At 44.0% G+C, this 72,089-nt stretch overlaps 1 protein-coding gene across 1 annotated transcript; it reads right to left on the bottom strand.

The window, feature by feature from the left end:
* Positions 1-31,941: 31,941 nt before the first annotated feature.
* LOC120941220 (cyclin-dependent kinase 2-associated protein 2-like) lies at positions 31,942-36,305 on the bottom strand. Its single transcript, XM_040354523.1, has 3 exons — positions 36,301-36,305; positions 32,186-32,352; positions 31,942-32,106 (listed from the first exon to the last, which is right to left on the bottom strand). The coding sequence occupies exons 1-3, from the start codon at positions 36,303-36,305 to the stop codon at positions 32,039-32,041; spliced, it is 240 nt and encodes a 79-aa protein (XP_040210457.1). The 3' UTR covers positions 31,942-32,038.
* Positions 36,306-72,089: the final 35,784 nt, after the last annotated feature.

Genomic DNA, 72,089 nt, shown 5'->3' with positions numbered 1-72,089 from the left:
GCTTTCTTCAGCTCTGTGTATACATTGGAGCATGGGGGGAGCTCATGTCCATAATGGGGGTGGTAGTGACACAGCCCTAAATCCACAATGACTCAAAAGTGTTATGGTCCAGAGATATTTAGACAGAATAAAGGTGGATAAAGCACCTGGGCCAGATGGCATCCACCCACGGATCCTAAAAAAATTGACACTTTTGACACATTTTTGGGACCATTGGCATTTTTATAGCGATCCGTGCTATAAAAATGCATTGATTACTGTAAAAATGTCACTGGCAGTGAAGGGGTTAACACTAGGAGGCAAGGAAGGGGTTAATCATGTTTCCTAGGTGTGTTCTAACTGAAGGGGGGGTGGGACTGACTGGGGGAAATGACAGATAGATGTTCATACATTGTATGAACATGCAATCAGTCATTTCTCCCCCTGACAGGACCGGGAGCTGTGTTTTTACACACACAGCTCCCGGTTCACGCTCCGTAACGGATGATCTTGGGTGCCCAGCAGTGATCACGCCCACGGCACCAGGGGCGAGCAGGGGGCGTGCGCCCCTATTGGCTGAAATGCAAAATTACATAATATTACGTGATTTCACACAGCCGAGCCGACCTGCCGCCGTAAAACTGCGGCGGCTGGTGGTTAAGAGGAGATTAAGGGGGGATTTGATCACCATGTATAAATGCATTAGGGGTCTATATAGTGAACTTAGTGTTGAGTTATTCACTTTATGGTGAACACAGAGGACAAGGGAGCACTCTTTATGCCTAAAGGGATAGAGATTTTGTCTCCAAATGCAAAAAGGTTTCTTCACAGTAAGAGCTGTGAAAATGTGGAATAGACTTCCTCCAGAGGTGGTTTTGGCCAGCTCAGTAGATTGCTTTAAGAAAGGCCTAAATGTACATAATATAACTGGGTACTAATAATTATAGGTTAAGTCGAACCAGGAAAAATCTGATTGTCTCTGGGGGGTGGGAAAATCAGGAAGGAATTGTTCCCCTGCTGTTGCAAATTGGATCATGCTTTGCTGGGGTTTTTCGCCTTCCTCTGGATCAACTGTGGGTATAGGATTTGGTATATAGGATTGTATGATATTATTTATTTTTATGCTTGAACTAGATGGACTTGTGTCTTTTTTCAACCTAACTATAGCTTAATGTCCACAATGTGAGAAACTGCAGGGCAGTTAAAGAGAGTAAGTACCCCTTAGGCATGTCAAGTCTATGTTGACTGCTGCAGCTCTACTCAACCTGTTTTTCTTCTATAAATTCCCTCAACAGGGACCTACTATTTTACCGAATTGACAGCTGCATAATAATATGTGCAATATACAATGGTATGGTTTTTCTAAAATTCGGCCATTATTTGTCTAAATTACCAATTAAAATAATGCTTCTTCTATCTGCAACTCCTGTGACCCAAAAATTGGTGAAAGATCAAGAGAACCCATTCTTTCCCCAAAACCAGACCCCTCTGCAAAATATACAGGGGCAGATCCACAAAAGGATTACGCCGGCGTATCTACTGATACGCCGGCATAATTTAAAATTTCCCGCGTCGGCATCTGGGATCGATCCGACAGGCGTACGCCTTAGTACGCCGTCGGATCTAAGCTGCAATTTTTCGGCAGCCGCTAGGTGGCGTTCCCGTCGAAATCCGTGTCGAGTATGCAAATTAGCTAGTTACGGCAATCCACCAACGTACGTCGGCCTGGCGCATTTTTTTAAGTCGTTTGCGTTCGGCTTTTTCCGGCGTATAGTTAAAGCTGCTGTTCTGAGGCGTACTCAATGTTAAGTATGGCCATCGTTCCCACGTACAATTTTGACTTTTTTACGTCGTTTGCGTAGTCGCTCGCGAATAGGAATTTGCGTAGAATGACGTCACCGTCGTAAGCATTGGCTTGTTCCGGGTTAATTTCGAGCATGCGCACTGGGATACCCCCACGGACGGCGCATGCGCAGTTTAAAAAAAACTTAGTTTACGTCGGGTCACAACGTATTTACATAAAACACGCCCCCATCACTTCCATTTGAATCCCGCACCCTTACGCCGCAAGAGATACACTACGCCGCCGTAACTTACGGCGCAAATTTGTTGAGGATTCGAAACAAAAAAGTAAGTTACAGCGGCGTAGGGTATCTTAGATACGCTACGCCGGGCGCAATAATGCGCCGTTGTACGTGGATCTACCCCACACTGTGTAGCACTACCCCCGGAGGAGCTGCTGGCTCTTCCTTGTGGCTCTTCCGAATTCCTAGGGGTGAATGGTGCATATAGCAGTAGTAAAGGAATGTCCGCAACAAGTGTCTTTTCTGTGCTCTTTATTACTCAGCTGGGTAAAAACAATGAACTGGTGATGAAAGGATAGAGTTTGGAAGAAGAAGAAGGAGAACAGCAGATTCAGGCGTAGTATTTGGAACAATCCCGCTTCCATACGTAATACTTTCCGCACCACTTCTACCTGAGTGGGCTTAGCGTACCCGGACAGGCCTCTCTCACTGACCTGGCCGCCGGAGTATCACTCAAACCTTTTGAGGAAAAGTCTCTGCCACAGACCCTCCTGAAAGGAATTTCAGGGAGACACCTCTGCCACAGGCCCTCTCTGATTGCAAATGCAGAGGCAATCCTCCTCGGAAGAATTACGCCTGGATCTCCTTCTTAACGTCGCCCAGGTACCGACTGACAGGTGATCAATCCTTCAGTGTCCGGCTACCCTGATCCCCGGTGGTTTGTCGAAATCCTTTTGGACCGCCAGCCTCTCAATGGCGCTCCTCAGGACGGACTGCCCACCGAACAGCTCTACTGCTTGGGATCTTCAAAAGTGGGAACCCAGTCGATTACTGGGCCCCCGCCGTTGCTCAAACGTTCCGGACCAACATGGTCCCGGAACCAGGAACACTGTGTGGCACGAGCCCGGTAGGCCATAACGCCAGGGCGCCGTGATGTGGTCACCCTAAAGATGGGTGCCACACTGGAAGAAGACGACCCAGACTCAATGGCGTCTGTCCCATAAGTACCCTCTCCCAGCATGCCCAGCAAGGACACTCCCTCCTGATTGGCTGCTCGAACAGAACACCCAAGTCTCGACTCTGCTGCTGCCACCTGTCGCCCTGGGGTGGGATAAAACCCCAGTAACAACAGAATGAGCCCACAGCACAGCCAAGGTGAAACAGAGACCTTATTTGAACATTTTAAATTTGGATCAGAGTCATTAGTACTCTGATCACCCTCTAAATTTTAATAGCACCGGTAAGTAACCAGGTGCTACAACTGCTAAAAAAATAAAATAATTAAAAGGAACACTTTGAAAAACACATGAGATCTCAATGGGGAAAAATATCATGCTGGATATCTACAGTATACTGATATGGACTGGGTAATGTGTTAGGAATGAAAGGATGCCACATTGTTTGATTGAAATTGAAATCATCAATCTACACATGGCTGAATTCAAAGACACCCTGAAAATGAAGTGAAAAAAAAATGATGCAGCAGGCTAGTCAATTTTGCTGAAATTTCATTGCAGCAACTCAAAATGGTACTCAGCTTGTATGCATGCCTGAAAACTTTGGAGCATGCTCCCAATGAGACAATGGATGGTGTCCTGGGGTATTTCCTCCCAGATCTGGACCAGGGCATCACTGAGCTCCTGAACAGATTGAGGTGCAACCTGGCAGCGTCCGATGGAGGTGTTCAATTGGATTTAGGTCAGGCGAGCATGGGGGCCATGCAATGGTATCAATTCATTTATCCTCCAGGAACTGGCTGCATGCTCTCACCACATGAGGCCGGGCGTTGTCATGCACCGTAGCATTTTAACTATTCCCGACTCTGTCCAAAACAAAAGGAAATAGTGCTAGATTTACATCCACTTTTTGTCCAGTGCTGGGAACTTCCAAGTGACCTTGTTCTGTGTATTCTTATTTGTAATGTAAACATTTGTCTGCAGTGTGGAGAATAGTAAAAAAAAAAAAAAAAAAAGAAGTGCTATTTTAGCTCATCAGAGACTTAAAGTGGTTGTATAGCCTTTTTTTTTTTTTACTTTTACCTACAGGTAAGCCTAAAAAAGACTTACCTGTAGGTAAAAAAAAATCTCTCGCAATGAGACGCTGACTGCAGCGGCACATGCACACATGGGATTCACAGCTTACAGCCCGGCAGACACTGGACCTTGCCAAAAAGAAGTCTCCCGCATGCATGCACGGGAGTGACGATATCACGGCTTCAGCCACTAACAGCGCTGGAGCCGCGATATCCGGAAGACACGCCGAGGCAACATGTCAGCTACCTCGGCGTGGACCAGGTGAGTGTCCGACGTCTCACTTACCGGTGATGGTATTTCTACAAGCCTTTCAGGACAGCACATTGGAGAGAGCGTAGCTCCACCTCTTCAGAGGAAACACTGCGTGATAACACCCCTTTTAAAAGCAGCTGCTTCCACCATGCCGTCAGTTGTTACAGAGAATTCCTCCGACATGCTGGAAGATATAAGCAGACAATTACCACACCCAACGATTGTATTTTGCGTATGATAACCTAAGGAGGAAAGTAGGCTGCTGTCCTGAAAGGCTCATAGAAATATCGTCACCGGTAAGTCTAAGGTTTTCTCCCTTCGCTTTTCAGGACAGCACCTTGGAGATGATAACCGAGAACTTACTTCAGGGTGGGACCACTGCCTGTAAAACATTCCTACCAAAAGATTGGTCTGAGGCCGACAATAGATCCAACTGATAGTGCCTTATGAAGGTCGAGAAACTAGACCATGTGGCAGCTTTGCATATTTGCTCTGGAGATGCCCCAGTCTTCTCTACCCATGATGCCGCCACTGCTCGAGTAGAACGAGGCAAGATTCCCACTGAAGATTCCAGACCTAAGGAGAGGTAAGCCTCTTTAATGGCTTGTTTTAACCATCTTCCAAGGGTACACTTGGAATCTTTACTCCCTTTGTGACTACCTTCCGTTAAGACGAATAGTGGATGATTCCCTAAAAATATTCATTATCCCCCAATACTTTAGAAGGCACCTTCTCCTGGCCCCGAAGGTAAGGGGCAAAAAGTAGGGAGAATGATCTTTGTACAGTGAAAGGCTGAAGATACTTTAGGCAGGAAGGCTGGATCTGTCCTCAAAATTACCCTATCTGGCAGACATCTCATAAAATGCTCCTTGATTGAAAGTGCACGTATCGCACTAATTCTACGGGCAGATGTCATTGTTACCAGCAATATAGTTTTTAGTGTCAGGAACATCAATGATGTTTCTTCTATTGGTTCAAACAGAGATTTAGTGAGTCCTTGAAGAACCAAGGATAAATCCCATTTGGGAAAATAAGAGGCCTGAAAAAATTGAATACCTCTGAGTAGGTGGGATTTTCAGGGCAACAAAATTTGTAGGTGACAACTGAGGTCATAAAAAATACTAGTTTATTATAAAATGATTAACATACTAAATATCACAATATCAAAATACGATATAAAAACATCGTTCTAGAAAAGTACTGTAAGTCAGCACATGCCCCAGGACAAGGCTAAGGGCAGCGATGATTCTTTCCAACGCGTTTCAAATGTTTCAAAATTACATCCTTCTTCAGGGAACATTGTACAGTATAACTTCTAAAATATGAAAATAGAAAAACAGAGTAAATTATATGATCAGGTATAGACATAAGGGCACACATAATGCAGACACATTTGGGCATGAGGGGGAAAGAGCAGTGACAGGTTCATTGACCCAAGAGGGAGGAAAAAACCTCCACCATGAACTCACCCTAGATAAGGAGTGCCTAGATTCCCCCAAGAGACGTGGGTGCTCCAAAGAAACCGCCGTGGTCAGATTGGATGACACATCGAGTGCCCGGAGGAGATCCCTCACCCCTCAAAGCTCCAAACCATAGGGGGTGGACAAGAAGTGATATATTCCACTTTTTGGTCAGCAACCAGCAACAACACAGGCAATCCCAGCTAGAATGGCCAAGTATATATATATATATATATATATATATATATATATATATATATATATATATATATATATATATATATAAACAAACAAACAATGTATCAGTAATTTGTCACTTATAAAAATAAGGAACAAAATAAAGAAAGGAGACGAGGACAAAAGATACACTCACCAATCCTAAAGGACAAGCTCCATTTGCTGAGAGTTTGAATAAACCGCAATTCCAAAAGGGGTCCAAAAAAGCAAAAATACATAAGCAAGACAAATGCCATATATACTCCCACTCCTTCAGGAGATGGGAGAAATGGGGATGCTGCAACCAACCCCCCCTGACGTCCTTAAATACTCACCTGGGTGGAAGTAATTGGCCCCTTAGCTAAAGATCCTCCCCCTCAGCTGCTCAAATGGTGGCAACGTAATCTGTGTATAAATCCTATATCCTTAAATGGTGGGATAGCAGGCGTGATGAGAGGGAAGGAGCCGCCATTGCGTCTCCTTCCCTGCAGCATAGGACACGTCACACACGAAAAATCGCGCATTGCGCTCGCCTCCGCATCAACGATGCGTCCGAGCCTCCTAGTGTCCGCACAGAAGGCACGGTCATATGACCCAGAACCACACTTCATCATACACGACCCAGCGCGGTATGACAGTGGCAACCGTATCCGCATCAATACTGATGCATCTGTGCCTCCAAATGTCTGCACAGACAACAGGTGCCTATATTATCAGTTGGGGTTTAAAATAAAAGGTCAAAAGACGAAGGTCCCCCATACCAACAGGGGATCCTACACTGGATTAGCCATATATTTGAAGGAATTGAATTGATAATAATTTTATTGATAGAGGTAATTTTTCCTCAAAAATTAAACCACACCTCAAAGGGGGGCTGCTAGGGGCAGCCCTCCCTGCCCCTAGCAGCCCCCTTTTGAGGGGTGGTTTAATTTTTGAGGAAAAATTAACAAGCTTTTCTGATAGTCCCTTCTGTCTCAAGATTTGTTCTTCAGAAACCAGGCTGTTAGACTGAGGTAGGCTGGATCTGGATGCAGAATCTGACCCTGACATAGCAGGTCTACCCTGGTAGGCAATCTCCATGGGGGTTTTTCTGAAAGATTCATTAGGGTGGAAAACCAAGGTCTCTTCGGCCAGCAAGGAGCTATTAGGATTATGGAGATAGGCATCCCTCAGGTCAATGGATGCCAGGTAACATCTGGGGGTGAGTAAATTCCTCACAGAGAAAATCGTATCCATCCTGATTTTTTTGCACTTTATGGATTGGTTCAGAATTTTCAAATTGAGAATTATAGGCGAAACTTTCCTGATGATTTTTTGACCAGAAAGATGTGGGAGTTAAACCCTTTCCCCTCCTGATCTTTAGCCACTTGGGAAATGATGCATCAACTCTCCTAGAAGAGACTTCATAGCCAGGGCCTTCTCCCAATCCCTTGGAAGGTTTGTGATGTAGAACCAACCTGGGGGTATCTGTGAAAAATCGAGCCAATATCCTTGGTTGATTAAATTCAGGACAAACTGACTTTTTGTTGCTTTTCCCCCCAAGCTGGCAGGAAGCCCTGGGAGATGGTCATTGCTTTTTTAGGGTTTGCTCAGGAGGTCTAAAGAGCACCCCTCTTCTGCCTCTTCCTTTCTGAGTATTCCAGGGTCTTTTCTGCATTTGGTCCCTTTCTTTACTGGTTTGTTGAAAAGGACGAAAATTCTTCCTTTGCTACACCGCTTTCTTTTTCTGTGGGAAAGCTTTCTTTTTATCTGCTATCCTATTAAGGACTGTCTCCAATTCCGGCCCGAACATCAGGTCTCCCAAAAAGGGGATTCTGCACAGCTTCACCTTGGAAGCGGAGTCCCCTGACCAGGTCTTTAGTCAGAGGGCCCTCCTGGCTGAGTTAACTAGCAATGAGGATATTTCCAACATCCTGATGGATTCCGCTGAGGCATCCGCCATATATTTGACCGCTCTCAACAGGGTAGGGAAGGACTCCAACAGATCTTTCCTGGAGGTACTTGCTACCACATGGCCTTTAAGTTGATCTAGCCAACATTCCATGGGCTGGATTCAGATACATCGGCGTATCTGTCCGCCCGGCGTAACGTATCTGAGATACGTTACGCCGCTCTAACTTTTGGCGCGAGTTCTTTATTCATAAAGAATTGCGCCCTTAGTTACGGCGGCGTAACGTATCTGTTGCGGCGTAAGGCCGCGTAATTCAAATGTGGAAGGGGGGCGTGTTTTACGTTAATGTGTGTTGACCTGACGTGATTGGCGGTTTTTACGAACGGCACATGCGCCGTCCGTGTACATATCCCAGTGTGCATTGCTCTAAATGACATCGCAAGGACGTCATTGGTTTCGACGTGAACGTAAATTACGTCCAGCCGTATTCGGACGACTTACACAAACGATGTAAAATTTCAAAACTCGGCGCGGGAACGACGGCCATACTTAACATAGAATACGCCTCATATAGCAGGGGTAACTATACGCCGGAAAAAACCCGAACGCAAACGACGTAAAAAAATACGCCGGGCGGTCGTTCGTTTCTGAATCGGCGTAACTCCTCATTTGCATATTCCTTGTGTAGACAAACGGAAGCGCCACCTAGCGGCCAGCGTGAGATTGCAGCCTAAGATCCGTTGGTGTAAGTCACTTACACCTGTCGGATCTTAGGGATATCTATGCGTAACCTGATTCTATGAATCAGGCGCATAGATACGACCGTTGGAACTCAGAGATACACCGACGTATCTCTTTCTGAATCTGGCCCCATGTTTCTAGCAACAACTGTAGCAGCCATTGCGGCTTTAGATTAGATAGGGATGAGTCCCAGGCTCTCTTTACTAGCCCATCTGCCCTTTTGTCCTTGGGAATGCCCATATCCTCAAATGCAAGATCAGTCCTTCTAGACACTTGTGAAAAGGCAACATCCATTTTTGTTTTTGTTTTCCAAACCTAACGCTTCGTCCTCATCGAAAGGAAACCTTCATTTAAGGGCTCTAGAAAAAAAAACTGTCCTTTTTCTGGATCCTTCCATTCCTTTTTGATGGTGTCGGACAGAACTTTGTGGACAGGGAAGACCCTATGCCTAGCTTTCTCCAGCCCCTGATACATTTTGTCATGTAATGATAGCTGGGTTTTCTCTTCTTGAATCTCCAGGGTGGTATAGACTGCTTTGAGTAGTTTGTCCACCTCTTCAAGCATTAGCACATTTTTCATGGAGATTTTTCTTGTTTCAATATTTTATTGAAAATGCTGTAACATACATATCAGTTACATGTAAAGTCAAAACGGGGCCAATCAAAAATCCACATTATGGTTGCCCTCAACAGTTGTATTCGTAAGACTAAATACATTTATCCAGAGCTTTTCTTCTGATATTAGGTGCAGGAACTTAATCATGCACCCCCCCCCCCAATTGAGCCGCAACAAATTGTGGGTGTGGTTAAATTGCAGTGGGAGTACCTTAAAGAGGCAATAAATACCAGGAGTGTGATATGTGCAGAGTTTAGGGGTGCCCTATGCACAGAGTTCAGTGCTCTTTCACAATGTCACCAAACCTCGGCTTTGACCAATGCACTACTTTCCCCCCATTCCTGCACCTCTGCACACATCTCCCTCCACAGCCCTCCTCTTACCCCCCCCCCCCCCCAAAAAAAAGCTTCCTCATATTTCACCTACCTGGCCTGGGCCCGGCTCTACTAGTTCCTAGCAGTGTATGTGGCTCTTTCTCTTACTTACATGCAGATCATTGGTTGGCATCTGTGCATAGATGGGGATCACAGTGCAGCTTTCCACGTGATGCCCCATCCCACACTACACCTGCATCTCTCTTGTCGATAAGTGTTGGGCAGGCAGGGATCTGTGGGAGCCACCAAGAGGAAAGGTCCTTGTAAACACAGAAGGTTTATGAGTTTACAGGTGACAGTGGTGAGCAGGGAAAGCTGAATATGGCGGAAAAGGGTTCCACCACACTCGGGCTGAAAAAAAGGCCTGGGTGCGAGGGCGACATGAAATTATCTGGTGGGTCAAATACAGCCTTGTTTTTGACACATGGCATATATCAACATATCAGCAAAACATTTGATGGAGATTTTTATTGCAATGCTTTATATGCCATTTGTATATATCTTGATGTAGTTTTCAGAGCAGCACATTCATACACTTTTCAAATCTGCATGCTTGCTCTGGGTCAGTGAGGCAGTGTGTATTAGGGCTAGTTTACACAGAAGTTGCTCTCTGAAGAGCAATCAGAGTTTGGATCATTCTTCAGAGAGCATTTAACATGCTCTTCAGGGACCATTTTAACTCTTTAAATGTCACACTAATACAGCAATGTGCATTGAGCCTGGTTGCAGCATTGTCCCAATCATTTTAATGTGTGTCATTTGGCAGGCGGTAGTGCCCACTGACCTCAGCCAGGGAGGCAAAACATCACGGCTGCAGCATGTGCGCATCTCTGTTTGGTGCTTTTCCAGCTAAAGGGAAGCAGTTGAGGGGCAGTAAAAAAAACGCAAAGCAACGACATGGTTTTACCACCCCCAAACCGTTAGTTTTAACAAGCCCTTAAAAGCATACCGCCCAACTTTTGAGATGACAAAAAGGGACATCTTTAAGCAGAAAGTACGTAAGCAAAGGAAATATATGCCACACCCCAAGTTACACACAACAAATAATCGATAGGCAAAAAAAAAATGTTTTTCAAAATCCATACCACTGCTTTTTGTTTTTACAGGTTTTTAAATAGCAAATGCAGTAAATTATACAGTGGATAAAATGTTTAGGGCTCTTTCATACTGACGCATTACAATAGCACACAGTAAAATTTGTGTTTTACCATGCATTACCGCAACATGATGTAGTGCATTGCACTTCCATTCATTTTGAATAGCACCCTAACAAAGTACTATGATATAGTGCAAGGCACCTGCATTGCAGCGGAGCACACGACAGTGCACAATGTCTTAAGTCACAAAAGCAAATTGCGGGTGTCAATGTAAAGTTAATGACACCCTAAATCGGTTTGCAGAATGCAATGCAAACTGTGGGAAAAAAAAAAAAAAAACAGACGGGAATTGAATAGTTTGGGTCTGAACACCCATGCGATCCGATTCCAGTGCAGACCAAAAAAAGGGTCCTGCACCATTTTGGTCTGAATGCGATTTCAGTCATACAAACTTTATGGTTGAATTTGCATCGCACAGACAATGCATGTGATGTGCACAGCAATGCAGTGCGAATCACATGCAATGTCTGGCATTGCATAAGTGTGAACCCAGCCTAAGTGTAGTTTAACATCTTTGGTAGTTAAATTGTGGATTTTTTTAAATGAACGGTCTATACAGAAAATCATAAAGTGGGACAACTGAGGAGGAAACAACCAAGCAGTGGGGTTTGGTTCCAAATGAGAGAGAGTTGGAAGGTATATTAAAGCCAGCAGTACAGTATAACACCCAAAATTCGAGAATTTTCTGATGGAATTTGAAAGGCTGAATTTATACGGGGGTTATTTAATAAAGGCAAATCCACTTTGCCCTACAAGTGCAAAGTGCACTTGGAAGTGCAGTCGCTGTAGATCCGAGGGGGACATGCAAGGAAGATAAAAAAACAGCATTTTAGCTTGCACATGATTGGATAATAAAATCAGCAGAGCTTCCCCTCATTTCAGATCTAAACCCTCAGATTTACAATGACTGCACTTCCAAGTTGTAGTGCAAAGTGGATTTGCCTTTCGTAAATAACCCCCTTGTGTTGCATGCATGTTTCTCTTGACAAGATTAAAGTTTTTGCACCAAACCCTTCATTTGTAATTCATTTTTAAGAGACTAACTAGGGTCCTCTGAAGTCCATGCATTTACCACTCTAAAGGGTACAAAGGGAGCAAATGCTTTAATTTAAATGCACAATTGCTTTGTAAAAAATAAAATAAAAATAACATATTATGTACCATGGATGAATAAGTATACTAGATTTCTCCCTCTTTTTCTTTTACTAACATACAGTATGCATACTTTTAATTAGGAAACCTGAAAATAAACTATTACCTTACTGGCTGCATGATACTTGCTGTCTCTGTATGTGTCTCTCCAAACACAGGTTCAAGTAGACCTCATTAACCTAAATTGTTAACCTCTGCACTGTTCCACTGAAGATAGTTCAGATCTCTGAGTCTTTAACACTGAAGCTGGGTTCACACTGGTACGACATGACACTTTGGATCCGACTTTGCCCTGCGACTTGAAGTCCGACATGCGTCTGACTTTAATGAACAGGCATCCAACTTCGATCGCCGACAATACCATGCACTGTCTGGTATGAATCTTGAGAGGGAACTCCACACCAAATAAAAAAAATGGCATGGGTTCCCCCATCTAAGGTCTGGTATGGATTTTAAGGGGAACCCCCTACACCAAAAAAACGTGGGGGTCCCCCCAAAATTTATACCAGACCCTTATCCGAGCACGCAGCACGGCCGGTCAGGAAAGGGGGAATGGGGGTGGGGACGTCCGAGCGCCCCCCCTCCTGAACCCTGCCTGGCCGCATACCCTCAACATGGGGGGGGTGGGCTCTTTGGGGCAGGGGGGCCCTGCGCCCCCCACCCCAAAGCACCCTTTCCCCATGTTGATGAGGACAAGGGCCTCTTCCTGACAACCCTGGCCGTTGGTTGTCGGGGTCTGCGCGCAGGGGGCTTTTCGGAATCTGGGAGCCCCCTTTAATAAGGAGGCACCCCGACCCCCCACCCTATGTGAATGAGAATGGGGGTACATTGTACCCCTACCCATTCACCTGGGGGGAAAAAGTGTCAAAAATAAAACACACTACACAGGTTTTTAAAGTAATTTATTAGGCAGCTCTGGGATAACAGCCACCTCTTCTAAAGATGATGCACAAGAAGGCCTGCAAACTTGCTGAAGACAAGCATACTAAGGACATGGATAACTGGAAACATGTTCTGTGGTCTAATGAGACCAAGATACATTTTTGGTTCAGATGGTGTCAAGTGTGCAAAGACAAGTGTGTCTTACCTACAGTCAAGCATGGTGGTGGGAGTGTCATGGTCTGGAACTTCATGAGTGCTGCCAGCACTGGGGAGCTACAGTTCATTGAGGGAACCATGAATGCCAACATGTACTGTGACATACTGAAGCAGAGCATGATTCCCTCCCTTCGGAGACTGGGCCGCAGGGCAGTATTCCTTCTAAACTGGAAGTGTTCCACAAAAACTTCTTAAAGCTTGTCAGATACTTTGTAAATGCCTTACGGAATCTGATGCTTTACAGGCTAGTGTTTACAAACCATTTGTATGAGGTCAGAAATTAATCTGAATACATTCCATATTTAGAGTACTCTGGACTTCCTGCCCTATGCTTAAGTAAATAGCACACAGTAACACTACTCTCTGTGTGCCAGCTATGCAAAAAACAGCAGACTTTGCTCTGAAAGTAGCTAATGTTATGTCCTCATGTAGGAAGTGTGTGCCTCTTAGGCCCCTTTCCCATGGGGCAGTGGAGGTGCGGTGACGGAATAGCGGCGCGTTCTTTAGCGCCGCTATACCGTCGTATTTACTGCGATATTCCAGATTTCAGCGCTGTCGCATTTTGAATGACAATTGCGCGATCATGCAACACTGTACCCAAACAAAAGTTTTATTATTTTGTTCACAATACTAAAAGTTTTCTTTTGTTGGTATTTAGTTACCACTGTGTTTTTTATCTTTTGCAAAAAAAAAAACCTCATAATTTAAAAAAAATATGCGTTTGCTTTGTTTCTGTTATAAAATGTTGCAAATAAATAATTGTTCTTCATTTATTAAAAAAAAAATGTATTACCTTAACCACTTAAGCCCCGGACCAAAATGCAGCTAAAGGCCCAGGCCAGGTTTTGCGATTCGGCACTGCGCCGCTTTAACAGACAATTGCGCGGTCGTGCGACGTGGCTCCCAAACAAAATTTACGTCCTTTTTTTCCCACAAATAGAGCTTTCTTTTGGTGGTATTTGATCACCTCTGCGGTTTTTATTTTTTGCGCTATAAACAAAAATAGAGTGACAATTTTGAAAAAAAATCAATATTTTTTACTTTTTGCTATAATAAATATCCCCCAAAAACATATATAAAGCCGTGTTTACATATGGCTCTCCCCGTTCTTCAGCTCCGGGGAGCGATCGCAAGGGGGGGGGGCTAGAAATGAATAGCCGCGCCCTCATCCCGGATCGCTTCCACACGATTTCCGACCGCCGCATGTACCGGGGGGGGTCCCGATCAGACCCCCGACCCGCGGAAAGGCAGGGACGTACATGTACGCCCATATGCCTGTACGTGCCATTCTGTGGACGTATATATACATGCGGCGGTCGTTAAGTGGTTAATGTTGATTTTTTTTTTTTAACACACTGCGACCAGAGCAATACCATAATAACACTGTACTACTCTGGGGAAGTGATCAGATTTTTTATTTTTTACACATTATGATTGCTTATAGCATTTTACTGAATGAAATTGATTCTTTCTGTTTATTTTGTTATGATTAGCTGTGGTTGGCCAGAGCTAATCACATGGTACAGTTGAGCTGTGATTGGCCTTTTTTTTAAAGCTGACCATTGTAAGCACCCCATTTCAGCAATAAATATTTTTTGGAATGCAGCTCGGATATACCAAGTACTGTTACATATATGAATGGGTCAGCTGTGCAAGAGACGTACTACATTAGCCTTTTCTCGCCTGGTATATTACACAATGATGCCGGCGAGAACCTCTCAACCCTCTGGGCGGGCACCATATGACATCCCCCCGGTCTTGTGCATGCCCCCGAGCCCATCCCCAATCAGGGTAAAGAACCAATGAAAATAGCGCTTTACCACGTTACCGGCTGTGTCCAATCACAGCCGGTCACAAATGTCAATTAACCATGGTAACTCGCTGTTACCGGGTTCTCCTCTTCACACACTGATCCAGTGTGAGGAGGAGATCTGTAAACAGTGTGTTACTATGTTACAGTGTACATTACTGTGCCCTGATTTCCACAAAAATAAAGAGGACCTGACTGTAAACCCATCAGAGTACCTGTCTCCAGCCCATCACAGTACTTAAGAACTTGTCTCCAGCCCATCAGAGTACCCGAATACCTGTCTCCAGCCCAGAGCACCCAAGTACCTGCAGCCCTTTCAGAGTACTTAACTGCAGCCCATCAGAGTACCTGAGTACCTGTCCCCAGCCCATCAGAGTACCTGAGTACCTGTCTCCAGCCCATCAGAGTACCTGAGTACCTGTCTCCAGCCCATCAGAGTACCTGAGTACCTATCTGCAGCCCATCAGAGTACCTCAGTAACTATCTGCAGCCAATCAGAGTACCCAAGTACCTGTCTATAGCCCATCAAAGTACCTATCTGCAGTCCATCAGAGTACCTGAGTACCTGTCCCGAGCCCATAAGAGTACCTGAGTACTTACTGTATCTGCAGCCCATCAGAGTACCCGAGTACCTGTCTCATGGGCTAATTTTGTGAGCGCTTTCATTGTCCTGGTGTTTCAGGGCCTTCAAAGGTGTGATAGGTTGTCAAGAAATTATATGTGTAATGTATGCTCCTATAATGCCTGTAGGTACTACTCAGATGTTGGGTCTATGTATATGGCCTCTTCTGTCTTGATTCCCTTCAGTCTGGATTTCACATTCAACACTCCACAGAAACTGCCCTCCTAAAACTAACAAACGATCTACCAATGGCTAAAACCAATGGACACTATTCTGTACTCCTACATCTGGACCTTTCAGCTGCCTTTGACATGGTTGACCACCCCTTCCGCCTCAAACTTGACTGTATTCTCCACTGGTTCTCTTTCTACGTATACAACCTCACCTTTAGCGTTACTTGCAATTCTACTTCTTCCTCTCCTCTTCCTGTCTCTGTTAGAGTCTCCCAAGGTTTGGTTCCTGGACCGCTCCTATTCTCGATCTACACCTCCTCCCTGGGTCAGCTGATAGCCTCCCACAGCTTCCATTACCATCTCTACCCCAACGACACCCAAATGTATCTCTCTACCCCTCAGCTCACTCCTTCAGTCTCCTCATGTATCATTTATTTACTAACAGACTTATCAGCCTGGATGTCACACCACTTCCTCAAACTCAATCTATCCAAAACCAAGCTCATAATATTTCCTCCCCTATGTGCCTCTGCCCCTGGTCTCTCTGTCACTGGCACAACTAACAGCCCATCCCTGCATGCCAAGGTTCTAGGTGTAATTCGGGACTCTGATCTATCCTTTAGGCCTCACATCCAATCACGGTCCAAATCTTGCCGCCTCAACCTCCGCAACCTCCAAAATATGCACCTTTCTTACCAATGACACCACAAAGCTCCCAGTTCACTCCCTGGTCATCTCTCGCCTCAACTACTGCAACTCCCTTCTCATTAACTTACCTTTACATTTGCTGTGCCCCCTTCAGTCCCTCATGAATGCTGCTGCCAGGCGCATCGACCTTACAAACTGCTACCGTGTCTGCTACTCGTCTCTGCCAATCCCTTCACTGGCTTCCACTCACCCAACTAATTAAATTCAAAATACTAACAACTTACAAAGCCATTCATGACTTAGCCCCCAGCTACATCACTATCCAAGTCTCAAAATACCAACCTAACTGTTCTTTTTGTTGCTCCCAAGACCACCCGCTCTTTAGCTCCCTCGCCCCATGCTTGCCTCCAGGACGTTTATAGAGCCTCTCCGATCCTATGAAACTCCCTACCCCAATCTGTCTGATTATCTCCTACTCTGTATGCTTTCAGATGATCCCTGAAAACCCTTCTCTTTAAAAGAGGTTATTTTAACAACTGAACTTTGATTTTCTCCATCAGCTTATCCCCCACAGTTATTACCTTTTGTATCATTTCATCTTCTCTTCTAGATTGTAAGCTCTAATGAGCAGGGCCCTCTGATTCCTCCTGTATTGAATTGTATTGTAACTGCACTGTCTGCGTTCATGTTGTTAAGAGCTGCGCAAACTGTTGGAGCTATGTAAATCTTGTATAATAATAATAATGGCCCGGATTTACGTAGCACTTACGCTGGCGTATCTCGAGATATGCCGCGTAAGTGTAAATGTGCGCCGTCGTATCTGTGCGCCGTGCCCACAGAACTAGATACGCCTGAAAATAGGCTTCCTACGACCGACGTAAGTCTCCTATGCCGTCGTATCGTGGGCACATATTTACGCTGGCCGCAAGTGGCGCTCCCATTAATTTACGATTCGAATATGCAAATGAGTGAGATACGCCGATTCACAAACGTACTTCTGCCCGGTGCATTAATATACGCGGTTTACGTAAGTCGTACGTCCTGGCGTAAAGTTAAGCCTCATAAAGCAGGTGTAAGTCATGTTAAGGTATGGACCAGGGAACAGCCATCGTATTTTACGTTGTTTACGTAGTAGTACGTGAATAGGGCTGGGCGTAGTTCTGAGCATGCGCACTGGGATGCGTCCACGGGACGGCGCATGCGCCGTTCATTCGGCCCAACATTTGCATGGATCACGCCCACTTCCACCTACTTTAAATTAGGCCGGCTTACGCCTACGAATTTACGTTACGCCGGCGCAACGTTGGGAGCATTTGCTTTGAGAATACTGTGCTCGCCGCTCTGCGATACGTCGGCGTAGCGTATATTCGATATGCTACGCCGGCATAACTATGCGCCGCTCTACGTGAATCCGGGCCAATGTGGCCAGGCTGTGTAAAGGTCTCATACATGTGGTATCATCATACTCAGGATGAGTATAAGAATGTATTTTGGGGTGTAATTTTTGCTATGTACATGCTATGTGTTAGAAATATATTATAAATTGACAACTTGACAAACTTTGCACATTTTCGAAAAATTTGGGGGGGAAAATTACATGTTAAAAAGACTCATTATGCCTCATAGAATATATGTTGGGGTGCTTTCCAAAATGCTGTAATTTTGTGGGTAATTCCATTGTCCTTGTGCTCTAGGGCCTTAAAAATTTTGATAGATAGTCAGAAAATTAGATGTGTTATTTATGCTCCTAAAATGCCTGAAAGTGCTTCTTGGATGTTGGGCCTCTGTATGTGGCCAAGCTGTGTAAAAGTCTCACACATGTGATATTTCCATACTCAAGAGTAGAGTTAGACACCTGGATGTTCGGGTTCGACGGGTTCGGCCGAACTTCGGAAAAAAGTCTGGGTTCGGGACCCGAACTTGACCCCGAACCCGACCCCATTGAAGTCAATGGGGACCCGAACTTTTCAGTACAAAAATGTCTCTAAAACACTAAGGGAAAGGGCTAGAGGGCTGCAAATGGCAGCAAAATGTTGGTAAGAGCATGGTAGGTACTCTGAAAATAAATGTGGATAGGGAAATAACTTAAAATAACATAAAAAAAAAAATAATCTTGACCTAGGAGGACGAGGTCCATATGGGGTAGGAGGTTAGGGGTTAGGGTTAGGGGGTTAGAGTTAGGGATAGGGTTGGGGTTAGGGTTAGGGGGTTGGGGTTAGGGGGTTAGGGTTAGGGGGTTAGGGTTAGGGGGTTAGGGTTAGGGTTAGGTTTGGCTAGAGGGCTGCAAATGGCAGCAAAATGTCGGGAAGAGCATAACAATATAATTATTTCCCTATAAGAACAAGCAGGAACCTTGCCCTAAACTATCTAATGCAGAGTATCTCACAGAAAGAAATGCAGTGCTGCTGCAATATGCAAAGTATCTCACAGGAACAGATGCAGTGCAGCTGCAATTTGATTTGTGAACCAGGACTGACTCCTATATAATTCTCTTCCTATACGAACAAGCAGGAACCTTGCCCTAAACTATCTAATGCAGAGTATCTCACAGAAATAAATGCAGTGCTGGTGCAATATGCAGAGTATCTCACAGAAAGAAATGCAGCGCTGCTGCAATATGCAGAGTATCTCACAGGAACAGATGCAGTGCAGCTGCAATTTGATTTGTGAACCAGGACTGACTCCTATATAATTCTCTCCCTATAAGAACAAGCAGGAACCTTTCCCTAAACTATCTAATGCAGAGTATCTCACAGAAAGAAATGCAGTGCTGCTGCAATATGCAGAGTATCTCACAGGAAGAAATGCAGTGCTGCTGCAATTTAATTTGTGAACCAGGACTGACTCCTATATAATTCTCTCCCTATGAGAACAAGCAGGAACCTTTCCCTAAACTATCTAATGCAGAGTATCTCAAAGAAAGAAATGCAGTGCTGCTGCAATATGCAGAGTATCTCACAGGAACAGATGCAGTGCAGCTGCAATTTAATTTGTGAACCAGGACTGACTCCTTTATAATTCTCTCCCTATAAGAACAAGCAGGATCCTTGCCCTAAACTATCTAATACAGAGTATCTCACAGAAAGAAATGCAGTGCTGGTGCAATATGCAGAGTATCTCACAGGAACAGATGCAGTGCTGCTGCAATTTGATTTGTGAACCATGACTGACTCTTATATAATTCTCTCCCTAAAAGAACAAGCAGGAACCTTGCCCTAAACTATCTAATGCAGAGTATCTCACAAAAAGAGATGCAGTGCTGCTGCAATATGCAGAGTATCTCACAGGAAGAGATGCAGTGCTGCTGCAATTTAATTTGTGAACCAGGACTGACTCCTATATAATTCTCTTCCTATTAGAACAAGCAGGAACCTTGCCCTAAACTATCTAATGCAGAGTATCTCACAGAAAGAAATGCAGTGCTGGTGCAATATGCAGAGTATCTCACAGAAAGAAATGCAGCGCTGCTGCAATATGCAGAGTATCTCACAGGAACAGATGCAGTGCAGCTGCAATTTGATTTGTGAACCAGGACTGACTCCTATATAATGCTCTCCCTATAAGAACAGGCAGGAACCTTGCCCTAAACTATCTAATGCAGAGTATCTCACAGAAAGAAATGCAGTGCTGCTGCAATATGCAGAGTATCGCACAGAAATAAATACAGTGCTGCTGCAATATGCAGAGCATCTCACATGAAGAAATGCAGTGCTGCTGCAATTTAATTTGTGAACCAGGACTGACTCCTATATAATTCTCTCCCTATAAGAACAAGCAGGAACCTTGCCCTAAATGATCTAATGCAGAGTATCTCAAAGAAAAAAATGCAGTGCTGGTGCAATATGCAGAGTATCTCACAGGAACAGATGCAGTGCAGCTGCAATTTAATTTGTGAACCAGGACTGACTCCTATATAATTCTCTCCCTATAAGAACAAGCAGGAACCTTGCCCTAAATTATCTAATGCAGAGTATCTCAAAGAAAGAAATGCAGTGCTGCTGCAATATGCAGAGTATCTCACAGGAACAGATGCAGTGCTGCTGCAATTTGATTTGTGAACCAGGACTGACTCCTATATAATTATCTCCCAATAAGAACAAGCAGGAACCTTGCCCTAAACTATCTAATGCAGAATATCTCACAGAAAGAGATGCAGTGCTCCTGCAATATGCAGAGTATCTCACAGGAAGAGATGCAGTGCTGCTGCAATTTAATTTGTGAACCAGGACTGACTCCTATATAATTCTCTCCCTATAAGAACAAGCAGGAACCTTGCCCTAAACTATCTAATGCAGAGTATCTCACAGAAAGAAATGCAGTGCTGGTGCAATATGCAGAGTATCTCACAGGAACAGATGCAGTGCAGCTGCAATTTGATTTGTGAACCAGGACTGACTCCTATATAATTCTCTCCCTATAAGAACAAGCAGGAACCTTGCCCTAAACTATCTAATGCAGAGTATCTCACAAAAAGAAATGCAGTGCTGGTGCAATATGCAGAGTATCTCACAGGAACAGATGCAGTGCGGCTGCAATTTGATTTGTGAACCAGGACTGACTCCTATATAATTCTCTCCCTATAAGAACAAGCAGGAACCTTGCCCTAAACTATCTAATGCAGAGTATCTCACAAAAAGAAACAGTGCTGGTGTAGATTTCTGAAGCAGGATAGTCCTATCTAAATCTCTCCCTCAGATCAGCAGCAGCCTTTCCCTACCCTAGCTAAAGCAGAGTGATGAGCTGTGCTATGTGCCTCTAGCTTATATAGAGGCTGGGTCACATGCTGGGTCACATGCTGCACTGGCCAATCACAGCCATGCCAATAGTAGGCATGGCTGTGATGGCTTCTAGGTAAAAAAAGTAAAACAAATGGTGATTGGCTGCCCTGCAGCGCACCATTACATTGCCGAACACCGGACCCGAACCCGAACTTTCAGCAAAATGTCCAGGTTCGGGTCCGGGTACAAAAAAAACAAAGTCCTTACCGAACCCGAACTTTACAGTTCGGGTTCGCTCAACCCTACTCAAGAGGACTAGCAGAATGTGTTTTGGGTGTCATTAAAAGTATGCATATGCCACGTGTGAGAAATAAATAAATATGACAACTTTGTGTAACCAAAAAAAATATTATTCCTTAATTTTCCGAAGAATTGGGGGGAAAAATAACATCTTCAAATACTCATAATGCCATGACTGAATTCCTTGTACTGTCTACTTTCCAAAAAGGGCTCATTTGTGGTATTTGTACTGTCCTGACATTTCAGGGCCTCAAGAAATGAGCTAAGCCATCCAGTACACCAGGTATGATCAATTTTCAATGATTGGTACCATAGCATGTAGACTCTATAACTTTCACACCGACTAAATAATATACACTCATTTGATTTATTTTTACAAGGGATATGTAGCAGAATAGATTTTGGCCCAAATTTATGGACATGAATTACTTATTTACAAAATGTTATTATAGAAACTAAAAAAGGCGTTTTTTTTTTCATAATTTGCGCTCTTTTTTTGCTTATATCGTAAATAAATAAAAATAAAACAGTGGGGATTAAATAACCCCAAAAGAAAGCTCTATTTATGTGAAAAAAATAAATAAAAATGTTATTTGGGTACAGTGTACCATAACTAAGTAATTGTGATTGAAAATGCGAAAGCACTGAATGCTTAAATTTGGTCTGGGCAGGATGGGGGTGCACTGTATTAAAGTGGTTAGAAAGAAATGGCCAACAATGTAGGTTTCAGGACAGAAAAACATGACACACAAACCACTTGTTGATCCAACAAAGATATTTTTGTCACCAATTCACATATGATTAACTAGGAAGATGAAGATTTTTGTTATTTGAGACAGAGGTTGCCAAGAATAATTAATGCTAAGATTAACCACATCCATACCAGCCCATTGTAAAATGACGTCCACAAAGGACCTCTAACGATCCGGGTGGACGTCATATGACATCCTGGGCTTTGTGGGGGGATATCTGAATGATGCCTGCAGCTAGAGGCATCATTCAGATATCCTTCTCTTCTGCCGGCGATTCTGCACAACGTAAGAACGATCATAGCGCTAGATCGTTCTTACAGGCGGCGGGAGGGGACATCCCCCCTCCCGCCACCATCCGGTGCTTCTCCGGGCTCTCCCGTGACATCGGGGGCCCGGAGAACGAATCGTCCGGCTCTGGCAGGAAGCATAGAGATGACTGGTGACCAGATGGTCACCAGTCATCTCTATGACCGTCGGAGGACCCGGGCGCGATGTGATGACGTCACGGCCGGGTCCCCGTAAGTAAACAAAGTCGCAATTGCGGCTGCTAAGCAACAGTAATCATGAGATCGGTGAATTTTTTTTCACCGATTTCATGCTTTCCAGCCTGGAGGAGAGATGTGCGGTCTTATTGACCCTGCATCTCTCCATAAAGAGTACCTGTCACACACATTCCTATTACAAGGTATGTTTACATTCCTTGTAATAGGAATAAAAGTGTTAATAAAAAAAAAAAAAAAGTGTAAAAAAATAAATAAATATGTAAAAAAAAAAAAAAAAAACTTTTTTTTTTAACGCCCCTGTCCCCAGTAGCTCTTGCGCAGAAGCGAACGCACACGCAAGTCTCGCCGACATATGTAAACGCCGTTTAAACCACATATGTGAGGTACCGCCGCGTGCGTTAGAGTGCCAGCAACAATTCTAGCACTAGATCTCCTCTGTAAATCTAAACTGGTAACCTGTAAAAAATTTCAAAGCGTTGCCTTTGCAGATTTTTAAGTACCCAAGTTTGGCGCCATTCCATGAGTGTGCGCAATTTTAAAGCGTCACATGTTAGGTATCTATTTACTCGGTGTAACATCATCTTTCATATTTTACAAAAAATTGGGCTAACTTTACTGTTTTGTTATTTTTTTAATTCATGAAACAATTTTTTTCCAAAAAAAAGGCGTTTGAAAAATTATTGCGCAAATACTGTGCAAGATCAAACGTTTCAATGACCGTCGTTTTATTCCCTAGGGTGTCTGCTAAAAAACCATATATAATGTTTGGGGGTTCTGCGTAATTTTCTAGCAAAAAAATTATGATTTGTACATGTAGGAGAGAAGTGCCAGAATAGGCCTGGTATGGATGTGTGTATAACAGCCCTGTATGGAAGCGGTTAAGGAATGCATTTTTGTTGGTCTGTTGGTGAGGCCAGATAAAATTGCCTGGAAAGCATTCCAGAATGTCGTTGAGAAATATCTTGGCAAATTCTAAACCAAACCACATTCAACTGACAAACTTCTTACAAGACCATGACGACTAATTTCCTGTATTCACACTTGATCTTCTTTTCCAAAAATCACCTAAACGTTTAAAAAAATTCAGGTAATATACGTGGTGTATTATTCTAAGGAGAAATAGGTGTCTTAGGATAATGGTTCCCTGAAGATGCTTTTATTGTAATACATATATTGTAAACAGTGTTAACAGGAAAGCAAGTTGGAAGGGGTTAAAAAAAATGGTGTAGATATTAGGAAAAAACTGCTCCCATATAAGTTTTCACATGTAGGAAAAAGATTACATATAGTAAACCAAATTCCAACTTATATTCAGTTGAAGATCAAGAGGTTATACAGAATATATGTTTTGTTACAGTTGTGTGACTCTGAAAAGGTTAAATTGTAAGTCTACTTTTAAACTACCTAAGCTTAGCAACCCACCTTCCCCTCCAATTACTGTTTACACCCCTATTACATACCCCAGATCAGTTGGTGACATGCTGCATGAGCCACAGCCCAAAGCAGTTAAAGGGTCCTTCTATCCTCTGAAACTGGTCACAGCTTTCTCCGTAGCCTACTTGTAAGCCTACATCGGATCACCCGCTGATCAAGAGTATAGATAGTAATGGGATGGAGAGGGGGTATAAGTATTCTTTAGGAAAGAAAAAATGTAATTCCGTTAAAAGAAAGAACAAAATGTACATTGTTATGGACATGTACAGTATGTGTATTCCAAAAAAGTGTCTTTTGTCTAACTCAGTGGGCTGCACCCAACACTGTGTCTTTCTACTTTAGTGAGATCCTTGCAAAGTGGTAATGACCTATCCAGCATAAACATTAGCAGGCTTGGTGCAAACATTTTGAAATTAGGGATATTTCCTTACACTATCCCCCAATAGCAAAATAGTGGCAGGAAGAAGATGGAATGAAAATAAAAGTGTTTTCCCATAAAATAAAATGCATGTTGATAAAACTCATTAAAAATTAATTGTACCACATGTCACACCCACATAGAAATGTAGAAAGGGAACAAAAACATGCATGGAAATGAAAGGGAAAAAGCCATGCATCTTTAAACAGAGAATTGTGAGCAGAAATGTTTTGCTATGGGAAGAGGAGCCATCCTGCTTCTGATTACCTTGCAATAAGCCAAATTGATGTATGCTAGGTAGGAGCCCTAGATAAACAAATTTTATATAAAGGTTTTCCTTTTTTGTATGTTATACATGTTTTCAATTTTGAACAATCGCTTGCTTATGTTTCTCCTAAAAAAAAATAGGTCAATTAGGACATTATTATTATTTAACCGTGCAATATATCCCATCTTGTTCTTACTATGCCAATCATGAAGGATTCTTTTAAATGGGAATTTTTGGGTAATAAACTGTAAATGTTCAACTGCACAGACCAACATTCAGTCAACTATTGAAATGGAAATTAGTCTGGACTACTAGAATGGACTTTGAACGGTACAAGTAATGAATGTAAAAAATCTATAAATATTTATTCAGAAAAAAAAGTATATGAAAGAGAATATACAAAATTTTGTGAAAACAGTACAATATCAGCATATTAACTCAGTACATATTATAAGGAATATTACAAAAAAGCTTATACTTATGCAAATATACTCATGACATGAGATCATATAGCGCAGAAGGGTGTATGCAAATTTGTAATCCTTAAAACTGAGTTTGGTATGCGGAATGGTAAGTCTTGCTTTGGTTTTAAATCATTCATTTGGACCAAGCTGGTCCAAATTAACAATTTCTTTCACCAAGTGCTTTATTGGCTCTAAGCACTGTACTGGCTCTGATTGGCTGAGGTGGAGAGGCGAGTTGATTACGTAATGCACTTCAACTCAGCCAATCAGAGATAGCTTTGTATTCATAGAATACAAAGCTGCCTATGAATGGCTGAGGTTCACCCAGACCAGTGGCCTTGTTCTGGGTGTGAGAAAGGAGTCTGAAGCTAAATGCAGTTTATACAGTGCTTAGGTCCAGTGCAGCACTTAGTAAAGGAAATAGTTCATTTGGGCAAGCTTGGTGATCAACTTTAAAGAAAAATAACATGCATAATAAAGCAGTTACATCACTTTTGCCTGCCGCTACGTGTCAGATTCAAAAAGAATTACCACCAGTTCAGAGAGATGGCATTGCTCAGATTAAGGCATGTATGTGCTAGAAAGCTGTTCCAGACAGGACCCCTGAGTTGCTATGAAACCGATTGCTGCTAGCAAGCAACCAGAAATTCATCCCCACCCAAGTCAGATTCCAACTGAGAGATTCCCCACCCAACCGCTGAATGTAACCAAAGGCTGGAGATGCTGGTGATGTCATCGCTCAAATATGGTAACAGACATATTTGGACAATAACAGGAATCTCCTAGCCAGCAGCTGAATGGGGCAGAGGGTTAGTCATTGGTTATGATGATGTTGGATGCACAACTAATGCTGCTGTATGGCAGCAGAAAGAGGGGGTGATAATTGCCATATGAGATCCTATCCACATTGTGAGGAGAAGTGGTGAAGCTTTTGTAACACAGACCCTCTTGACTGGTCCTGCTGATTTTTCCCAGGTTCTATTCCCTTCTGGGTCCCCATGCAGCCAGGCACACAACACTTGCACAGTCTCTCACAATAACCAGGCAGTGGATGTCTTTTCTTGGTTTTATTGCTGGCTAAACTTGGATGGGGTGCAGGAAATGTTTTGAGATACTCTGAAATTTAGTGCTCAAACATATGGAGGACTACCGTATTTCTATTCTGTCTATTCTCTTTAGGGAGGCACCCCCCTCTCTTATCAGAGATTAGAGACAAAAGAACTTCTGGGACTCCCAGCAGGGCAGATCACACTTAAGCAAAACTGACACAGTCACACAAGGAGTTAACAGCAAACATGTAAGTAGAATCCCACTTAAAGGCCTCTATCCACTATGTCTGCAAATACTTGGATACCTCCAGTGCAATACTGGCTAGACACTTTACTGTGAATCTCCAGGCTGCATCCTTAGTGCACCCCCTTACTTGGCTCTAAACTGCTTCCAGGAAAAGAGGCCCCCAGTTCTAGCATAGCTTGATGAATTCTCTGCAGCCTTCGGCTGACTTGCCTAAAAGGTCAGTATCCCTTCAGGCTGTGATCTCTTACTCCAGGACAAGAACCCTGCTGCTCTCTGCCTCCGACTATATATCCCCTCTCAGCCACCTACTGAGCACTTCCCTCCACAGGGATTGGCTGAGAACTCATAAATATTCAAGCCCAGTGTCAGCCTCTTCCAGCCCACTATACTGTATTCTATTAGAATATAGGAGGAAGTAGCTGAGCCAGCAGCCTGTGAGACCCAGAGCAACCAGAAATAATCAAACACTGCTCCACTTTTTTCAGAGGAGCCAAAAACTAGCGTTAATACTGGCTTATAATGTAAAAGAAGAAGAATGGAGAACCAAAGGGATTATCAATTGTAAAAATATAATTTTACTTTGTATGCACACTATTATATGTATATATATATATATATATATATATATATATATATATATATATATATATATATATATATATATATATACTGTAACTGTCCCACAAGTGGCTACTGCTCCCAGTACCACCTCTTCAGGCCCTGCCAGCCCTCCTGGCTGCAGTTGCCTCCTTCCACTGCCTGTGCCACTACAGTCCTCCTGATTGGATTTGCATTCATCCCAGATTGCTTCATCCCAGTCATCTCAGGCATGCCTCCCAGTCCTTCTAACTGTCACTCACCAGCCCTCTTGGCTGCTCATTGTTCCTCTCCTCCTGGAGACTTGCCTGGCAGTGTTTTCTACCACTGTCCTCCTTGCTACTGTCCAGGACACCTCTGTGGTTTTAGAAAGGTCCCGTCAGCACCTGAGCCCAGCCCCAAGGTCGACCTCCCCCACAGACTACGGAGCTCCCTCAAAGGCCACGAAAGCCTAACACTCCCTTGCCAGCTTCTACCAAAACTCTCCTCCCCAGCTGAGTATTTGATGGGGCCTATCCCCTGCCAATCCAAGTTGGAGATTGGTCAGGGCCCTCAGAATACTCCAAGCAGCTCCACCTTACTTCCCCTCCCATTCTTCTAGAGGGAACCAGACTATTTGAGGAGTGTGGGGGGGGGGAGATCTCAGTGATGCTGCCTGTGAGTCACCCAGCTCTCCCTGGATTTCTGCCCAACCCAGGACAAAACATAGACAGGCTTGGCTGCTAGCCAAGCCTGCATACATTTACCTACTCTAACTAAAGAAAAAAGCCCTATCTACATTTCTAGCACTAGAGGGTGCTACAAATATATATATATATATATATATATATATATATATATATATATATATATATACAGTACAGACCAAAAGTTTGGACACACCTTCTCATTCAAAGACTTTTCCTTATTTTCATGACTATGAAAATTGTAGATTCACACTGAAGGCATCAAAACTATGAATTAACACATGTGGAATTATACATTACAAAAAAGTGTGAAACAACTGAAAATATATTTCATATTCTAGGTTCTTCAAAGTAGCCACCTTTTGCTTTGATTACTGCTTTGCACACTCTTGGCATTCGCTTGATGAGCTTCAAGGTAGCACCCCATCACTTTCCTTCTTGGTCAAATAGCCCTTACACAGCCTGGAGGTGTGTTTGGGGTCATTGTCCTGTTGAAAAATAAATGATGGTCCAACTAAACGCAAACCGGATGGAATAGCATGCCGCTGCAAGATGCTGTGGTAACCATGCTGGTTCAGTATGCCTTCAATTTTAAATAAATCCCCAACAGTGTCACCAGCAAAGCACCCCCACACCATCACACCTCCTCCTCCATGCTTCACGGTGGGAACCAGGCATGTAGAGTCCATCCGTTCACCTTTTCTGCGTCGCACAAAGACACGGGGGTTGGAACCAAAGATCTTAAGTTTGGACTCATCAGACCAAAGCACAGATTTCCACTGGTCTAATGTCCATTCCTTGTGTTTTTTAGCCCAAAAAAGTCTCTTCTGCTTGTTGCCTTTCTTTAGCAGTGGTTTCCTAGCAGATATTCTACCATAAAGACCTGATTCACACAGTCTCCTCTTAACAGTTCTAGAGATGTGTCTGCTGCAAAAGGTGGCTACTACTTATAAAATATATCTTCAGTTGTTTCACACTTTTTTGTTATGTATAATTCCACATGTGTTAATTTATAGTTTTAATGCCTTCAGTGTGAATCTACAATTTTCATAGTCATGAAAATAAAGAAAACTCTTTGAATGAGAAGGTATGTCCAAACTTTTGGTCTGTACTGTATATATATATATATATATATATATATATATATATATATATATATATATATATATATATATATAACATGTATAATCAGAGTATGGCATCAAGTCAATTAAACTCCTGGGATATTGATCTGGTCAGTTAAGTACCAGAGGGGGTTGTTAATCAGTTTCAGCTGCTTTGGTGTTAATGAAATTAACAACAGGTGCACTAGATGGGCAACAATGAGACGACCTCCAAAACAGGAATGGTTTTACAGGTGGAGGCCATTGACATTTTATTACCTACTCATATTTTCTGACTATTTTTCACTAGTGTTGGCTAGGGTCAGCATCACTACTGGTAGCATGAGGTGATATCTGGACCCTATTATAGAGGTTGCACAGGCAGTCCAACTCCTCCAGGATGGCACATTCATTTTGCCATTGCCAGAAGGTCTTAAGAGCATGGAGGAGATTCCAGGAGACAGGCAGTTACTGGACAGGGCCATAGAAGGTCCTTAACCCAGCAGCAGGACCAGTATCTGCTCTATTGTGCAAGGAGGAACAGGATAAGCACTGCCAGAGCCCTACAAAATGACCTTCAGCAGGCCACTGGTGTGAATGTCTCTGGCCAAACAATCAGAAACAGACTTCATGAGAGTAGCCTGAGGGCCTGACATCCTCTAGTGGGCCCTGTGCTCACTGCCCGGCACAGTGGAGCTCAACTGGCATTTGCCATTAAACATCAGAATTGGCAGGTCCGCCTCTGGCACCCTGTGTTTTTAACAGATGAGAGCAGGCTCACACTGAGCACATGTGGCAGAGGTGAAAGGGTCTGGAGAATCCATTAAAAATGTTATGCTACAGCCCTCTGTTGGTCGATAATTTTAATTCACATCAAACAATGCGGCATCCTTTCGTTCCTAATCCTAACACATTACCCAGTCCATATCAGTATAGATATCCAGCATTATATTTTTCTCCATCGAGATCTGATGCGTCTTCAAAGTGTTCCCTTAATTTTTTTGGAGCAGTGTATATAAATATATATATGTGTGTGTGTTTTTTGCACTTTAATAATTTACATTTTAATAATAAAATAATTTTTAATACTTTTTAATACTTTTTATAGGGGTATGATGATTTAAGTATTGGAGATTTTGTTGTATGATTTGTCATGATTCCAAATAGGTGTCAAATTAAAACAAATTTTCTGATGGTAACAAACAATAGGCAATAAACAGTGGTTGAAACTGCTGTAGTGAATCATAATTACAACACAAAATTTCAGCCCCTCAGATTTCACATACATGGGTAATAAAGGCGTTCCCTTATTGCATGCCACTGACATCAGCTGTGCTTGAAGATGACTGCTTGGGCTATTCTTGTGTTTAGCACTTAGCTATGGAATTATACTTCTTCATGTTGTAGCACATCATGTGAGTAATGGCTTGAGCTCAGTGGTTTAATCGTCTTGGTGGAGCATCACAGTGCGTTTCCCTCTAAGAAACAATTAAAAGGGAACATGCTGCCTGGGAAACTAGTGATGTTATAGTAATAATTAAATGGAAAGACAGACAGAAATTAGGCATATGTACTGTAATACATACAGTACAATATATTATAATTATACACATTTACTTGCTTTTACCTGTCCATCACTATAAACCCTCAGAACATTTTAGCTAAATGCAAAAATGTAGGTGTTAAGAAAATTTGTTCATGAACCATATACAGTACTGTGGCCAAATAAATGGACATAATGATAACACCCAGATTATACTAGCACATAAACAACCGCACAAGCTCAAAGTTGTCACACACAAACTGTAAAGGCAATCATAGACTTATGGGAAAGATTCAAATCCCTTTCGGGTTTTTCTTTTTCAGCTGTAGGTCCCGTTGGGGCATTTAAAGTTAAAGTGGGGGTTCACCCTAAAAAAAAAATTCTAACATTGCATGGAGCCCGACACATTAAAGGATTTTTTTTTTTTTTTAGCTAAATAGCTTCCTTTACCTTACTGCAGTCCTGGTTTCATGTCCTCATTATTAGTTTTTGCTGTAATCCTTCTCTGTTCTAAACACAGTAATCACACCTGCTTGATTAGTGACCACAGAGAGAAAGCTCCCATGACTTTTTTCATCAGGAAACAGACAACCAGCAAGTGTTCAGAACAGAGAAGGATTACAGCAAAAACGGACATGAAACCAGGACTGCAGTAAGGTAAAGGAAGCTATTTAGCTAAAAAAAAATTCCTTTAGTGTCCTTTTAATAAAAGGATGTCTTTAGATACACATTAAGAACAATGGCATTATTCCTTATACATTGGGGATCGAAAGTTTGGACACCCCAGGTAAAAATTTGTATTAATGTGCATAACGAAGCCAAGGAAAGATGGAAAAATCTCCAAAAGGCATCAAATTACAGATTAGACATTCTTATAATATGTCAAAAAAAGTTAGGGGCAGATCCACGTACATCGGCGCATATATAGACCGGCGTAGCGCATCTCATTTACGTTACGCCGGCTCAACTTAGAGAGGTAAGTACCGTATCCTCATAGTATTTGCGCCCAAATTTGCGCCGGCGCGATGTAAATTCCGAGTCGTAAGCCGGTGTAATTGAAAGTGGGAAGGACTTGCATTGCTTCAGAATTTTTGTCAGTGTAAGCTTCTGGAGGGAGAATATTACCAAGTTTTAGAGCATTGCTCGTCCATTTTAAACAAGTATTCAGATAACGTAAAGGCATTGTTTAAGCGGGGTCGTGCCCATGCCGCAGTGTGGAATGCATCAGAAGCAGAGCAGGACTTCTCACGGGCTGTTGAGCTGGACCCTTCACTTGCTCCCCTTGTTGCAAAGGAATTGAAGCAGCTTGAGGCACGGATACACGAGAAGGAAAGTGAAGACAAAGCAAGATTTCAAGGCATATTTAAATGACTTTCAGTAGCAGCATATATATTGGCACAATATATAAATTTTGGCTATAACTAAGTTACAGATAAGGTCAGTGGTAGTGTTTGAGGCATAATGACTGAATACACCGCTGTGCAACTATCAGACCGAAAGAAACTATATATTTTCCTGTAATACACCAACATTACAGTATCTGTGTCATGTTAAAAACCATGTCCATCATACCAACCGCTGTATAGGCAAGACAAACCACCCTTGCATCACATATAAAACATAATAAAGAGCAACTTTATTTTTTTTTATAGATTAAAAAAAGAAAAAAAGGGAGGAGGAAAAAAATAGAAAGTGCAGAGCTGGAATGAGGTCACGTACGAGCATTGCGTTCTGTTTCAGCGAGACACTCTCTCACGAGAGCTCTAGCGTGGATTATACCTAGAAAGTATAAAATAAATATTTAGCTACAGATTAATGAGAGAAAACAGTCTTACAGCTAATGACTCTTAATCCCCACCTCTTTTTAATCTCTCCATGGCACTTTTGCTTCCAGCATAGGTGGGTCTGATCTCTCTGCCCATCTCCTCAATCACAGACAACAGGTCACTGTAGGTCCCCTGAGACACCGCTTGTGACACAGCTGGCTTCACGCCCTGGATAAGAAGAAAAAAGTCTGACAACTTCCTTTTGGCTCAACAAGATCATAATATTCCAGTATTTTGTATTGTTTGTATATTTATAGCACTGCATGCAAGTCTGTGTACGCAAATAAACAAGAGGTCAAAACAGAAAAAAAAAAAAAAAAGAAAGTGGGAAGGACGTGGGTGTGTTCCATTGAAATGAGCCGTGACCCCATGCAAATGAAGGGCCGGCCGGACTGCGCATGCGCATGACGCTGACTATGGTCAGAGCCTCTCTGCGCATGCTCATAACTCGACCCGGCGCAATCAGTGAGATAGGAACTAGGCCCGGCGTACTTAGTGAGATAAGCCCAGGGCATAAATAGGCCCAATGGAATAGACGGGCTCCGTAATAAGGAGACGTTTTCAGACCTGCCAGGTTGGGTCTCCGGAGTTGAACATGACATTATCACCACACCAGGGGATAAGGTCAAGTTGAAGCCTTAAAGAATTCCAGAAGCCCGGTGAGAGGCAATTCGCCAGGAAGTAAAACAAATGCTTGAGCTGGGGGTGATAGAAGAGTCAAATAGTGATTGGTCAAGTCCCATTGTATTAGTGCCCAAACCAGATGGAAGTTGGCAGTTTTGTAATGATTTTCGCCGCCTGAATAAAATCACTAAGTTTGACACCTATCATATGCCCCGCATAGATGAACTGATTGATCACCTAGGCACTGCCCGGTACATGACAACGTTAAACCTGACCAAGGGTTATTGGCAAATTCCTCTCTCGGAGTCGGCCAGCGAAAAAACAGCATTTGTAACTCCAGATGGATCTTTTCTGCATACCTCGATGCTGCATACCTCGATGACGTTGTTATCCACAGTGAGGATTGGGAATCACACTTGCCAAAAGTTCAGGCTGTGTTGGATTCCATCTGGAAAGCCGGGTTTACAGCCAATCCAAAAAAATGTACCCTTGGGCTAGAAGAGGCGAAGTATCTGGGGTATACCATTGGAAGAGGTCTAATCAAGCCCCAAATAAATAAAGTTGAGGCTATTCAGGATTGGCCACGTCCCACCAACAAGAAACAGGTTTGTGCATTTTTGGGGATCGCGGGCTACTATCGCCGCTTTATCCCCCATTTTGCCTCACAGGCTGTTCCCCTGACTAATTTGACCAAAGGGAAGGAGTCTGTAATGACCAAATGGACTCCCGAAGCAGAAACAGCTTTTCAGGCTTTAAAACAGGCCTTATGTAGTCAGCCAGTTTTAAGTTCGCCTGATTTTTCATGGGACTTCGTGGTTCAGACAGATGCGTCAAATGTGAGCTTAGGAGATATACTGTCTCAGATTATCAAGGGGGAGGAACACCCTGTTATGTACCTCAGCCGAAAGTTGAAGGCCCATGAAGAGAATTATGCCACTATTGAGAAAGAATGTTTGGCGGTGAAATGGGCTTTGGATTCTCTCCGGTACTACCTCGTGGGTAGACAGTTTGAACTGGTGACAGATCATGCCCCATTGAAGTGGATGGCACAGAACAAAGAGACCAATAGGAGAATAAATAGGTGGTTCCTGGCCCTCCAGGAGTTTAGTTTTGTGGTAACGCATCGCCCCGGTGCTAAAATGGGGAATGCAGATGGGTTGTCCCGAGTGCATGCCTGCCTGGCAACCTGTGTCCCAACCCTAGGGTTGAAACAAGAGGGGGGGTATGTGACAGGAAGTTAGGTAAATCTGTGGGTGTTGTCACAGACAGGACATACATTTCTGCCTTGTTTAGACAATACACCAATTGTTATTAGGCGTCGGCTGCAACAGTAGCCAGAAAAGGCTAAAGGCCGTTGAAAAACTTCAGCTGTTCAGAATGGGGCAATTAAGGCCTCTATAAGTAGTCCAGAGGATTACCACTGAGAAGCTGCACCCTGAGGCTTTGTGAGAAAGGAGAGCAGTAGCTGAAAGTCTTCTGAGGAGGTGAGGAGGAAATTGATTTTTCTGTGTGATAAAAATCAAAAGACTATTGTTTTTCTGCTGTATGACCAGCAGTGTCGGCCCAGCACTAGGCTGTGCCAGACTCCATAGATAGGTTCCTGTGTGGTGTAGGTAGACGCCCCAAGTGGCCAGGGTTTATTTTATGTTTGATTTTGTTTATGCTGTTTGGATGCTTGCACTTGTTTCCAGCAAGATGGAAGAATAAACCAAAATCTTTGGGCCAGATCCACATAGAAATAGATCGGCGCAGCGTATGTGAGATACACTACACCGCTGTAACTTACTTTTGGCTGCTTTGAATCCTCAAAGAATTTGCGCCGTAACTTACAGCAGCATAGTGTATCTCTGGCGGCGGAATTCAAATCGGCGATTAGGGGCGGGTTTCATTTAAATGAAGCGCGTCCCCGCACCGAATGAACTGCGCATGCGCCATCCTGAAATTTCCCGGCGTGTATTGCGCTAAATGACGTCGCTAGGACGTAATTTTTTTTTTACTTAGACGGGACTTACGTACATTCCGATTCACGGACGACTTACGCAAAAAAAAGAAAAATTTCAAATTTCGATGCCGGAACGACGGCCATACTTAACATGGCAAGTCTAACTATACGCCGCAAAATACCAGCTTTAACTATACGCCGGAAAAAGCCGACTAGAGACGACGCAAAGGAATGCGCCGGCCGCTCGTACGTTTGTGGATCGTCGGAAATAGCTAATTTGCATACCCGATGCGGAAAACGACGTGAACGCCACCCAGCGGACGCCGAAGTATTGCATCTTAGATCCGAAGGCGTACAAAGCCGTACGCCTCTCGGATCTAACCCAGATGCCGTCGTATCTTGGTTTTAAACAGGATTCAAACTAAAGATACGACGCGGGTAATTTGAAAGTACGCCGGCGTATCAGTAGATACGCCGGCGTACTCGCTCTGAGGATCTGGCCCTTTGTTTTCAAGAGCATTCCACTGCCTGTCTGTATAAATTCAGTGTGTAGTGAACCCATCCAAGGGGTCACACACCCCACTACCGAGCGAACCCCTTACAATATATATATATATATATATATATATATATAAATATATATATATATATATATATTTCTATAATAAGTGTATATAAATCATAATGTATTACACAATGAAGAAGTCTCTTCTGTAACAAAAATTTAGTAGCTATTCTCCATACTGAGAGCAGAGCGATAACCTATGGCCATATGCAAATAAAAAGGTTTAGGACTTTGCTCAAGTTGGTATCGTAGCAACTAATTACAGTCAGTGTTTGTGGATGATGAAAGTTAGTTTTTTATACAGTTAAAAGGGCAACGTGTAAATACAGACATGGGTAAACATACTGCTCTATTTGCAATTGTAAATTATCAGCTGTTTTACACAGATCAAAATATCCAATTATTCAAATTCACCGAGATTTTTTTACTGCATGACAAAAAAAATAGCTGGTTTAAAAAGAGACTAACCTGAACTAAGCCATAAAAAAGTTTATAGTTCCCAGCTGGTTTAATGTACTTTCAAGTATTTACATATATTTTAAATTGTAAGCTCTTAGGAGCAGGGTCCTCTTGTTCCTCCTATATCAAATTGCATTGTATCTGTAGTTTATTTTTTTATTTATTGTATCTGTACTGCCTAAACTCATTTTGTAATGCGGTGCACGAACTGTTGACGCTACATAAATCCTTTATAACAATATTAACTACTTGCCAACTGCCCGCGATTGACGGCGGCACAATGGCACTCCTGCGCAAATCGACGTAGCTGTACAACGGGCGCTTTAAGGAGTATGGGAGCCAATGCGCGTGGCCGGCAGGTTGTGATGACCGATGGCTACCTGCGATTTCTCCGGAGAAGGACAGAACGGAGATCTGTCAATGTAAACAGACAGATCTCCGTTCTGTCAGAGGTGAGGAGAGCGATCTGTTGTTCCTAATGCTTAGGAACAATAATCGGTGTCCTCCTCCAGGCAGTCCCATCCCCCCCACGGTTAGAATCATTCCCTAGGAATTACCCCATGATCGCCCCTTAGTGTTAACCCCCTTCCGTGACAATGACATTTATACAGTAATCAATGGCTATTTATAGCACTGATCGCTGTATAAATGTCAATGGTCCCAAAATAGTGTTTAAAAGAGTACGATCTCTCTGTTGCAATGTCGCAGTCCCAATAAAAATCACAGATCGCCACCTACTAGTAAAAAAAAAATTATAATAAAAATGCCATAAATCGGGGGCGTGGCCAAGCCGGCTGGGATGATGGACGCTTAATCTGAGCACTCCTGTCACCTCAGGAAAACACAGTGGCTTTTGCGGCAGATAACAGCCTCAATTTACACTGCAAAGCGTCTCACTACCGTGGCACAACCATCCTAAACACAGCCTGGGCATCACCGAATTAAAAAAAATCGCCGCCCGAGACCGCCGAGAACAGAAGCTCCAGACCGGGGGAAGTGCCCTAGGAAAGGCTGCGGCTTCGGCCTAGTCGTGGAGCGGCGGCCATCTTGGTCCTCGCGGCGACGGTTCTTGGCGGCTCCACTCGTTCCCCCTTACTCCTCCCTCATCACTCCATCACCCCCTGGACCAGTGACCGAGGGACCCGGGGACACCACCAGGGAGTTCAGCGCCCGGTATTATTGGTCTGAAGGGCCGCGAATCCGGCCAGCAGCGCATGTCGGCGGCCATATTGGTCCTCCCGGAGGTGACCTCCCGCTCCCATTACTGCTCCCCCGGACACCCAAACGTTCCACCACCTCCTTCAACGGCAACCGGATGGTCGGGGGACACCACAGCTACTAGAAACACCCGGTACGTACTGCGGGAAGGGCCGTGAACCTGACTAGATCCCTCAGGTCGGCAGCCATATTGGTCCACCCAGAGATAGCATACAGCACCTTTGGCTGCTCTTCCTCCCTGTCAATAATTCATCCCTCCGCAGCCCACTGTTAAGAGACCCTGCAATTTAGATATCCCCGACTGCCCGGGGGAGTATAATGGCCTGACACGGACATTAATCTGCTTGACAGCCCGGATAGCATGGGGACAGCTTCCCGAAGTTCTTCTGGCTCCCGGTCCCGTTCCCCGCGTGAAAACATCGGGGCACAAAGCCAGAACGTCCCGGAATTGTTCCGCACTCCCCGAGGAAACATGGCGCAGACACGCCGGGGTCCCCCTCAAGATTCAGCACACGCGACCTCACAGGACCACGCTGATATAGTGCTTAGCGCACCAGACGCAGTGTCTCCCCCGCCATTGGGAAGAAGCCAGGCGGACTCAGAGCCCACCACAAGACCACACCTTAACATCATGGACCTGAAAGCCGTGGCAGCAGATATCAAAGATACCCTTCGGCGGCCATTGCTGAGCTCCGCATTGACCTACGCTCTCTCTCCGACAGGGTCACCCGCACTGAACAGACAATGGATGAACATGACACGGTTCTCCAGAAATCAACAAGGAAAATTGACGACCATACCCTCCAGCTGAGGGAAGTGAACCGTCAGTTAGAAGACCTGGACAATAGAGGCCGCCGCCGGAACCTGCGTGTGAGGGGGTTACCTGAAACAGTTGAAGGAGAGCAAGTCCAAAGTGAAATTACTGCCCTATTCAATTCTATACTTGAGAAGCCCCGTCAATCTGCTATTAACTTTGAGAGGATCCACCGAGCTCTTCGTCCCCGGGGAAAAGACACAGATCCCCCTAGGGACATAATCTGCTGCTTAATTGACTTTAAGCTAAAAGAGGAGATACTGCGCCGAGCAAGGGGTCAAAGGCTTTGCTGCGGAGATACTCCAGTTCAGTTGTACCAAGATCTCTCAGGGATCACTCTCCAACACAGGCGTGACCTCAAACCACTTTTGGAAGCCCTAATATCGAGAGGAATCAGGTACAAATGGAAATTTCCTTTTTGCTTGGCAGCATCCCACCAAGGCCGCCACGCCTCACTGAGAGTGCCGGAAGACCTGCCCAAATTTTGCGAGACGCTCGGCCTACCGCCAATTTCAGTACCAGATTGGTATGCACCTTACCGTCGCTCGGTAGGTAGATGGGGCAAACCGCCCGAGACACCCATGGAAACCCAAACGACAAGTTTCCGTAGGAGGAGATCCCCCTCTACCTCAAGGCACCCCCAAGGTTTACGTGGAACAAGAAGGGACCAAGACCAGTCGACCCCTCCGGATGCCCGAAGGGCCAGAATAGATAACTGAGAGTAAGTGCCTATTTCTTACCAACAAGAATTCTAGTGTCTACAGCATAACCCATTTGGCCTGTTTAATGATTACCGTTTGTTTTTTGGCCACAAAACGATAAGAGAACTGCCCGACCTTGTTCCTTCTACTACAGATTGTATTATGGTCATGTTTGATCGGTTTAAATAGAGTTTGTACCTCACTGGAACAGTCACAGTGTTTGGCCTATACTACCAATTACCACATTGCTGCGCAAGTTTAACGCACGCCAGTTACCTCGCGACTTTACTCCTCTATGGTCACAAGGCAGAGCTCCAGAAAAAGTGGTACAACATGCCAACAGTAATGTTATTCCTGGACAGATGAGTAAAGCAACATATTTTTTTTTTTTTCTCAACATCTTTTGAAGTCATCTTACCCGTTTCTTTCACCTCTGTCAACTGATGGGAATAGTCAGGGGAGATCAACACGACACACATCAGTTGCCATCCCCATCGGGTACACAGGAATTCGGCACGAGAAAAACTAATACCTGCTGGAGTGGCTACGCCATAAAGACGGTTTCAGGGAACAGACATTTCCCACAGATAATTACTTATGCGGTTAAACACGGTTTGTGTTATAGTTAAGGGGTACTTATTAGACATGTTCAACACTCACTTTGATCGCCACTGTGTTCCCCAATAGGGGGATGGTTGGGAACCCCGGGCTGATGCCCAGACGGGGAGGGGGGCGGATTGTCACTCTGTGTAAAAATTCAGAAATGGTGCATCCACACCTATTTAGGAGTTGGTAAAGTTTGCCCACTATACTCTCCCCCACCAAAAGACTCACTCTGAGAGATCCCAAAAAAGGTACTCGGAATACTGGCACTTTGTGCACTGTACTCTTTAGTAAATTTGCACCCAAAATTATTTTAATTTCCAATCTCAATATCTGCCTTCTCTCAGCCTGATTCTGCTCTGAGGTGGCATGGAAATATTCTATCCTTTGTTACCTCCAGTCACATTTCATTTTTGAAAGCGTATCATTAAGTATCCTGGTGTCATTCCATTTCGTTGTCTTGGTTTTGGTTAACCCCACAACAGTGGTGCACCGGTGCTTCTGGGCTCCCTGGGGAGGGTGGAGGCCGGGTGCTCACTGTACTACTCCGATTACTCTCTGTATACAGGAAGTGGGTGAAGTGTATTCCACCACTTAATCGGTTATTATAAGTGTAGGGTTTTAGACCCCCACGGTTAGCCCTCTTTATAAAACTTTGGCTCCCTCTGATACCTCTTAAATCCCTATCCCACCCAGACCCTTCCTACCTATTTCCCCCCCCCTCCCAAAAAATTCTCCTATACCACAAGAATGAATCCCGCTTCGTACCCTTCATCTGCGGATGTGACAGGAGGAACTTTAGATCGGGTCAAATTGTACTCCTTAAATACCCGCGGTTTGAATATCCCTGAAAAGCGTTCACGTCTGCTTTATACATTATGGAAAGAAAAAATACATATAGCACTTCTTCAAGAAACTCATTTCCGTTCTGACAGAATTCCTAAGCTCACCGACAGAAACTTCCCTGTGGTTTACCACGCCCCTAACAACACAGCGAAATCAAAAGGAGTGTCAGTCCTAATCTCCCGGCGTTGTCCCTTTCAGGTCACAGAAATCCAAAGAGACCCTCACGGCAGGTTCATTTTTCTCCGTGGCTCTCTACACAACTTGACTTACACAATTGCCAACATATACGCCCCAAATACGAAACAAGTGTCCTTTTTTCGCTCTGTATCATACCAATTAACGGCCTTCCAAAGAGGTACTCTTATCCTGGGTGGGGACTTTAATGTCCCACTACAGCCGGCCCTAGATACATCCAATGGATCCTCTTGTATAAAATGTAATGCTCTAAGGGCAATCAAGTCCAGCCTAACCACATTGACCCTTCACGATGCCTGGCGCACTTTACACCCCAATGTAAAAGACTTCACCTACTACTCACCCTTACATAAAAAGTACTCACGGATTGACCATTTCTTCCTTTCACAAGCTGACCTTACCGCATTGGTTGAGGCTACCATCGACCCCATGCTAATGTCCGATCATCATCCGATAACGATAACACTCTCAATCCCTTCTCACCGGTCCAGATCACCCATTTGGAGATTGGACGACTCCATCCTGCTAGACAAAACCAACATTACGAATATTTCAAAGGTCCTATCTGATTATTTTAGAGAAAACACAAGGGAGGACACCCCCTCACCACTGGTGTGGGCTGCGCACAAATGTGTAGTTAGGGGCTCGTTCATCTCCCTAATGGCCAAAAGGGCCAAACTACGGAAAGTGCGTATTGTGGAGTTGTCTGACAGGATCAAAGCCTTGGAACATACACACAAACGCACGCTAGCGGATCAGGTACATGATGACTTAGTGAAAGCAAGGGAGGAACTCCTTGGGGAAATTAGGAAAAGGCTTACGCGTAAATATACCCTCACCAATAAACTTTTCTACGAACATGGTAATAAGTCGGGTAAACTTCTGGCGGCCGCTTTACAAAAGAAAAAAGCCTCTTATACCATTAATGCGATTACATCATCTTCCGGTAATTCCATTGTAACCAATAATGGAATTGCGGAACAGTTCTTACAATACCTATCTGGCCTATACAACTTACAATCACCAACGCCTATATATACAACTCCTAATAGAAAGACCATGATTGAAGAATTTCTAACTGATTATTGCCCCTCTTATTCCTCACCCGGAGACATTGCAGATTTGGGTTCTCCAATCACTCTGGAAGAAGCCACCCAAGCTCTAAGGCAACTCAAACCCGGAAAAAGCCCTGGTCCGGATGGCCTGCCGGTGAGCTATTACAAAGCTTTTACCGACCTATTGTTACCAAACTTCCTGACAACTTTTAATGCCATCGCTGACTCTCCTTCCTATAACAAAGACCTTCTGGAGGCACACATTTCTCTTATCCCCAAACCAGGTAAAGACGTTACTCGTGTTTCCAACTACCGCCCAATTTCACTATTGAATGTGGATATTAAACTCTACGCCAAAAAAATAACTAACCGTCTACTTCCATTGATCCCCAAACTAATTTCGACCGACCAAGTGGGGTTTGTCCCTGGTAGAGAAGCCAGGGACAATACCACCAAAGCTCTCAATGTGCATCACTGGCTAACATCCTCTAAAAAAGCGTTTTTTTTTCTGTCCCTGGATGCTGAGAAGGCATTCGATAGAGTGGCCTGGGATTACATGTCAGTGGTACTGTATAGGGTAGGTCTACCAGTCCATCTTGTCCAAATGATCCTGACGCTATATTCCAGCCCTTCGGCCCGGATCTGGGTCAATGGCCACCTATCGAATGCCTTCTCCATAACCAATGGAACTCGCCAGGGTTGTCCTCTTTCCCCCCTCATTTTTATCCTCTTAATGGAACCTCTTCAGCAAACGCTGCCATCAGGGGGGTCGAAATCCGGGGGAAGCAGTACACGATCGCCGCATATGCGGATGATGTGTTGATGTTCCTCTCGGACCCGATTACCTCGATCCCCAACCTCCTATTGGACTTCAAATTATTTAACTCATTGTCTAATCTCCAAATCAACTTTGATAAATCAATAGCACTAAACGTCACCTTGCCGGCCCCAGTAGTAGATCTTTGTAAAAAAAAAATTCCCTTTAAATGGGAGACAGAACACATCACATACTTAGGTATTAAAATCCCGAAAAACCTAAAGAAACTATACAAATTAAATTTTTTACCTGCCCTGATGTCCATTAAGACAGACATGTCGGATTGGAATAAGGGTAGAATATCGTGGTTTGGCAGGGCAGCAGTCCTCAAAATGAACGTTCTCCCACGGATTCTTTATCTCCTTCAAGCAGTCCCAATTAGGCTACCACAGACCTTTTTTAACACATTTACGCTGTCACGTGAGACGTCGGCGCCATGACGTCACCGCGACCCCGCGCGCACGGCAAAGGCGTGCTCTGGTTGCTAGGGATCTGGGACGCCGCCGGCAGGCGCAAGAGCTCCCCCCAGCGGCCGACGGGAAGAAGGCCACCAGGAGGGAAGCACAGAGGCCCGAGACCAGCCCGGATATGTGCAAAGTCTCAGCCTGGCGTGGGGCCCGGGGAAGGAAAAAATCACCTGCTGGCTAGCGGACCATATGCACCCATGAGGCCCCCGGAGGAAGGATGATGAGGGAAAAGTGCGAATATGGTGACAGTCCAGGCCTGGGCTCCGAGAGTTGGACGTGCCGGGGGGTGGAAAAAATCTTAAAAAATATTTATTAGAATATATATTAAATGCAAATATGCTGTACAAACATATTAAATAGGTGCTCTGCATAAAGAGCAGATGCAGAGTACATTAGTATCATATAGAGAGTTGATATACCAAATAAACATATTGATGGAACAAACCAAATAATAAGTAGAAAAAGGACAAAAAGTAACTAAATACGAGAACTGAAACCGTTGTGTAGGAACAAACATATTTGGAGAAAAGATCCAAAAGGAAAAAGCCAACTGGATGTTGGTGGAGGAAAAAAGCCCTCAACGACCCAACCGGGGGGGGGACAGGGGACGCACGTATGTAAAATGAGAGGTAAGTCGTCATTCAAGGCGGTAATAGCTCTCCTGCGTACTAAATTTAGTCAGTTTTCCCGGATGTAAACCCCTTTAGAAAGGGAGCAAAAGAGATGGATTCGTTCAAGCCTGGATACATCGTGGCTTGAAGTTTAAAAATCCACCTTTGCTCACACTGGAGGAGGGCTTTATTCCAATCACCGCCCCTGATCAGTATGTGAACTCGGTCAATGGCGGCGAAAGTGATTTTGGGCATTTTATAATTGTGTTTGAAAACCACATGCCTGCCAAGGGGCAGGTATCGGTTTCCAATCTGCATGTTGTATTCGTGCCTGGCTGCACGACGCCAAAATTCTTGTTTAGTCTTACCAACGTAAAATGCTGTGCATTCACATGACATTAGGTAGACAACTCCATGGGTCTGGCAGTTAGCGAAATGGTGCGGAAAAAACATCACACCATTGGGTAATGGGAAGGATTTCTCCTTGCGCATAAGGGGACAATGCGAACAATGCCTGCATGGGAAAGTTCCAAGTGCGGGACAGTGTTTCTTTGTAGTGGCCCCTTTGAATTCGCTCTGCACTAGCTTGTCTTTTAAAGACATAGCCCTTTTAAAAGTAATGGAAGGAGAACTAGTAACAAATTTGTTGGTCTTTGGATCGTCAACTAGGACTGACCAATAGCGTTTAATGATCTCACGAATCTGTTTGTCTTGCTTCGAAAACCGCATGATGATTCTTGTGGTATCATTAGATATGGGGGATTTATGTTGTCCTTTGAAGAGGAGATCAGTACGAGACTTACGAAAAACATTGTTGTAAGCCTTCCTTAAACAGGATCTGCTATAGCCCCTATCCAGGAGTCTATTTTGCAGTTTGCCGGCTTCCTCTTTAAATGTGACATCGTTAAAACAATTTCTGCGAATGCGTAGATACTGGCCATAGGGTATTGACTCTTTTAAAGCCAAAGGGTGAAAACTAGTGGCGTGTAGCACCGTGTTGCCGGCCGTGGCCTTACGGAACAGGGTGCTACCCAGCCTGCCGGATGGGGTGGTAAAAACCTTGACATCAAGAAAATCCAGAACGTTTTTATCATAGTTCATAGTGAATTTCAAATTATATGAGTTAATATTAATTAAATCAAAAAATTCAACAAGTAATTTCTCAGGCCCCTCCCAGACAACGAAGACGTCGTCGATATACCTCAGCCAAACTGATATGTGGCTGGTGTATTCGACAAGGTCTTCGCCGTCCAGGAGGGACTGCTCCCACTCCCCCAGGTACAGATTGGCGTAGGATGGGGCACAACATGTCCCCATCGCTACGCCTTGCACCTGGAGGTAGTGGGAGCCATTGAAAGAAAAAGCGTTATGGTGGAGTATAAACTCCAAACCATCAAGAATGAAGTCATTGAGTGCCCTGTCGTAGCGAGAGCTCTGTTGGAGGGTGCGGGCAATCACAGCTAGACCTTTGTGGTTGGGAATAGAGCTATATAACGCCTCTATGTCAATAGCCACTAAAATGGATTCCGCTGTGTGAGACAATTCATCAATTTTTTGCAAGAAATGAATTGTGTCCTTCGTAAAGGAAGGCAGAGTCAAAACGAAAGGTTGTAGATGTGCGTCAATTACTCTACTGAGTTTTTCGGTAATACTCCCATTGCCGGACACTATTGGTCGTCCGGTAGGTGCCAAAGGGTTTTTGTGGATCTTTGGGAGACTATAGAAAGTCGCCACCCGTGGGTGGCGAGTTCTAGTGAACTCCCAAAGATCCTTAGAAATAGCCCCAGAGGTGTGGGCTGCATCAATAAATTCGTAAAATTCCTTATTGAATCTATCAAGGAGAGTGGCCGGGATAAGTTTGTACCATGAGTGATTGGCTAAAAAATTTTGGCACATGGATAAATATTTGGAGTTGTCCATTATGACAACATTTCCGCCTTTATCAGACGCCTTAACTGTAATAGACTTATTTTTGCTCGAATCGCAAAGGGCCCGGTTTTCCTCAACTGTCAGATTCTGCGGGGAAAGTTTTTCAATGTGTAATTTACAGATGTCATTGACAGTGGCCTGTAAAAAGATGGCTATATTGGGATATAGATTGGGCGAAGGAAATTTTGTAGATGGCTTTTTAAAGAGTGAAATGGGTTTAAGGGTTGACTTGTTGATTTCCTCAAGGATTGTATCGAGGTCAATTTGATCAATCAGGTCAATAGTATTATTTTCCTGAAAAAGAATTGTAAGATCGCGCAGGGCTTTGAACTCCCGCATTTTATATGTGGACCAGTCTGTGGTGTCAAACTCCATATTGGTCTTATTATACATGCACTTCAGGAGTAGTTTACGCACAAATAGATGTATATCGGTGATGGCCTCAAAGATGTCAATGTTGGATTCTGGGCAGAAACTCAGACCTCGTGCTAAGAGGCTAGTCTCTGATTCAGAAAGGGGATAGGATGAAAGGTTTATGACACTTGGGGGTCGAGTTCTAGCCGGGCCTTGGGGGGTTCAGAGTCCCCACTAATGTACTCTCCCTTGAGTGGTGAGGGTTCACGGCTCCCCGCATGGAATTTAAAGTGTTTGACAAAGTTAGTTTGGAAGACACACTAGCAGATACATTAGTATCTAGTGGTGAAGGCTTGACCGAAGTGGCAGAAGCTGGTGCGCACTCCGCAATGGAGTTGGTCTGCATTGGAGATGGGGAAACCAAGGTAGCGTCAGAATTTTGACTGGCTGTCATTGGGTCCACCTCCGTGATTCGCTTTTTACGTTCCTGTTCGAGAGAGCCGCGGTTACCACGGCTTCTCTTTTGTCGAGATTTGTTCTTGGACATGGAGTTCTTTTCAGATTGGCCCTGGGAATGATATTTAGATTGGGACATGTCAGGGTTAAACTCTGAAGATTTATTAGGTATACGTGGGTTAGTAGTCTGCCATTTATAGGCCCGTCCCTCCGAAAAGATAGCTACGTCGCGGCAAAATTTGATCTCCTTCTTATGTAATATGTTTTTATTGAAAACTGATAGATTGTTTTTGAGTTTAGTTTGTAAATTGGAAAAAAGGGCATGATCTCTAAAGGATGCTAGCTCCGTCTCCAATTTATTAATATCGCTATCAAGAAGATCAATTTGTTTATTATATTCTCTAGTCAGGATGCACATCATCTCTCTAGAGCAAGTTTTCAAGTTTTCTTCCCACTCTTTTTTGCACTCCTGGCTGATGAGTTCTATATTGGGAAAGATTTGTATGCGTAACCCATAGGGGTTAATGGATTCCTTCACATACCTATCAAAGGTTTTAACATGCCAGAAGAGGGCGGACTTCTTTTACAAAATACGTCCTAACTTCTGGAATAATGATTGTAATTGAATATCGGTTTGATCACCTTTACTATATTCGGATTCGTAACCAGACATAAGATTGAGCCATTCGCTACCCTGGAAGTCACTCATGTTGAACAGATTATCAATGGTATATTAGAAAAACAGTTGAATCAAAAACCAAATACATGAATCAGCACAACAGATCTAAAGCTCATGTCCTGAGTCCATGGGTATGAACCCTGGGGAACGGGTGTTTAACCACCCAAAAGAAATTTTAGCAAAGAAAGGGTATATGGACCCATGGGTAAAGGAATGCTGCACACCCCTGATATGTCTTGAGAAAAGAGAAAATTACCCCTAGGGGCTTTGTGCTGCAGCAAAGAATGGAAACGTACCATAAAATAAAAAATTATAAATTTATTAAATATAAAGTTCAAAAGGCCCCAAACAGTGGGGACTCAAGATATGAGCTTATGACAACATAAGTTATACATAGCAAATAAAAACACAAAATAGAACAAGTACAGACATAGCATAACAGTACTGTGGAGTGTACAAAATACTATGGGCGAAAAAACACCCCTACACGTTTCGACCTTTTAAAAGTAGCGGTCTTCTTCAGGGAGTATTAGTTAGACGCTGCCATAGGTTCTATAAAAAAAGAATACATACAACTATACAACTAGAACAACTATGTGCAGCCAGGGAGCCAAAGCGCCATCTGATATCTGTTCTATACTCCTTGTTATCCCAGGAGGGAGTTCTCAACCCTAATACCCGAACTGCTTGGGACACCGACCTTACCTTAACTTTATCTGACGATGATTGGAAACTCATTTGGGAATACACACACAAGGGCTCTATCAGCGTCACAGCTCAAGAAAATAGATATAAAATATGCACTAGATGGTACCGGACACCCGACAAGCTGCATAAAATTTACCCGACAGTGTCCCCAAACTGTTGGAGATGTGACGGAGCGGATGGCTCGCTCTTGCACATCTGGTGGGATTGTCCTTCATTGACCCAATTCTGGACAACAGTACATGAACGTATAGTCCAGGTTACCACTCTGCCGATAGCTCTTTCACCAGCACAATTTTTACTACACCACACTCCCATAGCGAAATCACAGTATCAGCACTCTCTGGCGCTTCATCTAGTGAACGCAGCCACACAATGTATCCCTCTGTACTGGAGAGCTAGAACTGCCCCGACAATTGAAGACTGGCACACACGGGTAAACAAAACAGAAGGAATGGAAAGACTTATCCACCAAGCTAAAGATTCACATGAAAAATATAGACACACCTGGGCAAGCTGGTTGCACTATACAGACTCCCTATCACATTCACGTGTTCCCAATCGTATAGACTCTTTATCGACAACAGGGACAGGGATTACTTGTTGACCTGACCACATATTTTCCCTCCTATCCCTTGTTTTCCCTCCACCATTTTCCTATAATGTCCTCTTGGGGCTAAAGGGGAATTAATGATATAGGGCTAGGGCAGCACTAAGTACGTTAAGTCTGCCCCGAAGTTATGCTTATGTTGCCTCTCCACTTATCATATCTCCCCCCTTATGTCACCCACAGATTGTTCCCTTTACGGGGTGGGTGGGATGGGGGGGACCTTCTCCCGTTCTCTAAGGCTCTACCACAGTATAGTTGCAACATCTTGTTATTATGGTTTTGAAACAATGTTTACAAGAATAATACTTTACACACTATGTTTTTAAGAAAAGTGTATAAATGCTTTCACTGCTGGATTATATTCTTATATCCTATATTACACAACTTGTTTATGCTATTTAATTACTTATTATCTTATGTATTACTTCATCCGGAATAATTTGTACTGTTGAAATACTCAATAAAATAATTTGGTGAAAAAAAAAATGCCATAAATCCATCCCCTAGGCCTATTCTGTAGACGCTATAACTTCCAATTAAACCAATCAATATACGCTTATTTTTTTTTAGTTTTTTTTTTTTACCAAAAATATGTAGAAGAATACATATCAGCCTAAATTGAGGAAGATTATATATATATATATATATATATATATATATATATATATATATATATATATATATATATTGTGGATATTTATTATAACAAATTGTCGCTCTTTTTTTGTTTACAGCTCAAAAAATAAAAACTACAAAGGTAATCAAATACCACCAAAAGAAAGCTCTATTTGTGGGAGAAAAAAGGACATCAATTTTGGTCTGTTTGGGTGCAACATCTCACGACCGCGCTATTGTCAGTTAAAGCAACGCAGTGGCGTATCGTAAAAAATGGCCTGGTCAGGAAGGGGGTAAATTCTTCTGGGGCTGAAGTGGTTAATAATACATTTTCAACAAGCAATACATTTGTTTTAAGGCTCGTTCACACCAACGTTGCTCTCTGAAGAGTGATCCGCATTTGGATCACTCTTCAGAGAGCATTTGACAGACAGTGAGGAGGCATTGTGCCTCTTCACTGCCTGCCTTAAATAGTGTTTAAAAGAGTATGATCTCTCTGCTGCAGTGTCGCAGTCCCAATTAAAATCACAGATCGCCGCCTACTAGTAAAAAAAAAATTATAATAAAAATGCCCTAAATCCATCCCCTATTCTGTAGACGCTATAACTTCCAATCAAACCAATCAATATACGCTTTTTTTTTTTTTTTTTACCAAAAATATGTAGAAGAATACATATATATATATATATATATATATATATATATATATATCCAGGCACCTCTTCATTCCGACTTCAGATGCTGCATCCACCTAGGTAAGTATGAGTATTGGATAAAATAAAAAATCCCATACTTCTCTTTTAATGATTTTAAAATAAACCCTCACTTGCCCCTGTTTCATGTGGCCCTCGCACCACTCCTGCAGCTGCAGCACCCTATTAGTCTTCACCCTCGCCTTGTCTCAGCAGTCGGCGGCAGCAGCAGCACCCCCTTGACTCTGCCTCCCCTGGTCTCAGCATTCAGCATGTTCCAGCAGCTGACTCCAGCCCTCCTTTGGTCCTCTCCAGACCCTGCACATTCTGCTTCCCAGCTCTGCCCCAGCTTCTTTCTGGCAAAAGCACAAGTTAAGGAGGGTGCACTGTGATGCAAGGGAGGGTAGCGGACTCTTGACTTCAGATGATGGGGGGCTCTTAACATCTGATATAGAGGGGGGGTAGGGTGCTCCGGACATCTAGTTTTACAGATGCAACCAGCTCTTGGAGGGCAACCATAATGCTGATGCGCCCCATAATGAAAATGAGTTTGACACCCCTGACCTACAGCACCTGCTCTGTTTTTACATTAGAAATTAGAAAGTTGAGAGAGTGTTTTGTCACTGCTGAGAGGGGAGCTGAGCTGCAGAGAGAAAAACATGAACATACTACCATGTTTACAAATGTTGTATTACGTGCAAATATAATATTTAAAGTCAATATGGCATTAGAAAATGTTGGCCAATTATGACCTTTCTTTCTGAAATGCCAGTAACCTGGAACCAGCACTCAAATAAAAATTTCTGACTTTTCTCAGAATTCCTGATCTGCATTTTTTTCTTCTGGGTCAGTAAGCTTGTAGATGAGAATGACAGCTAGGCATCTAGCATCTTTAGAAGGTGGTCAACAGTGACAGCTCCAATATTACTCTCTTTATAGGTTAACTTTAACCACTTGCTATCTGCCCCATAGCAGTTTTTACTGCTACAGTGGTGGCTCTCCTGTGCAGAATCATGTATATACAGTATGTACAGTAAGTGATTCTGCACTTCTGCCTGCAGGGGGTTCACATGTGCTTCTGGCAGGCTGCTTCTGCTGTAATTATTCAAAGCAGAGGCTGATCTGTGGGTGCCGGGTACTGGATTCACTGCTTTTTTAAAAATATTTTTTATTATTTTTCAAAAGATAAAGGTTAAACAAAACAGAGCCTCTGGGCATTCCCTGCCTCGCACATAACATTGAGATAAAACATATCTTCGTACTATCAAAAAACTAAAAAAAAGAAAAGACAAAATAAAAAATAAATAAAAAAAAACATACACACAGTCCTACTGATCGGTCCCACCAAAAGACAGTAGAGTGGGTTGTTGGATTCACTGCTTAATCAATACTGTTACCAATTAGTGATTTCATTGAGAAGCTTTGTATGTTTTGCGGTTCCTATGGTTACCGCTTGTGTATATACTCTGGCATTCGTCACCCAGCCTCCAACCCTTGATGAAGGCACGTGACAGTCACACAACGCACCGGGAGGAGCCAGGTAACGTCACTTCTGGTTACGGTCGAAACCGGAAGTTCTCCTTTTCCAGCATCTTGCTGATGTCTGACCTCATGGTCATTTTTTCTACTCGCATATTCATCATTTTAACTGTAAGTCTACATATTGTTTTTGTAAAATGTACTGCTTTATACTACACCATGAGTTGTTTTCCTTGTTATATGTACAATGATCTATGATGGATTAGATCATATGGAGATTTGGTCCAACAGTTTGATGCACATTACCTTTGGAATTGAGGTGAGCAGCCATTGCACATGGTGGTGGGGTTTGCTCTATTTTGGGGATTCAACACAAATGTACTTGACACTGGGATCTTTCTGTCAAGCACTCACTGTTTCATTCAAGAAGGACTGTACATTATTGTTGTTGATATACACATTATCCTGTACTAAGATTGTTAAATATATATATATTTTTTATATATTTATATATTTTTTCACTTTTTATGTTATGTATATATTTTTTCACTATGTTGTATGATTATTGGTGTTTTTTTATTTAGCGCCGCTCTATTATTAGGCACAGTGTTAAAGGCGCTAAGTTCACCTTTTTTTTAAAAAATGCACATATTTTTTTCAGGAAAAAAATGTGCATGAATGATTTTTTTAATGGAGCCTGAAAACTATTTCACCCACGATTAGTAAATCCCACGTGCAATGTCAGGCTCATACAAACACTTCCTTCAGTTCTTACTTTGCCCATATCTCATACAGGCTTTACAGGCATTGGAGAACTGGGGGAAGTATCAATGGACTACAAGTACACTAATTACGGTACCTGTAGTCCACAGCGGCAGTCATGATTAGTAGTTAATTCATTCACAGATCTCGCACAAAATGTAAAGGTGACCGTGGCTGTGGAGGATATGAACCCCTGCATAGTGTGGGAGCAATGTGAGAAATGGAGGTAATGTGAGGGTCGGGGGGAGGCAATACCACTATTTATACCCGCATTTTGCAGGTCTGTCCCGGGCACCTTCATTCCAGGACAATACAGTGTCCTGGAATGAAAACTGACACAGTCACCCCCCAAGCCAAACAAATGCCCCCAAAAAAGGCTGCCACATCACCGCTTTACTCACTTACAGTACTTCTCCTGTCCGGAAATGCGTGGAGGAGCACCGTCCCCGCCCCTGCTTGTGATTGGAGAAATCATAAATCCCGCCTCTTGTGTCCAATCACTGTGCTGTGATTCGTTACAGCACATGCTGATTTTTGGGAAGGGGGGTGTCCCTGAATGGTAGTTTGGAAATGTGGTCACCCTAGTGCAGACCCAATTTGCCTTATGCCTCATTACTTCAGGTTACACCCAGGGCTGGTGCAAGGATTTTTGACACCCTAGGTGAAACCTCATTTTGCTACACCCCCATTGGCTTCGCCCTTAACTCCTCTTTGCTCTGCCCATGTATACAGTGGAGGTGGCAGGGGTGGAGATTTTTGCTGCGCCTCTCCACCTATTTCTTCAGCTGTGGTCAGCAGGCACACACATGCGCCTCTGGACCCGGCCTGAAGACGCCGGCTTGCTTCCTCACACCATCTGTGGTCTGCAGGTATATAGACAGGCTAGGGTGGTATATGGACAGGCTAGGGTAGTATATGGACAGGCTAGGGTAGTATATGGACAGGCTAGGGTAGTATATGGACAGGCTAGGATAGTAAATATACAGGCTAGGGTAGTATGTGGACAGGCTAGGGTAGTATGTCGCAGCTGCCCTGAGCCCCATAAATACATGCACCCCAGCCCAACGTGCAGATGCCCGCAGTGCCCCTGACTGATGTGCGCTCTAGGCCGGCACCTACCTTGCCTATAGGTAGCGCCAGCCCTGGTTACACCAACATGGCCTGTTCATGCATTCTACAAAACATGTCCTGTTTATGTGCACTGCAAACAAATTGCATTTTTGTGCAGCAAAGCATGTTCTTACAAGGTGTAACACATTTTAACATGCTGCCATTAGAATATTGATGAAAAAAAAGAAAAGCAATGACATGCATGTTAACACACAATGATGTGCACGCTGTGATGTGAACAAACCCTAGTATCAACAATTTGCAATAAACTGTCAATTAGGTGCTGGACACAACATTTTTCTTAGTTACATAGTTACATAGTAGATGAGGTTGAAAAAAGACACAAGTTCACCACGTCCAACCTATGTGTGTGATTATATGTCAGTATTAGATTGTATATCCATGTATGTTGTGGTCGTTCAGGTGCTTATCTAATTGTTTTTTGAAACTATTGATGCTTCCCGCTGAAACCACTGCCTGTGGAAGGGAATTCCACATCCTTGCCGCTCTTACAGTAAAGAACCCTCCACGCAGTTTAAGGTTAAACCTCTTTTCTTCTCATTTTAATGAGTGGCCACGTGTCTTATCAAACTCCCTTCCACAAAAAAGTTTTATCCCTATTGTGGGGTCACCAGTATGGTATTTGTAAATTGAAATCATATCCCCTCTCAAGCAGCTCTTCTCCAGAGAGAATAAGTTCAGTGCTTGCAACCTTTTTTCATAACCACTATCCTCCAGACCCTTTATTAGCTTGGTTGCCCTTCTTTGTACTCGCTCCATTTCCAGTACATCCTTCCTGAGGACTGGTGCACAGAACTGGACAGCATATTCTAGGTGCGGCCAGACCAGAGTCTTGTAGAGCGGGAGAATTATTGTTTTATCTCTGGAGTTAATCCCCTTTTTAATGCATGCCAATATTATGTTTGCTTTGTTAGCAGCAGTTATATTTCATGCCACTGTTTTACTATGGTAATTGAAATACTATTACAATGATGCTAGTGTTCATATAAACACGCTTTCAATCTGGCAAATATTAAAAGTATTTCATCTCTGGATTGAAATCTATATGGTTTTCTTCCATATTACTTTTTCCTTGGGCATTTTTTTTAATTAAACCCTAGGATTGAATTGTAGCCCGTGGAAAGCACACACTGCAACATTTTATTCCATGGGAATTAGTCTTTTGACAAGCCTGCTGCAACATGACAAAAATGAATTTGTGCATACTAACAATTTTTCTATGTATGCTTGGCAGCTATCCAAGAGGTGTGGTTTGAAGGGTAAAGTCTGCCGATGAGTCAGTATCATTCATATTTATCTAAATATTGCAGAGACACACCCAAGCAGTATTGCCCTACGTCTTTATCAAACGATCACCCAAGTGTACCACTTTAGTTGGTATTATCTATTTCATTCTACTAAATATGCTGTCTGAAGTGAGGAAAAGCCAGGTTGACCATGGCTTTAGTACATAACCATGTCATTGACAGCAGGAATAAAACAACACTAGCAGATTCTGGAGTTTGGCCAGCTGGGTTTAGTTAGGATGCCAGTGAGTTAGCATTAGCTTGGGAATTAATGAGGCTTTGGGTGTGTTTGTTTGTACTGATGTGAGCATTGTGCTGATAGGATGTTGAGTTTATAGACATGTGTTAACCAGGGTGGAGGTGTGGGAGATGAAGACGATGCGTTTTTACCTTTCCCATAGTTTGCTGTCTAGTTGGGTGTAATTGTTTTCACCGCTCCATAAAGAAACCTAATGTAGCAGATATCACAGTGGCCAGTGACTGATTAATGCTCATTTCTCTATTTGCTACACCTGCTTTTATATGTCTGTTTACCCATTGTCATATGTCAGTTTTCATTAAACCTGTTTTTTCTTTGTGGGCGCAGACAGCTAATTAATATTATTATTTTTTTTATTGCTAAAAAAACATTAAGAATAAGAAACATAGTGACACATATTATTATAAATAATACAATTTATTGACTAATCTGCTGTGGTTTTAAAAAAAGCACCAAACCCACCCGCTCTAATGGGAGTCTATGGAAAAGCGTGGGTATAACCCGTACACAAACCGCGAGTGCTCTTTGCTGCAGTGGAGAAACGCAGCAGATTAGTGTGAAAGGGGCCTTAGACACCTACAGTATTCATCATAACCATGTTACTATCTATTTTATTTTTTATCATAGATCTTTAAAGCGGGGGTTCACCCTTAGAGGGCACTTTTTCCCCTTAGATTCCTGCTCGTTTTCTCTAGGGGAATCGGCTATTTGTTTTAAAATATGTGCAGTACTTACCCGTTTACGAGATGCATCCTCTCCGTCGCTTCCGGGTATGGGCTGCGGGAATGGGTGTTCCTTCTTGATTGACAGTCTTCCGAGAGGCTTCCGACGGTCGCATCCATCGCGTCACGATTTTCCGAAAGAAGCCGAACGTCGGTGCGCAGGCGCAGTATAGAGCCGCACCGACGTTCGGCTTCTTTCGGCTACGAGTGACGCGATGGATGCGACCGTCGGAAGCCTCTCGGAAGACTGTCAATCAAGAAGGAACGCCCGCTCCCGAAGACCCATACCCGGAAGCGACGGAAGAAGATGCATCTCGAAAACGGGTAAGTACTGCTCATATTTTAATACAAATAGCCGATTCCCCTAGACCGAACGAGCAGGAAGCTAAGGGGAGAAATTTTTTTTTTTAATAAATGGGTGAACTCCCGCTTTAAAGTTACTACATGCACGTTGTAGTATTGATGTATGCAGGCCCTTTGCTCCCTGCCTACCTCTAACACTAGTGTAGCGCCTGGTTATTTCAAAGTACCGGTGCTAGTTACATTTTAGAGGGGGATCAGAGTGTTAACTGACTCTGATCCAGTTAATATGTTTAAATTTAGGTCTCTGTCTCAGCTTGGCTGTGCTGTGGGCTCATTCTGTTGCTTCTGGAGTGCACCCTAGGACAATAGGTGGCAGCAGTGGAGTCGAGGTTTGGGAGCTCTTCCTAGCAGTCAATCATGAGGGAGTTTCCTCGCTGTGCATGCTGGGGGAGGGTATTTATGTGACAGACGCCATTGGTCTGGGCTCTTCTTCGAGTGCGGCACCCACCTTTAGGGTGACTGCATCACGGCGCTCCGACGTAATGGCCTTCCAGGCCGGGGTGCGCGTGCCACGCGGTGTTCCTGGTTCCGGGACCATCTTGGTCCGGAACATTTGAGCTGTGGCAGGGAGCCCAGTAGTCGACTGGGTTCCCAATCCTGAAGATCCCAAGCAAGATAGCTGTTCAGTGGGGAGTCCATCTGAGGAGAGCCAATGATAGGCTGGCGATCCAATAGGGTCTCAACAAACCACCGGGGATCAAGGTAGCCGGACACTGAGAGGCTGGTCACCTGTCAGTCGGTACCTGAAAATGATCTGAAGGAGATCCAGGCACAATTCTATTGAGGAGGATCATCTCCGTAATCACAATCACGGGGAGGGCCATTGGCAGAGGTTTCTCCCTGAGTCCATTCTAGGAGGGTCTGTGGCAGAGACTTTTCCCTAGAAGTTCGAGTGATACTCTGGCTGCCAGGTCAGCGAGAGAGGCCTGTCCAGGTACACTAAGTCCACTCAGGCAGGAGTGGCGCAAGAAGTGTTACACATGGGAGCTGGACTGTTTCCCTATTGCTACGCCTGAATCTGCTGTTCTCCTTCTCCTTTCAACTCTACATTTCACCACAAGTTTACTGTTTTTACCCGGCTGGGTAATAAAAAGCACAGAAAAGACACCTGCCGTGGACATTTCGTTACTGCTGCATTTATCACACACCCTTAGACAGGGGTAATGCTACACTAGTAAACACAGAAGTTTGGCTTCTGTGTTTACAAGTGGCAGCTTGTCTCCCAACAGCTCCTACAGATCTGATCTCTTGAGAAGCTTCCACTGAGTGCAGGATGGAGACAAGGGAGATGCAAGTGCCCTGGGTACAGTGGGGATGCTGACACTTCCACTAGATGATCTCCCTGCAAGTGAGAGAGGCAGAGCCACCTACAGTGTGTGGGGAGGTACTAGAACTGGCTGGGTGATTCAGCTTAAAAAAGCAACAAAAGTAAGACATGTGGAAGATGGTGGAGCTTTTAAGAAGTGGGGGGGAGGGGAGAGATGGGGCTGTGGAGGTGGGGTTGCATGCAGAGGTCAGAGCTAAAGAGGGGTGAAAGTGAGATGTGGATAGGAGATGCAGCTGTAGAAGAAGGCTGAACTCTGCATTCTGTATGCAGTGCACTCCTGAACTCTACAGTATGTACATAGCGCACCCATGAACGCTACACGTAGCGCACCCCTAAACTCTACATTCTGTGTGTAAACCCCCCTCCCGAACTCTCCAGTTGGTATCTAATGGGGTATTTAACGCCCATTTAAGATCTTCCCACTGTTAGTGAAATTTGACCACACCCACTCTTTTATGCGGTTTGAAGGGTGCGTGTGTGTTGGGGGGTCAAGGGGGGGTTAGGGAGTTGTGGCTGAGTTCCTGCACCTATTTTCTGAGAAAAAAGCCCTGGATGTATGTATTTTAAATTCACAAAAATTATTACACAACACAATGCTCCTTACAATGCTATGAGCTTTTGGATGGCATAAAAAGAACAGAAATGTTTGCCATTTTGTAATGTGAAAATAAGAACTAATAATAAGGACTAATAACAATTGCAATCTTAAAGCAGATCTTTTTTTTACCCGAGCTTAGCAAGTAGTGTGCTGTGCGCATTTGAGATACCCACCCAGAGAATCCAGCATTGTCCCGCTAAGATCCTCTTGCCTTCTACCACTGCTCGGTCCTGTGATGCCATGTTGTTTGTGATGTCATCGATAGGCCCTCTGGCTCCAAGTTCCAAACGTACATTTTGCAAAAGAAAAGCTCTATTCAAGCAAAGTCTCATATAGAAGCTGGTGTGTTTTGGCATTATGTGTCTCAGTCCATATTATCCAAAACAGTAATGCCCAAGGGACGTGTCGTAATTTTCATAAATTCCATGTGTCTCTCAAAGACTCATGGGCATTATTGTTTTGTATACCTCTATTAGTAAGAAGGGGTGGATTGGGGGGTATGTTTATTTTGAGGGTGAAGATCCACTTACTTACAAAGTTTTTTGAATAAGGTTAAATTGGAAATGAACAGAGAAGTCTCAGATGTAGAGCCAAATCGTTTTTTCCCCACCGCCAAGCTATAAAAATCCAATTTGTATTGTAACCTACACCCAAGAACATTGGAGGACGAGTTTTTGGAATCAGCTTTCTTCGAAAGATCACTCAGGGTTGCATAGGTTGATCGTGTAACCATATACAGGTTTCTAGACTAACCTCTCTCAAGCTTTCCAACATAGAAGTACTTATGCTTCTAAATACTTAAAGCGGGAGTTCACCCAATTAGGTTTTTTTTTCTCTTTTCCCCTTAGATGCATGCTCGTTTTGTCTAGGGGAATCGGCTAGTTGTTTTAAAATATGATCCGTACTTACCGTTTACGAGATGCATCTTCTCCGTCGCTTCCGGGTATGGGTCTTCGGGAGCGGGCGTTCCTTCTTGATTGACAGTCTTCCGAGAGGCTTCCGACGGTCGCATCCATCGCGTCACTCGTAGCCGAAAGAAGCCGAATGTCGGTGCGGCTCTATACTGCGCCTGCGCACCGACGTTCGGCTTCTTTCGGAAAATCGTGACGCGATGGATGCGACCGTTCGGAAGCCTCTCGGAAGACTGTCAATCAAGAAGGAACGCCCAGTCCCGCAGCCCATACCCGGAAGCGGCGGAGAAGATGCATCTCGTAAACCGTAAGTACTGCTCATATTTTAAAACAACTAGCCGATTCCCCTAGACAAAACGAGCATTCATCTAAGGGGAAAATGTGTTCTCTATGGGTGAACGTCCGCTTTAATATACGGGTAATGATACATTAGTGTGATGGTCAGTGGCATGGCCCTCCTTATAGATATCTAAAAAGATTATTGGGGTCAGTGGTTACGTGTCTGATAGGCAGAAATTGCTCATTGCTCAAAAAAAAACCCTAGGAACCTCTGGAAGAACACAAGAAGCAGTAGTTAAGGGGGGGATATGATCGACATGAATCAATACATAAGTGGTGCATATAGTGAACTTGGTGTTAAGTTATTCCCTTTATGGTCATTATAGAGGACAAGGGGGAACTTTTTACTTCTGGAGGAAAATAAATGTAACCTTAAAATATGGAAAGGCTTCTTTACATTAAGAGCTGTGAAAATGTGGAAAAGACTCCCTCAAGATCCGGTTCTGGCCAGCTCAGTTGATTGCCCTGGATTTTTTCCCAAATGCACATAATATAACGGATATTTATAGGTAAAGTTCATCCAGGGAATATCTGATTGCCTCTTGGGGGATCAGGAAGGAATTTGTTCCCCCCTGGACCAAATTGGACCATGCTCTATTGTATTTTTAATTTGTTTGCCTCCCTCTGGATCAACTGTGGGTATAGGATTGTGTATATGGAGGTTTTCAATTTGTGTGTGTGTATTTTTTTCTCTGTGGGTTGGACTGGTGTCTTTTTTCAACCAGACTATGTAACTTCGTAACCATGTAACACCGGAGGTGCCAAGAGGAGGAGTTTCAGGAGGTGGAGTCAGCACAGGAATCACGGCTTTCAGGCAACAAGCTACCCTGGGATATATAGTCCATAGAAATAGAAAGTAAACAGTAGAGGAGACGCTGCAAAGCATGCATGGAACACAGGAAGTTGTGAAAAAATATGGCCAGCAGGCAGGCAGAAATCAAAGCACAAAATTATTTTTTAGCTATGCTTATATTGAATTGTCAAAGATAAATATTTTTTGTATTGTTATTACAATGCTGATGCTATAAAATGAAAGTATATGCTGTGACCATAGATCTTCTTTAAATTATATGCAAACGTTTACCTTGAAAAACAATCTATTCAGTTTAAAATATCATTTAAAAAAAATTATTTCTTTACACATAACGTAATTTATGAATTTATTTGTTTTGGTTTCTTAGGATGTATGGATTGCAGGGATTGTTACTGATGTGGTGAAAAGTTCATGTCAATAGCACCTTTAAAATATATTTACCTAGACAAATGGTGACATGTTCAATACTTATTTTACTGCTATATATATGTTCACATGGCTTTGTTCTCAGCTGTAAAAGGGGCTTAGGGTGCTGGGGGGGAAGAGACTCTTTGTGATTATTGGGGGTCTGGCAGCAGCAGCTTGAACAAAATGCAGACAGTGTAAAATGCACACGCAAATATACACTGTGAGGAGGTGGGCGGGAGTAGGAAGTTTTCAACAGGAGGTGGAGAAAAAGCAGTAGATGGATCTTCCCAGTGGAGAGCTGTGCAAGGGGGAGTGTCAGCACAAGTCTGACCCCCTGGAGTACAGCTAGGTTGTGCTCCTGAGTAGTATGCAAAGGAGAAAATGACCACATGGGGATGGTTGTCTTTCATTCTTAAGCCCCATACACAGGGTCTGACTTTTTGACAACAAACTTCAAAATTCCCAGGTTTTCCAAAAAATCCGACCGTGTGTATGCTCCATCGGACAAACTTTTTCGGTTTTCATCGGACAAAAGTTTGCTTTGAAAACGGACAAACTTTTCGGCAACAAAAGTCCTACGGTGCAAAGTCCTATCGGACTTTTGTCCAAAGTACAAACACGTATGCTCAGAACCAATGTTAAAATCAACCAACAATAGGAGAAGTTGACCAAAGGGTGGCGGTAAAGAGCAGAAAAGAGCTGAAAAAAAACTTTTTTGGGGGGAAGGTTTGCTGAAAAAATCCTGCCGTGTGTATGCATACCAAGTTCACGGCCAACCACCTTCAAACAAAAATCCACAGAAAAGTTTGTTTGTCCGACCGTGTGTATGAGGCTTAAGTGTGGTCAGTTTGAAATAGTAAAGCAGGACGACTGGCAGAACACCCAATATTTCACACAAAAAAAACAATGCAAAGAGGCAACTTTTTATACATACATGTGGTAACACAGACACATTTTAGGGATATAAAATGTTGGGATAACATCTGCTTTAGTTTATAATAATATGCACACTACAATAATGTGCAGAGTGTGACATTATACTTCAGCTTTTTCACCTCACCGGGTGGGTGAAATGTTTTAGCTGACCATTAAAAAACTGACTGGTGACATTTTGCAGACTACAGGAAGAAAAATTGTTTGAAAAACACAAACCTAAAAAAGTAAAAAAAAAGTGTATTTTTCAAATTTGAAAGAATACATAATGAAGGACATGATTGGCCCTGTGTGACAAAACAATGCAAATCCTCAGTGATCAAATTACACTCCTGCTGCTGAGTGTGTCAGAGTGCACACCTTTACCTGAGGGAAGGGAGAAAGCTTTACAACCATCAAAGTTCTCTCCCAGCTCCGTTCTTATAGTCAAGCAGTTTAGCATTGGGCGGAGAGGGGAACACCCTCCTTCAAGCTCCAAGCACACACTAACCATGTCCTTGGCCGTATGAACACTTTTACAGGTTGCAGCTTGTGCCCCTCATTCTGCCCGGAAATCCTTCACAAACCTTTTTTTGTTGTTGTTATTTAAAGAGCAACCCTAGACCGCAAGTCGGATGAGTTAGTGAAACTTTGCAAGAATAAATGTTGTAAATGATCTTATTAATTGATATTGATCAGGCTTTTCTAGAAGCTTTTGAAAATAACTACACACTTTTGTTATATTATTACCTGCTGTGCAAGCTCCAGTGAGCAGAGGATGACAGTGCTGAAATCAGTGAATACGCTGGCCTGTATTCTCATGCCGCGTACACATTATTTATGTCATGGAAAGAAACAACGTTTTTCTCAACGTGATTCCTCTCAAGCCTGCCTTGCATACACACGATCGTGAAAAAAAAATGCTCGAGCAAAGCGCGGTGACGTACAACACGTACGTCAGCTCTATAAAGGGAAAGTTCTATTCGTATGGCGCCACCCTTTGGGCTGCTTATGCTAATTTCCCCATCTCATAACTTGCTTCTGAGTTTTTTCCCCCCACGTTAAAGCGTACAAATGACCGTTTTTCATGACGTGAAAAATGACGAGTATAAATAGAGCAGGTTCGAAATTTTTAACTGCCATTTTTCTTGTCGAGAATAAATGCTCTGGAGCATACACATGACCGTTATTCACGACTAATTTAAAAAATTGCATTTTTCTCGTCATGAAAAACGGTCGTGTATATGCGGCATAACAGCTTGAGATTCAGGTCCATTCAAAAGATAACAACACAAGCAACTAGTAGGGTTTTACTAGGAGGGTAGTCAGGGGGAAAGGATGAAAACATTTAAATAATTTAGCCTGTGAGTTTTGTATACCTTTCATGTTTTGCCTGGAGCAAGAATTAGACATATAACTAAATACCATTGTATAATGACATTTGAGATGCAAAATACTTTTGGTATGATGTTATGTAACAGGTATCATTCATCTGCAGGCTCTGAACATATGAATACTCACCTGTCCCACCTCAATGTGTTGTAACTGCAAATGTTCAGGCACATGTGCAAATCACTGTTAAAGTGGTAGTAAACTCTGGGCCAGATCCTCAAAGAAGTTACGCTGGCGTATCTATTGATACGCCGCGTAACTTCTAGTTTGCTCCGGCGTATCTTTGTTTTGTATCCACAAAACAAGATACGCCTGAAGCTGTGCTAGATCCGACTGGCGTACATCTTAGTACGCCGTCGGATCTAAGGTGCATTTTTACGCTGGCCGCTAGGTGGCGTTTCCGCCAATTTCCCCGTCGAGTATGCAAATTAGCTAGATACGCGAATCCACAAACGTTCGTCCGGCCGGCGCATTTTTTTACGCCGTTTCTGTAAGGCTTTTTTCGGCGTATAGTTACCCCTGCTATATGAGGCGTAGCCTATGTTAAGTATGGCCATCGTTCCCGCGTCGAAATTTGAATTTTTTACGTCGTTTGCGTAAGTCGTTTGCGAATAGGGCTTTGCATAGAATGACGTTCACGTCGTAAGCATTGGCTTGTTGCGGGTTAATTTCGAGCATCGGGATACCCCCACGGATGGCGCATGCGCCGTTAAAAAAAACGTAATTTACACCGGGTCAAGACGTATTTACATAAAACACGTCCCCATCACATCCATTTGAATTGCGCGCCCTTATGCCGCCAAAGTTACACTACGCCGCCGTAACTTACAGTGCATATTCTATGAGGATAAGGAAAATACGCTGAAAGTTACGGCGGCGTAGTGTATCAGAGATACGCTACGCCGGACGCAACAATGCGCCAGGCTACGTGGATCTGGCCCTCTGAGTTTAAACTTTTACCCACAGGTAAGCTTATTATAATGTAAGTCTTACCTATATGTACCTTGAATTTCTTCTAAACTTGCGCCGTTTAGATGATAATAACATTGGCCCAGATTCAGGTAGGGGCGCGCACTGATACGGCGACGCAGCGTATCGTTTTTACGCTACGCCTCCGTAAATTACTGTAGCTACGCTGCATTCACGAAGCATTTGCTCTGTTTGCGGCGGCGTATCGTAAAAGGGGCCGGCGTAAGCGCGCGTAATTTAAATGATCCCGTAGGGGGCATGGATCATTTAAATTAGGCGCGTTCCTGCGCCGAACGTACTGCGCATGCTCTGTCGGGAAAATTTCCTGACGTGCATTGCGGTAAATGACGTCGCAAGGACGTCATTGGCTTCGACGTGAACGTAAATGGCATCCAGCGCAATTCACGAACGAGTTACGCAAACAACGCAAAATTTGAAAATCGCGATGCGGGAACGACATCCATACTTACCATTGGCTGCGCCTCCTATTAGCAGGAGCAGCCTTACGGCGAAAACGACATACGCTGCATACTCTACGCCGACAACTACGGGTGCGCCACCTATCGGCCAGCGTCAGATTGCACCCTAAGATACGACGGCATAAGAGACTTATGCCAGTCGTATCTTAGGCTACAGTCGGCGTATCTAGCTTTCTGAATACAGAAAGTAGATACGCCGGCGCTACTTAGTAATTACGCTGCGTATCTATGGATACGCAGGCGTAATTGCTTTCTGAATCTACCCCATTGTCTTTAGCCGATGACATCACTGACACACATGCAGTAGCTCAGCATTCATGGCACACTGAGTGTTCCCTGATTTCAGAAAGAGCCATGTTGCGATGGTGACTCCCGTGCATAAGTTTGAGAAATACATCATCACTGCCTGGCCATTCAAATGGCCAGGGAATGCATACTTAGAAGAAAGAGAGGGTGAAGATGAAAGGGCCAGGAGTGGTGACAGGCCAGGGCTGAAGGGCTATTTTTAAAAGGTAAATCTGTCATACTGTGCTAGTATGTGGTGAATACTAGCAGATTATGGCATAGATATGCAGATCAATGTTTAAAATGTTTTACTTTACTCCTGCTTTAATAGGAAGTATTCTGGAGCTATTGTCTCACAATCAACGTCATGTACCTGACAGGAGACTGAAATGACAAAGTTGGCCTCTCTTGTATCTCCAGTCTAGGCCCCACTGAGAGGGATACAGATAGTGCCAAGGGACAAACGGAACATGAATGCTGGCAGATATTGATAGCAGAACTTGCAGCTGGAGGGGCAGGCTTGGAAGGTCTGGCAGGACATCAGATGAGAAACAGACGCTATGTGGGATGGACCAGCCAAGGGTAAAGGGTCACTCTGTGTGTACCACAGGTTCAGGAAGCATGGATTGTCAGAGCTCCCAGCAGGCTTGTGGCATGAACATACAGTTGTGTTTGGATTAGATGTGGATGACAGCCAAGGCAGGCACTCAGTAGTAATGTGGAGCCAAATCAGGGACAGAAGCATTGCACTAGAGTAGCCATGGGTGGGCAGCGAAGTTCAGAGGCATAGGCAGGATCAAAGTCATGAGGCAGAGCGTGCGCCTGATTACACTTCTTTCTGCAATGCCATGCGCATGTCTCTGAGCCAGCCGGCTCACAGGAATTCCCTGACAAGCAGTAAACTGTAATGCTGCGTACACACGATCAGATCGTCTGATGAAAACGGTCCGATGGACCGTTTTTATCAGACGAACCGATCGTGTGTGGGCCCCATCGTTTTTTTTCCCCATCAGTGAAAAAACTTAGAACCTGTTTTAAAATTATCTGATGGTGAATAAAACGATCGTCTGTGGGCAAGTCCAAAAATCCACACATACTCAGAATCAAGTCGACGCATGCTCAGAAGCATTGAACTTCATTTTTCTCAGCACGTCGTAGTGTTTACGTCACCGCGTTCTGATACAAACGGATTTTTAACCGATGGTGTGTAGGCAAGACTGATGAAAGTCTGCTTCATCGAATATCGATGAAAAAATCCATCCGTCTGTTTTCATTGGATGAACCAATCGTGTGTACAGGGCATAAGTTGACCTGGGCATTATAAATAGGAGAAAACAAATTAAACTGCTTTTAGATGATTCATTCGTTTTGGTTGACTGCCAATCAGACCATCGGGACTACCGGGAGTTTCTATAGGAAGAAGGGGTCCTGTGGGATAGGAAAAGGGGCCCATAGTACACAAGCTAAATAATTAGGGGAAGCCATTAATTGCCCCTCCATTGTTCTTCATCCTCCGCTCCATCATTTGGGTGACATTCCTTGGGAGCATCCCCCACCCCTGCTCCCCAATAGCCTGCTGCACACACCATATTCCTTACCTATGCAGTGGTCACACCCCTGAAGGAGGGGATGGATTTTTTCTATAGGTGATCTGCCGTACAGCTTACCAACCCAACAACCAGCATGCAGGCTGGAGGTTTTGCAGTGTCAGGTGGGGAGGGGTCTGGGATTACTGGATACTCCAAAATGATGGTGAGGGTTCCCTCCACACAAAACAAACTTGACCCGACCAATCACAACTGTGACACGCCTCTGGTCCGCTCCTGTAAGGCCTCGTACACACGGACGGACTGTCCGCTGAAAAAGGTCCGCCGGACCGTTTTCAGCGGACATGTCCGCCCGGAGATTTCTGTCTGATGGTTGTACACACTATCAGACAGAAATCCGCACGTACACGATACGCGGTGACGGGGCCGCGCCGTCGCCGCGACGATTACGCGGCGACGTGCGCGGCCCTGGAAGGTCAATGCTTCCACGCATGCGTCGAATCACTTCGACGCATGCGAGGGATGGCGGTCGAGCGGACATGTACGGTGAGTCTGTACAGACGACCGAACATGTCCGACGGACAGGCTTCCAGCGGACTTGTTTCTTAGCATGCTAAGAAATTTTTGTCCGCTGGAAAACGGTCGGCTGGACAAATGTCCGCTGGAAACCTGTCCGGTCGGCCGTACACACAACCGAACATGTCTTCTGAAACTGGTCTGCGGACCAGTTTCAGCAGACATGTTCGGTCGTGTGTACGGGGCCTAAGTTTTCCTCCACATGATGTGTTCTTCTCCCCCATGCTCCAGCAGCATGAAAAATAAGATTTGCTTACTTGATCCTCCATCCAGACCGGTTTTCAGAGAGTCTTTTCCCCCATGCTCCAGCAGTCTAAGGTCTTCTGTTGTCATCAAGGCATCATCCCTCCAGTGGGCTATGAACCCTACTCTGTTTTTAGATGATTTCAGAAGACCTTAGACAACTGGAGCATGGGGGAGAAGACTCTCTGAGGATCGGTCTAGCAGGATGGAGGATCAAGTATGCAAATCTTCTTTTTTCATGATGCCTGGACCTAAACAAGCCCTTGCAGTGTGGGCACAATTTTATTGTCACATGACAAACTTACCTTTAAAGCAAAGCCCTCAAGCATTGCGCTGTCACTGCTGCCGGGGGCTTCCCACTTCACCCGGTTTTCCTTCTGGGTTTGCATGATCATTCTGTGTGGATAGCCGGGCCGTGATGACGTCACTCTCCTGCACAGGATACTGTTTTTGTGCGTGTTTGCAAAATTAAAGGGGGCCTGTTCCGGATGAAGTCCAGGGCCACATTTCTGTCCCAGTCCAGCCCTGCTGCCTATGGATATTATCACAAAATGCATCTGAACACTAAATGTAAGGGTGGGGCAAATCAGTTGCCTGCTGGGCTGGCATGTCAACACAGTTGGATGTGGTGCAGGATGACACTGCTGGTGTAAAAAAAAAATGTACCTAATCTTGGATGGACTTTGAGGTCTGCATCTGCTCATTTGACCAGATCAGACCAGATAGTAATGCATCAGAGAATCTTTCTATCCCTATATATCTATCTAGCTATTTATCTTGATGTGCTTATTTTCAGTACAATGACAGCTCTAAAACATGCACATTCCATCTCTTCAGTCTGGTTACACCTACTGCCTGGGGCACAAAGTGTTGATCTTGAGGGATGAAAAAAAAGTCGGCAGGTGTTTTGGAAACAGCAAAGACTGAAAAATACCTTTTTACAGACTTTTAAAGTAATGTTGGTCATGCTGTACCTGATTTGAGTAGAAATGCATGTGCAAGGCGCTACTAGTGGTAGTTTATTTGCACACAATAGGCCTAATGTCTAGCTAGCACTGATCATAGTTTTTACAGCATGTGAAATTAGATGTTAGTGGTACATATGTGTATGTGTGTGTGTGAGTCAGTCAATCTCAAAAATGTGCACGCCAGAACAAAATATCAGATCTTTAGATCTTTATAGATATAGAAGGACAGGTAAATATTGTGACCCCTTTTTTCCAATATAGGGATCTTCCAGACTTTGGACATAGCAAGTGGCAAGATATATTTCTAGGACTATGCAGCATTTATGCAAAAAGAGGACAGGAAGATTTGATCCAATCATGTTAGCCCCCCACTTTCCAAAATAAAAACCGGTTGAAATTGGTGAAAGATGCTCAGACATTAAATTATGAAGAGGGAAAGAAAAAGAAAATACCTACATGTCCATTACCCCTGCTATGTAGGACTAATAATTTACACTGCTATGCTTATGGTAAATGTCTGCTGCCATATCCTTTTAAACATGTGTAGTGCCCTGCTACTTTCATAGCTGGTGCTGCCTTAAATTTAGAGGGTGGTCAGAGATTTAGTTACCTCTGGCCGTGTTGTTTTGCCAAATTTGGGCCTCTGTTTCAGCCATGGCTGTACTTTGAGTGACCACTATTGATGTCTGGGGTGTTGGTACCACCCCAGGCCAAGGGTGGCAGCAGTCGAGTCAGGGCGTATTGGGTGTTTTTCCTAGGCAGCCAATCAGTGGGAGTTGATCCCTTCGCTGTGCATGCTGGGGGAGAGTACTTAAGGGACAGACGTCATTGGTTCGCGGTCGCTGATCGCTGGCCTGTCGTCCCACCACCTCCGTGTGTGGCCCTCATGGCCGCTGGTATGTGTTCAAGTGTTCCTGGCTCCGGGACCACGTTGGTCCGGGGTTATGTTCTACTCAGTAGGCCTGGTAGTTAGACTGGGTCTACAATCACAGAGTGGTCCTGTGCTGTCCGTCCTAAGGGAGGAAGCCATCCGATGAAGAACCTGTCTGGGAGAGCACCGAGCACAAGGCTGGTATCTCAGGAGAGGCCTTGAACTTCATAGAAGGACGCACAATTACTGAAAGGCTGAATGATGGTCGCCTGTCAGTTCTGAGTTCACAAGAATTTATTCAAGAGAGATCCGGGTGCTTAATCCTGTGTTGAGAAGGATTCTGGACCGAATACATCTCCACCTTTGGGAAGGTCTGTGGCAGAGACTTTGCTAAAGTTTACGTGTGACACCCTGGCTGCTAGGCTGGTGAGAGAGGCCTATCCAGGTGCACAACACCCACTCTTGCTAGAGTGGCGACGAAAGTTTTATCCCTGGAAGCAGGATTGTTTACCTACTACCTACTATTCTTTCTACCTCTTCAAATACTACTTTTATTGTTTTACCCCGTTCGGTAATAAAGCACAGAAAAAGACATCTAAAGTGTGGACATTGCAGTTCTTAGCTCTCGTCATATTCCCTAGACGGCGAAGTAATAGAGGTAACATACCACCCAAAACAAACCAGTAGCTCCTTCGGGGGTAGTGCTACACATGTCTATATAATTGGTGATTTATTCTTTCAATTACCTTTTACGACTTTGGTCTGTGTCTGTGGCTGGTCTGTTTTTTTGACAATCTCGCCTCAAATTCAAGTGTCTCAAATCAGATCCTAATTTGCTCAATTGATTTTAAATGTTTGCCTGCTCCATCTCCCTATAAATTTACAGCAGCTTGTGGGGAAGTCACGGATACCATCTTTCTTTCCTGAGTGTTGTATCAGTTTCAATACAAAAAGTTAACTAAAGCTGTATGAAGCTACAACAGGAACTCTGCTCCACTCTGGAAAAACGGCAAGCAAACCAACATTTGATATTTCATTTCCTATGACGTCTGATTCCTACTAATATGCTCCCTCTACTCTTCCTTTTCACATTAGTGCTCTCTGTCCTTAAACTGTCGTTACTTTACCCCTCCTTGCTACCCACAGCTTACACATATCACCCTTACTCCTACCCTCTCCCTATTACTGCACCCATCACCTCCTGCAAATACTGAATTCATATGCTGACCTAAACTCTAGGGCAGTGAAATATGCGCACTCATATACATCCCATTGCCATCTTACTTTCCTCACACTATTTCTTCTACTTATCTCTTGAGATATTTCCCCCATCCTGGACCTCCATTTTCTAACTGCAACCCACATATCCGGCACCCTTCCTTCTCTGGCAACAGCCACAATCCACTTCGTTTAATCTCCCCTGCTTCGAAAAACCAGCCCCCCAATCCCATGTGCCCTCTGGAATGCCCACTCTGTCTGTAACAAACTCACATCTGTGTATAATCTTTTATAACATACTTGCCATTACTAAAAACCTGGCTTCAAGAGTCTGACTATGCTTCTCCTATTACCCTCTCCCATGGTGGCCTCCACTGGACTCACTCACCCAGACTTAGTGGACGTGTGATCCCGGCTTGTGTGATGTGCTGTCTGTCCACTTGGCCCGCCCCACAGCCCAGACTAACGACCACCGCCGCTTCTCCTGAGTCCTGCCGGTGCCTGTCAGTGTGCTGCTACGTGGCCCAGGCCCTGCACCGACCACCCCAGGACTGGAGGAAACCGGGGCCAGGAGGAAGAGGATGAGGCACCATCCACACAGACAGAAGCCCCTTCTCACCAGCAGCTGCACGGACATTGTGAGTACTCCTCTACAGAGGAATGCTCTGTATAGAATGATGGCAGCCGGAGGGGGGCTAGGGCTGAGCTCTGAACTGGAATCTGTGGGAAAGAGAGCTTTGTATTTGGGGGGAGATGTACGCAGCACACCCCCCTCAAACATGCACGCCACACACAGCGCACCCCCCTCAACCCTGCACACCACACACAGCGCACCCCCCTCAACCCTGCACGCCACACACAGCGCACCCCACTCAACCCTGAACTCCGTACACAGCGCACCTCTAAACCCTGCATTCCGTACAAAGCGCATCCCTCAGCCTTGCACTCCATACACAACCTTCATTGCTAATAATTAGTTCTAGTTCTTCTTTTCTGTCTATGAGTGGGTCCCGTCACTTCTGCAGTCTGTGGTGGTCAGGCAGTGAGATGATGTGCTGTAACCTTAAGCAACAAATCAGTGGATTGTAATGATGTGCTGTAACCTCTAGCAACCAATCAGTGAGCCATAATGATGTGCTGCAATGTCTAGCAACCAATTAGGGAGCATTAATAATGTGCAGTAACCTCTAGCAACCAGTGAATGGTAATGATGTGCAGTAACCTTCAGCAACCAATCAGTGAACAGTAATGTGCTGTAATATCTAGCAAGCAATCAGTTTGTAGCAATAATGTGCAGTAACTTCTAGCAAACAATGGGTAAGTGGTAATTATGTGCAGTATCATCTAGCAACCAATCAGTGAGCAATAATATGTGTGTAGTGGATAGTGTAGGAATCAGGTAGGTCAGTGTAGTGGTCAGTATAGGAATCAGGTAGGTCAGTGTAGTGGTCAGTATAGCAGATAGGTCAGTTTAGGAATCAGGCAGGTCAGTATAGGAATCAGGTAGGTTAGTGTAGTGGTCAAGTAAGTCGGTGTAGGAATCAGTTTGGTCAGTACTACTGTACTAGCTGAAGGGACTCAGAGAGTGCTAAAAATCCGTGGGTTAGGGGGCGCAATTCTCTTGCCCTGCCCAGGGCACTGACAACCCATGCTACGTCACTGATTCTGTATAATATTAAAAATACAAAATATATTTTTTTTATCCTAAATCCTCCCTCATCAAAACAGGACTCACCAAATACAAAAATATTTTCTGTAAATACACTGGTGGCTTAGCCCTAAGTTTGGGAGTAGCCCATAATATTATGAAAATATAAAACAAGGAGTATGCTAGTATAGTGTCTAAAGCTTGTATTAAACACAGACATATTACTCTTTCAGGAGGCTGATGGTGGAAAGCATTTGTAACTGGCCCTGTATGAAGGAAAGCAGTCCTGCGTTCTGTAATTGTATCAGTACGTCGCCACTCCAGCCAGAGTGGGTGAAGTGCCCCTGGACAGACCTCTGCCACAGGCCTGGCAGCCAGAGCGCCACTTAAGGTTGCTGGGAGGAACAAGTCTCTGACACAGTGTTACGTACCTGGTATGTCAGAGTCTGGTTGTAGGAGGCCTCTCTTACGGCTCTGGTTCACGAGCCGCTGGAGTGGAAACAGCGGACTCGGAGCACAGCAGGGTAGGAGTGCCGGTGTAAGGATGATGAGCTGTAGGTAGCTGGGTCTCTCTGGCGTGGAGGTGCGACGGCACTGAAGCAGAGGAGAGGGTCAGCGACCCAAACAGAAGGTGCGGCTACACGGCAACAAGGTGATAAGCAAGCGGATTAGTAACAAGCAGGAAACAGCAGGGTCATGCAAGCCAGGTCACAACGGTTCAATCAGATAGTTCAAAAGCAGGTAACTAGAGCAAAGTCGTGGTTCAAGCAGGTAGGTCTGGCAGCGGTGGGTCCAATCAGAAGGGTAGTCAAAGAAGCCAGAGTCAGGGATTAGAGAGATACGGATAGTCAACAAGCCAGGGTCAAAAGGTTCAATCAGCAATTCAGGATCAGGTTTCAGGATCAGGTTTCAAGTGTAAGTTCACTCTAAAACTGCAGATCAGGCAGCAAGGTGTTTGAGTCCAGCAATGGTTTTTAAAGTGCGCTTTTGGCGCCAAACGTGCACGTGCGCGCTCCCGCTACTGTGCACGCGCGGGACGCGCGGCGGCGTGTAAACACAGGGGAACACTGTCGCTTCCTCAGAAACAAGGATGGAGGACGCTGGAGGGTAAGTCCCTGACATTGCCCCCCCCCCCAAGGGGCAGCCTCTGGATGCCCAGTCGGCCTTTTTGTCTGGATGAGCAAGAAAAAAGGCACGTAATAACTTGGCGTGTAGATTACCTTCAGGTTCCCAAGAGTTATCCTCTGGACCGTACCCCTTCCACTTGACCAGGAACTGATTCTGTCCTTGTCGCTTCCTGCAGTCCAATATCACTTCCACTACGTACTCTTCGCAGCAATCGATCTGGTCAGGTTCAGGAGGCTTGGATCCTCTGTTAGGGAAGGGATCAGGGACTGCAGGTTTGAGTAAAGAAACATGAAATACAGGATGTATCTTCAGGGAGTTAGGTAGAGACAGTTCATAAGAAGCTA

Source organism: Rana temporaria, chromosome 5, assembly GCF_905171775.1.
Source record: "Rana temporaria chromosome 5, aRanTem1.1, whole genome shotgun sequence".
Classification (NCBI taxonomy): Eukaryota; Metazoa; Chordata; class Amphibia; order Anura; family Ranidae; genus Rana; species Rana temporaria.
The sequence above is the reverse complement of the archived record's forward strand: the minus strand, read 5'-3'. Positions and strand labels throughout refer to the sequence as shown.

Excerpts from the sequence above, each read along its gene's own strand:
- LOC120941220 (XM_040354523.1), bottom strand. Across the intron at positions 32,107-32,185 it reads CATGGAGAGATTAAAAAGAG|GTATAATCCACGCTAGAGCT; the intron begins GTGGGGATTAAG and ends TATACTTTCTAG.